At 45.4% G+C, this 71635-nt stretch overlaps 3 protein-coding genes across 3 annotated transcripts; 2 read left to right on the top strand and 1 right to left on the bottom strand.

Annotated features, from left to right (window-relative positions):
• Positions 1 to 12799: 12799 nt before the first annotated feature.
• On the bottom strand, positions 12800 to 17321 carry LOC121289341 (ankyrin repeat and SOCS box protein 12-like). Its single transcript, XM_041208697.1, has 2 exons — positions 16502 to 17321; positions 12800 to 12933 (listed from the first exon to the last, which is right to left on the bottom strand). Exons 1-2 carry the CDS (start codon positions 17301 to 17303, stop codon positions 12800 to 12802), a joined length of 936 nt encoding a protein of 311 aa, XP_041064631.1. The 5' UTR covers positions 17304 to 17321.
• An 8000-nt stretch (positions 17322 to 25321) lies between these two features.
• On the top strand, positions 25322 to 37276 carry mrps14 (mitochondrial ribosomal protein S14). Its single transcript, XM_041207612.1, has 3 exons — positions 25322 to 25461; positions 27579 to 27746; positions 35769 to 37276. The coding sequence occupies exons 1-3, from the start codon at positions 25405 to 25407 to the stop codon at positions 35949 to 35951; spliced, it is 408 nt and encodes a 135-aa protein (XP_041063546.1). The 5' UTR covers positions 25322 to 25404; the 3' UTR covers positions 35952 to 37276.
• A 15766-nt stretch (positions 37277 to 53042) lies between these two features.
• Positions 53043 to 57047, top strand: LOC121289342 (uncharacterized N-acetyltransferase C9.02c-like). The gene is made up of 2 exons (XM_041208698.1): positions 53043 to 53202; positions 56472 to 57047. Exons 1-2 carry the CDS (start codon positions 53052 to 53054, stop codon positions 56819 to 56821), a joined length of 501 nt encoding a protein of 166 aa, XP_041064632.1. The 5' UTR covers positions 53043 to 53051; the 3' UTR covers positions 56822 to 57047.
• The last annotated feature ends 14588 nt before the right edge of the window (positions 57048 to 71635 follow it).

Genomic DNA, 71635 nt, shown 5'->3' with positions numbered 1-71635 from the left:
AGTGCTTTTCACACATTTTCTTTGAACCGTTTTGTTCACTGGTTCTAACACATTCAGACTTTGGAGTAAATAGTTGACAGTCCAATTAAGCAACAAGTATTAAGTTCTGGAGAAGAGTGGTATTGGACCTGAAACGTTATTTCTGTTTCTTTCTCCACAGATGCTGTCAAACTGGCTGAGATTTTCCAGCACCCTCTGTTTTTACTTCAGATCTCCACATCTGCAGTATTTTGCTTTTATTTTCGTGTTTAATTCACTGTCACTTCTCTTCAAGGGATGCCTACCTTGAAGAAGCTCTACTCTTTTCTTGGACTGGATTTTGTTTGCCACTTTAATAACATCATCACCACTCCTTTTGTCTTGTGTTCCATGACATCTTTGTAACTTAATCTCCCCCCACCCTCTAATTTATCCGTGGCCTTCTCTTTAGCTCCACCTGACCCACCCCACCCCCACTACCTTTTCAACAGCATAAAACCTGTCACATTTCTGCCTCTCTTCAGTTCAAAGAAGAGTCACATTGGAGTCGAAACGTTAACTCTGTTTCCCTCTCCATAGACAATGCTCAGTTTTTCTCTGACCCTTTTCGTTTTTATTACAGATAATGAGTATATTCACTTTCCAATTGGCCATGGGAAGTTAGGGCACCATGAGGGTGGGTTGAAGGTCATGTGATGACACCTCCAGGAATATGCCTATCCATAGGTGGCAACCCAAGGAGGCCAGATTGTCACTCCTCCTGCTATCTTCTGTGCCTGCTTGTTTAACCACCAAGTGTTGGTTGGACTATTAATACCGCTAATAAATTGAGCAAGTCTATTGTGCAGAGTGAGGCTATGAAGACGGATAGCAGGAATCCAACCCAACTCTCCACTTCCTGTTGCTGGGGAGCTGCTTCCTGTTTCCTGAAAGCTGCTGCTTGGCTGGTTTCGTACAGTTTTGAGTGTACCAATAAAATAAACAGATGAACCAATAATCAAATTAACTAATTAACGCCTCCTTAAAGGATCACTGTAGCAAAACAAAACAAAACTTCAAAGGAAATTTAAAATAAAATTAATGTTCCCGGGGCTGATAGTGCACTCCAGCTCCTGGGGTGCTGACTGATTGTGGAAAGCCTTAAGCAGGCCTGGGACCGCCCCCCCCACCCCCCCACACCCCCCAGGCACAAAAGTAGCTGCGGAAGAGGGACGGACAGTCAAACCAAATGACCCCCCCTTGCCTGCTGCCTGAACCTGTTAATAGCCACTTTGGCCTGGGCCAGGCTGGTTTCATTGGCTCAGTGTCAGTGAGTGTGGGAACGTTGTGACATTGACACCTAATCGAAAGCTCTGATGTGGCATGATTCAGGCTGTGGGAACCCAGCAAAGCATCAGGAAATGGGATCCAGCTCAACTGCAGCCCTGAGGCCAGCTGGGACATGTAAGAGGTCGCAGGGTGGGGAAACACTGCTGTTGGCCTCACAAGATAGGAAGGAGGACAGTCAGTCCCGGTTACTGCTTCTGATTGCTATACAATCACGCTGGTTAGACAGTGTGAATATAAGGGGGGATTCGAACTTTGCAGTGATGCCTACCAGAGTCAAATAGACAGCCACTGTTCATAGAATTACATCATTCTTACAGCACAGGAATAGGCCATTCAACCCTACTGGTCCATGTCAGTGTTTATGTTTTATATAAGCCTGCTCCTATGTTACTTCACCTCACCCCATCAACGTACCCTGCATTTGTGCTATTTGCCTCACCTTCTCCATGTGAGAGGGAGTTTCATCTTCTAATCATTCTTTTAAAAAAAGTATAGGAGAGATGGTGGTATAGTAGTAATGTCACTGGACTAGTAATACAGAAGTCCAGACGAACACTCTGGGGACTTGGGTTCAAATCCCATCTATGGTAGCTGATGGAATTTAAATTTAATTAATTAATAAATCTAGAATTGAAAGTCAGCCTCAGTAATGATAACTATGAAGCTATCATTGATTTTCATAAAAACCCATCTGGTGCATCAACCTTCCTTTAGGGAAGGAAATTGGTTGTATTTTCCCAGTTTGGCCTACATCCTACTCCAGGTCCACAGCAATGTGGTTGACTCTGTCCTCTGAAATGGCCTAGCAAGCCACTCAGTTGTACCAAATTGTTACAAAAAGGAATAACAATGGATGTACAGGACCGTGAGTGTACCTGCACAATATGGACAGCGGCAGTTCAAGAATTGGGGATGGACAACAATGCTGGCCTTGCCAGTGATCCCCACACGTCATGTATAAGAATAAAAAAACATTCTCCTGAATTCCTTATTGGACTGATTAATGACTACCTTATCTTTATGACCCCTGGTTTTATATTCCCCACACGCCCTTCAGAATTTACAGGAACTCTGTCGGGTCATTCCTCAATCTTCTCTTCTCTTCACAGTCATTTGGGAAGAAAACCCAATATTGAATAAAAGTTTTCAAATGTTAGTTTTGAGAGAGTGAATAGTCAATGATTTATTATTTTCTCTTGATGGGAAAACAGTGACAAAGAATCATCAAGTTAAATTTATCACTGAGAGTGAGGAGGAGAGGTTAGCAGAGATGCAGAGGTTTGTCGAAGTGTGGAATAGTTTGCCAGAGAGACTGGTTGAGGCAGTGCTTTTTAAGTAAAATTGGCAACAGAGGAAGGAAAGAGCACAGTAGTCAGATGGGTTTTACAAACTGCTGGGACAGACACAATGGGCCAAATGGCTCCTTCTATACTGAACATTTTCTGTTTAACATTAGCCAGTAAAGGGGAAGTTACTAGCTAAAGAAACATTAAAATTCCACTTCTGCTCTCACTTCTGCTTACTTGGTATGGCCTAGTGATATTTCCACTCCAGACTGCTATAAAAGCTGCACTGCACGGACTCTGTGACAGTCACACCCAGGGGAGCAGCAAATGAGTCATTCCAGGAAGTCCAGAGGGAAAAAAATCTAACTGGTGCACAAAATAGCTAGGGATTTTTTTTTAACTCAGTCAGTGCTCTGATTTCCTCTTTAATTTCTGATTATACAAGATCTGTTTTAACACACAAAATGTGACACAAAGAAACCCTAATGCCGTATGGGCTCCTCTGAACCCCACAAATTCTCCTGACTTTAACCTCCTGCCCCTCACCTCAGAGTCCCAACCTACTGCTCTGTAATGAATTCTTGGCTTTGGATCCAAACTAACCAATTGGTTGGCAAGTCAACATGATTGGCCAGGCATTATCATAGAGAAAGCAACAGGGAACTATAGGCTCACCAATCTCCCAGGTAATTTAAAGAAGGCGAAAGGCTTGAACTATCTGTTTTGTTTGAAGAGAATGGGTCCCTGTGTATGAATGTATGTCACTTCTAGCAAGAATAACTGAGCCACATTATGAGCTTGACTGATTATTTTAAATAGGTTGTTAGTGTAACAATTAGCATGCTCAAGATTGTTCAACAAGTGCTGCCCAAATGTGGGATCACATTTAACAGTAGGTGTTTTGGTTTGGGTTTTGTAAGCCTAGGCTGGTTGAGTATGATCTGTACTCTGCCTATTACGAATGACCAAAGTAACATGCTGTTTGATTGGATCAGCCAATCACTGGCACGTACACTGACAACCATTTTAAAATAATCAGTCAAGCTCATAAAGTGGCTCATTTACACGTGCTAGAAGCGACATACATTCATAAGCGGGCACCGTTCTCTGCAAACAAAAGGAATATATTCAAGCCTCGCACCTTTTTTGAATTAGCCGTTTCCTGATGCTTTCTCCATGGCAATGCCTCCACCAATCAGAGTTGACTTGCCAACCAATCAGCACCCTTTTCTCCTGCTGTATAAATATTGCGGTCATTTGAAATTTGGTATTCTTGTGTTTGTCGTGAGTGTAAGATGAAAAGCTTGAGCAATGTGTCTCTCTTTTCAGCAATATTCAAATTCTGTATTATCAAGCGATCTAGCCTGAAGGTCATGATGTATTCACTATGTTTGCAATTTATTTGACTGCTCAGAGAGAAAACACAGGAAAATTCAATGGAGAAGCAGCATAGCCTGCATGGTCATTATCACATTGCTGTTTGTGGGAGCTTGCTGTGCACAAATTGGCTGCTGAATTTCCTACATTACAAGCGTGACTACACTTCAAAAAGTACTTCATTGGCTGAAAAGTGCTTTGGGATGTCCTGAGATTGTGAAAGGTGTGATAAGGCTTTCTTTTTCTTTTCATCCAAATCAGTAGTGAAAACCCTCTATTAATGTCTTTGGGCTACAAGAAGCAGCCTTGCAGTTATTTAGCGCTGTTTATGACCCCAGGATGTCCCAAAGTGTTCAACAGCCAATGATGTATTTTTGAAGTGTAGCCATTGTTGTAATATGGGAAAGGCAACAAACAATATCAGCCCACAGCAAGCTTCCACAGACAGCAATCTGATTGTGTTTCTAGTGATACAAGAACACAAAAGTTAGGAATGGGAGTGGGCCATTCAGCCCTTTGAGCCTGCTTCGCCATTCCTGTCTCCACTTTCCTGTCTGCTCCCTACAACCTTCGATTCACCCGCCGATCAAAAATCTGTCTAACTCAGGCTTGAATATACTTAGTGACCCGGCCTCCACTGCTCTCTGGGGAACAGAATTCCACAGTCGAACGACCCTCTGAGGGAAATAATTCCTTCTCGTCTCCGTCTTAAAAGGGAGACCCCCTAATTTTTAAACTGTTCCCCACCAGGGGAAACGTCCTCTCAGCATCCATGCTGTCAAGTTCCCTCAGGATCTCATATGGTCCAGTAAGATCACCTCTCATTCTTCCAAATTCCAATGGGTATAGGCCCAACCTACACAAAACCATGATGACGCTGTCTGATTGTATAATGATTTTCTAAATGTCCTGCTCTTATCTCCTTAATAATGAATTCTAGCATTTTCCCTTTGTCTGATGTTAGGCTAGCTGGCCTATAGTTTCCTGCTTCCAGTCTCCTTCCTTTCTTGAATAGGGGTGTTATATTTGCTATATTCCAATCATCTGGGACCTTTCCAGAATCCAGGGAATTGTGAAAGATCACAACCAGTGCGTCTCCTATCTCTGCAGCCACTTCTTTGAAAACCCTAGGATGCAGGCCATCAGGTCCAGGGGACTTGTCAGCTTTTAGTTCTAATAGTTTTCTCAGTACCTTTCCCTACATGATTGTAATTGTTTTAAGTCCCCACACCCATCCCCCTCAACCCCACACATCTCTTTTACCCCTTGGTTTTCAAGTATTCTTGGAATTTTTTTGTGTCTTCTGTACTGAAGACAGATACAAAATACTTGTTCAACGTTCCCTCCATTTCCTTGTTTACCATTATTAATTCCCCAGCCACACCCTTTAAGAGAACAACGTCCACTTTTGTAACTCTTTTCCTGGTAGAAATTCTTACTATGTATAGATTTCTAGCTAGCTTTCTCTCATACTCTATTTTCATTCTTTCACAGGATATGGGTGTTGCTGGCTAGGCCAGCATTTGTTGCCCAACCCTAATTGCTCTTGAGAAGGTGGTGGTGACCTGCCTTCTTGAACCGCTGCAGTCCATCTGGTGTAGGTATATTCACAGTGCTGTTAGGGAGGGAGTTCCAGGATTTTGACCCAGCAATAATGAAGGAACGGTGATATATTTCCAAGTCAGGATGGTGTGTGGCTTGAAGGAAAACTTGCAAGTGGTGGTGTCCCCATCTATCTGCTGTCCTTGTCCTTCTAGGTGTAGAGGTCACAGGTTTGGAAGGTGCTGTCACACTGCTGTCACTGCATGTTGGCGATGGAGGGAGTGAATATTTAAGGTGGTGGATGGGGTGCCAGTCAAGCGTGCTGCTCTGTCCTGGATGGTGTCAAGCTCCTTGAGTGTTGTTAGAACTGCACTCATCCAGACAAGTAGAGAGTATTCCATCACACACTGGATTTGCACCTTGTAGATGGCAAATAGGCTTTGAAGAGTCAGGAGGTGAGTTACTGTCTGCAGGATTCCCCATCTCTGAACTGCTGTTATAGCTGCAGTATTTATATGTGTGGTCCAATCCAGTTTCTGGTCAATGGTAACACCCAGGATGTTGATAGTGAGGGATTCAGTGATGATAATGCCATTGAATGTCAAGGGGTGATGGTTAGATTTTTTCTTGTTGGAGATGGTCATTGCCTGTCACTTCTCTGGCGCGAATGTTACAGCCCAAGCCTGAATGTTGTCCAGGTCTTGTTGCATATGGATAGAGACTGGTTCAGCAACTGAGGAGTTGCGAATGATACTGAACATTGTGCAATCATCAGTGAGCATTCCCACTTCTGACCTTATGATGGAAGGAAGGTCATTGATGAAGCAACTGAAGATGGTTGGACCTGGGACACCACCCTGAGGAACTCCTGCACCAATGTCCTGGGACTGAGATGATTGACATCCAACAACTGCAACAGCCTTCCTTTTTGCTAAGTATGAATGCACAGTGGAGTTTTCCCCCTGATTCCCATTGACTTTATTTCTCCCTCCTTATTTTTCTTTTTAGTAATTCTTTGCTGGTTTCCAAAATCTGCTCAAACTTCTGACCTTCCACAAGCCTTCGCAGAATTGTTCACTTTTTCTTTCAATTTTATGCTATCCTTAACTTCCTTACTTAACCATAGATGGTACATCCTTCTCATACGAGTCTTTCTTTCTCCGTGGAATATATCTTTAATGAGAGTTATGAAACATTACCTTAACTTTCTGCCACTACTTCTTTACTGTCCTGCCTTTTAACCTATTTTCCCAATTCATTTTATCCAACTCTGTAATTGTCTTTATTTAATTTTAAGACACTAGTCTTACAGCCACACTTCTTATCCTCAAACTAGATTGAAATTCTATTATGTATGATCATTCCCACCTAGAGGCTCCTTTAAGACGATGTCATTAATTAATCCAGTCTCATTGCACATTACTGGGTCTAAAATAGCCTTCCTCCAGTTGGCACCAGAATGTAATGCTCTAAGAAACTGGCCTGAATACACGCTATGGACTCATCTTCCAGGCTACCTTTGCCAATTTTTAAAAATTCCTTCATGGAATGTGGGCCTTACTGGCCAGGCCAGCATTTAATGACCATCCCTAATTGCCCTTGAGAAGGTGATGGTGAGCCAACTTCTTAAACCATCACAGTCTATGTGGCGTAGGTACATCCACAGTGCTGTTAAGGATGGAGTTCCAGGATTTTGATACAGTGACAGTGAAGGAACGGTGATATATTTCCAAGTCAGGATGGTGAGTGGCTTGGAGGGGAACTTGCAGGCGGAGGTGTTCCCTTACATCTGCTGTCCTTGCTCTTCTAGATGATAGAGGTCACTGGTTTGGGAGGTGCTGTCGAAGGAACCTTGGTGAGTTACTGCAGTTCATCTTGTAGATGATATACACTGCTGCCACTGTGTGTCGGTGGTGGAGGGAGTGAACAGTTAAGGTGGTGGATGGAGTGCCAATCAAGCAGGCTGCTTTGTCCTGGATGGTGTCAAGCTTCTTGAGTGTTGTGGGAGCTGCACTCATCCAGGCAAATGGAGAGTATTCCATCACACTCCTGACTTGTGCCTTGTAGATGGTGGACAGGCTTTGGGGAGTCAAGAGTTAAGTTACATGCCTTAGAATTCTCTGTCTCTGACTTGCTGTTGTGGCCACAGTATTTATCTGGCTGGTCCAGTTCAGTTTCTGGTCAATAGTAACTCCCAGGATGTCGATAGTGGGGTATTCAAGGTGGTAATGCCATTGAATGTCATGGGTGATGGTTAGATTCTCACTTGCTGAAGATGGTCATTGGCTGCCACTAGTGTGGTACTGATGTTAGTTGTGCACTTCCTGACCTAGATACACCTTCAGATAGATCTTATTGGTTCATTGCCAGAAACTCCAGGTAATGTTCTGCTACTAGATAAATTTACAAAATGGATAGAGGTTTTTCCTTGCTTTGGTTGTAGCTAAAATATGATTGAGTGACGTGATTCACAGGCGGGGCCCATACAGGTAAACAGCGATCAAGCATCACAATATACAGGAGAAGTTTTTACAGAACTCCTGAAATTGATGGGAATTAAACAAAAATTGCACTTAACCCATTTATCCTCAATCGTCTGTATAATGTAACCATCCATATTCTACTGGCTATATAATGTAACAAAGTGAAGTCCACTGACTACATAATGTAACCATGCGTTTGCTACTGTTGTGAACCAGTCACTACAAGGTAACAAGTTGCCTGCTTCTGTGCTGTGCAATTCCTTGTGGACATAGGAGACCATCTGCTGTAGAACCTCCCTCAATGCCATGGTTATATATGTGCACGGAACGTTACCAGCTGGATTCTACTCCTGCAGTTGGTGGATATTGTACATTACCGAACTGAAAGCTTTTCACTAGCAAGTTTCACGAGCAGAGTAGTTTAAGCTGACAGAGAGTCGTGCAACAAAGGTGACATCTAGTGCCTGCCGAAGGCAATGCGATCCCTGTTGGTTTTTCCATTCAGATTACATTGGGTGGAATCTAATCAGGCGTTAGGGCAGCTAAGGTCTCACTCAGAGCCATTTATAGAACCCCTCGTCATCTCTCAATCCTCCCCATCACTGGGATAAAGAGGTCACAGCTGGGGCCATGAGCAATCCTGTAGGGGGGGATATCCCGTCTCCAAAATGATGACCCTGACAGCTGTGGGCAATCTTTAATTTTAAATTCTCAGGGAGCTTTAGAGGGACACCTTCATTTTGAGCACCCTCGCAATCTCCTACCTGCCTCAGCAGTGCCACTCTCCCTGTTGGGCTGCCAGTCAGACATCGCTGCAGGTCCTCCAATCGGACCTCCTGCCTTGAGAAACCGACCTGTCCTTAAGTGGGCAATGAACATGGAGGCAGCCTGTTCACCACAAAATCATTAACTGGGCGCCTCACAGAACGTTCTAACTGCTGGCGCACTGGAAAATTGTGAGTTGGGAGATTTCCGTGAAATTCAGGGGAGTGGGAATTTTTTTTAAATTCATTCATGGGATGTGGGCTTCGCTGGCTGGGCTAGCATTTATTGCCCATCCCTAGTTGCCCTTGAGAAGGTGGTGGTGAGCTGCCTTCTTGAACCGCTGCAGTCCATGTGGTGTAGGTACATCCACAGTGCTGTTAGAGAGGGAGTTCCAGGATTCTGACACAGTGACAGTGAAGGAACGGCGATATATTTCCAAGTCAGGATGGTGTGTGGCTTGGAGGGAAACTTCCAGGTGGTGGTGTTCCCATGTATCTGTTGCCCTTGTCCTTCTAGATGGTAGTGGCCGTGGGTTTGGAAGGTGCTATCTCAGGAGCCTTGGTGAATTCCTGCAGTGCATCTTGTAGATGCTGTGTGAGTGGTGGTGGGAGTGAACGTTTGTGGATGTGATTCCAATTAAGCGGGCTGTTTTGTCCTGACAGTGTTAAGCATTCTGAGCGTCATGGGAGCTGCACTCATCCAGCCAGTTGGGGAGTATTCCATCACACTCCTGACTTATGCCTTGTAGATGGTGGACAGGCTTTTTGGGGACAGGAGACTGGTTACTCATCACATGAATCCTGGCCTCTGACTTGCTCTTATAGCCACAATATTTATATGATTGGCCCAGTTCAGTTTCTGGGCAATGGTAACCCCCAGGATGTTGATAGTGGGAGACTCAGTGATGATAATGCCATTGAACATCAAGAGGCAATGGTTGGATTCTCTCTTGTTGGAGATGGTCATTGCCTGGCACTTGTGTGGTGCGAATGTTACTTGCCACTTATCAGCCCAAGCCTGGATATTGTCCAGGCTTTGCTGCATTTGGACATGGACTGTTTTAGTAGCTGAGGAGTCACAAATGGTGTTGAACATTGTGCAATCATCAGCAAACATCCCCACTTCTGACCTTATGATGGAATGTCATTGATGAAGCAGCTGAAGATGGTTGGGCCGAGGACACTACCCTGAGGAACTCCTGCAGTGATGTCCTGGAGCTGAGCTGATTGACCTCCAACAACCAGAACCATTTTCATTTGTGCTAGGTATGACTCCAACCAGTGGAGAGTTACAGATTATGTTCAAGTATAATTCTGCTGCTGCTGATGGCCCACAGTGCCTCATGGATGCCCAGTCTTGAGTTGCTAAATCTGTTCGAAATCTATCCCATTTAGCATGGTGGTAGTGCCACCCCAACAACACGATGGAGGGTACCCTCAATGTGAAGGTGGGACTTCGTCTCCACAATGACTGTGTGGTGGTCACTCCTACCGATACGTTATGGACAGATGCTTCTGTGGCTGGCAGGTTGGTGAGGATGAGGTCAAGTTGGTTCCCTCACCACCTGCCACAGATCCAGTCTTGCAGCTGTGTCATTTAGGATTTGGCCAGCTTGGTCAGTGGTGGTGCTCTCGAACCACTCTTGGTGATGGACATTGAAGCCCCCCACCCAGAGAACATTCTGCACCCTTTCCACCCTCAGTGCTTCCTCCAAGTGGTGTTCAACATGAAGAGGCACTGATTCATCAGCTGAGGGAGGACGGTACGTGGTAATCAGCAAGAGGTTTCCTTGCCCTTGTTTGACCTGATGCCTTGAGACTTCATGGGGTCCAGAATCAATGCTGAGGACACCCAGGGCAACTCCCTCCTGACTGTATGCCACTGTGCCGCCACCTCTGCTGGGCCTGTCCTGCAGGTGCGACAGGGCATACCCAGGGATGGTGATGGTGGAGTCTGGGACAGTATCTGTAAGGTATGATTCTGTGAGAATGACTATGTCAGGTTGTTGCTTGACTAGTCTGTGAGATGGCTCTCCCAATTTTGGCACTAGCCCCCAGATGTTAGTAAGGAGGACTTAGCAGGGTCGACAGGGCTGAGATTGCCGTTGTCGTTTCTGGTGCCTAGGTCGATGGCGGGTGGTTCGTCTGGTTTCATTCCTTTTTTGTGACTTTGTAGTGGTTTGTTACAACTGAGTGGCAGCTGGGCCACTTCAGAGGACATTTAGGAACCAACTACATTGTTGAGGGTCTGGAGTCACATGTTGGCCAGACCAGATCCCCACAGTGATGGATTCGGGATACAGTAGGCTGTAGATGAGTTGGAGTTGGAATACTGGCAAAGGAAGCATTGGGGAACTGGACTTGGTGACGATAAGACCTTGGATGAAGCTTTCTGCAGTGCTGAGGATGAAGGACAGCAAAATATTTCAAGAGAGGTGATCCATGGAATGGCTCTGGGGTCTGCTCAAGTAAGTCAAAAGCCAAACCTGGTTTAGGGGGTGAGTGAGCTGTCAAGGTATAGAATGAAATCAATACAAAACTGAACAGTTTCTGGTGTAAACCAAAATTAATAACTCTCATGCAAAATCATTTAACTGGGACAATTAAACAAAATTAATGACAATTAACCGTTATCTCTGCAACATTGCATGCCTCTGCCCAGCCATGGATCATCTGCTGCTGAAACTCTCCTCAATACATTTCTTACCGCTGAACTTGATTATTTTAATGCTCCTCAGACTGGCCTGCTACCTTGCATATTCCATAAACTGAAGCTAATACGGCCCAAATCTGAACTCCCACCAAGTCCTGTTCAGCCATTACCCCAGATCTTGCTGACCTCCAGTATCTCCCAGTCCAGAAGCAGCTCACAAGAACACAAGATATAGGAACAGGAATAGGCCATTGGCCCCCTCGAGCCAGCTCCGCCATTTGATAAGATCATGGTTGATCTGATTGTGGCCTCAACTCCACTTTCCTGCCTGCGCACCGCCACCCCCCCCCCCCCCCACCCCCATAACCCTTGATGATCAAAAATCTAACTCAGCTTTGACTATACTCAGTGACCCAGCTTCCACTTCTTTCTGGGGAATTTAAAAATTCTGATCCTTGTTTTCAAAATGTTTTTATGGCCTTAGCCCTCCATATTTCTGTAACATCCTCCCACCTTACAATTTGCCAAGAACTCCTCCAATTCTGGCCTCCTGCGCACCCCAATTTTCATTTCTCCTCTATTGGTCACTGTGCCTTCAGGTGACTAGGTCCAAAATTCTGGAATTCTCTCCCTAAACTTCTCTGCCTCTCCATCTCTCTCTCCTCCTTTAAGGTGCTCCTTAAAACCTGCTCTTGTGACCTTTCCTACTAAGTCCTTTTATGAGCCTGTGTTGACTTTTGTTTGAAAGCATCTTTTGTGAATATATGAGGTTGTTTGACTATGTTAGAGGTACTACTTAAATGTCAAACATTGCAGAGTGCTCCCCACTTACTTGAAAACTATAACTTAATATCTGACATTTTAAAAATCCTGGTAAGGTCCACAAACTTGCTGCTTTCCTGAATTGGAAATTGTGGCATCAAAATTTCTCATTCAATTTTTTCCATGTCAACAGTCACAGTGTAGTTGCAGGCTCTGGCTATTAGGGTGGCACAGTGGAGAGAGTTTCTTGGTTCTCTCTCCCACATTGACACCTTGTGTGTAAAAAATAAAATTTACTCACCAACTGACTGTGAGCAATGCCACGGGCAATTTAGCTTCCTTTCAAAACTTTTTGAATTTATGTCGCGAATACATCATTCTTTGTACATCTTCCTTTACTATAATTTATGGAATAACTTACTACATGGAGTGGATTCAGGAATTCTACTTGTAATCTCATGCTTGGGCCAATTACAACGATGCTGCAAGAGTACAAAAGGGTTGCGGTGGGGAAGGAATCTTGCTGCTAGTACATGTGACTCTCCCCTCTCTCTGCTGCAAGGGAGGGAGGGAGGGAGTGAGTGCATACTACTTTTACAGATTCACACAGCCATGGTGTTTCACTCAAGTCTGGTGCTTCAAGTACTTCCTCAGGATTAGCGGAATGTCCAGTTGGTCAATGGAATGCAGGCCGCTTAATAGCTTGAGGGACTTGCGGATGGCCATTCTGGTGAGTGACATCAAAGATCTCGGCTGAGCTGAAAAATCAAACATAGATTAGTTGGTAAGTAAGTAGGCTACACACTGATATGACTATTCGGCCATTATCTCTGACAGGGGCAAGAGTGCACTTCCATCTGGAAGCAGATGGGTTTCTCCCTGCCTTGCAGACCAGGAATTGAGCAGAATTTCCCATCTTCCGTTAAGCCTTTAACAGTTTTTCTTTCCCGCTCCCCTGATGGTGCTGACTCTTACTGAGGTATGGATTGACCGACACCAGCAGGACTCAGATGCTTTGCTCAACTGGATATTCTACACAATATAGTTGTACTCAACCACAATCTGTAATCCCATGGCCCAGCATATCCCCCATTCTACCGTTAACACCGAGCCAGGAGATCAACCCTGGTTCAATGAAGAGTGTGGGAGGGCATGCCAGGAGCAGCACCAGGCATACCTAAAAATGAGATGTCAACCTGGTGAAGTTACATCACAGGACTACTTGCATGCCAAACAGAATAAGCAGCAAGTGATAGAGCTAAGCGATTTCACACCTAACAGATCAGATCTAAACTTTGCAGTCCTGCCACATCTAGTTGTGAATGGTGGTGGACAGTTAAACAACTCACTGGAGGAGCAGGCTCCACAAATCCCCATCCTCAATGGTCAAAAAGCCCAGCACAACAGTGCAAAAGATAAGGCTAAAGCATTCATAACAATCTTCAGCTGCAAGTGCCGATTGGATGATCCGTCTCGGCCTCCTCCAGAGGTCCCCAGTATCACAGATGCCAGGTTTCATCCATTTCGATTCAATCCATGTGATATCAAGAAATAGCTGACAGCACTGGATACGACAAAGGCTATCGGCTCTGACAATATTCCAGCAATAGCACTGAAGACTTGTGCTTCAGAACTTGTCGCGCCCCCAGCCAAACTGTTCTGGTGCATCTACAACACTGGCATCTACCTGGCTATGTGGAAAATTGCCCAGGTATGTGTTGTGCACAAAAAGCAGAACAAATCCAACCTGGCCAATTACCGCCCCATCAGTCTATTATCCATCGACAGTAAAGTGACAGCAATACTGCTATCAAGTGGCACTTACTTAGCAATAACCTGCTTACTGATGCCCATTTTGTGTTCTGCCAGGGCCACTCAGCTCCTGAACTTGGTTCAAGCATGGACAAAAGAGCTGAACTCCTGAGGTGAGGTGAGAGTGACTGCCCTTCACATCAAGGCTACAATTAACCAAGTGTGGCATCAAGGAGCCACACTTGCAAAACTGGAGTCGATGGGAATCAGAAGGAAAACTCTCTGCTGGTTGGAGGCATTCCTAGCATGAAGGAAGATGGTTGTGGTTATTGGCGGTCATTCGTCTCAGTTCCAGGACATCACTGCAGGAGTTCCTCAGCGCAGTGTCCTAGGCCCAACCATCTTCAGCTGCTTCATCAATGACCTTCCTTCTGTCATAAGGTCAGAAGTGGGGATGCTCACATAGGATTGCACAATGTTCAGCACCATTCACGACTCCTCAGATACTAAAGCAGTCTATCTCCAAATGCAGCAAGACCTGGACAATATCCAGGCTTGGGCTGACAAGTGACAAGCAACATTCGCGCCACGCAAGTACCAGGCAATGACCATCTCCAACAAGAGAGAATCTAACCCTCGCCCCTTGACATTCAATGGCATTACCATCACTGAATCCCCACTATCAACATCCTGGGGGTTACCAATGACCAGAAACTGAACTGGACTAGCCATATAAATACTGTGGCTACAACAGTAGGTCTATTTGGCACAAGTCAGGAGTGTGATGGAATACACTCCACTTGCCTGGATGGGTGCAGCAGCAACAACAACAAAGAAGCTTGACACCATCCAGGACAAAGCAGCCCACTTGATTGGGACCCCTTTCACAAACATTCACTCCCTCCACCACCGACGCACAGTAGCAGCAGTGTGTACCATCTATAAGATGCACTGCAGAAACTCACCAAGACTCCTTAGACAGCACCTTCCAAACCCACAACGACTACCATCTAGAAGGACAAGGGCAGCAGGTAGATGGGAACATCACCACCTGGAAGTTCTCCCCCAAGTCACTCACCATCCTGACTTGGAAATATATCAACGTTCCTTCACTGTCGCTGGGTCAAAATCCTGGAAGTCTCTCCCTAACAGCACTGTGGGTGCATCTAGACAACTTGGACTGCAGCAGTTCAAGAAAGCAGCTCAGCATTACCTTCTCCAGGACAATTAAGGGGTGGGCAATAAACGCTGACCTAGCCAGCGAAGCCCACATCCCTTAAATTAATAAAAAAAAAGTGGGTCTCAGAAACTGATCTACTCACCCAAGCTAAGAAGATAACATCAGAAATAGGGTGGGGTGGGATTGCAGGGAGGGGGGTGAAATTCCATGGGGGAGGGGCAAAATCCCATGAGGGGGCAGTTCCGTCGAGGGAAGATCCCGTCGGGTGGGAAATCCCGTCTTGGGAGGGATCCTGTCAGGGGGAATCCTGTCCGGTGGGGGGGGGGGGGGGGGGGGGGGGGGGGGGGAATCCCATGGGGCGGGGGTGGAATCCCGTGGCAGCGGGGAACCCCGTGGAGGGGGGGAACACCATGGAAGGAGGGGATTCCTGTTGGGGGGGGGAAGAATCCTGTGGGGGAGGGAAATCTCATGAGGGGTGGAATCATGCTAATATGTTAACCTCTAACTCATGGGCACTCATCTTGTGTGTTAACTTTTTATGGCACCTTATCAAATGACTTTTGCACATCCAAGCATACTACATCTACAGGTTATCCTTTATCTACCCTATTAGTTACATCTCCCAAAAGAAAAGTGAATACATTTGTCATACATGATTTCTCTTCGTAAAACCATATTGACATTGTCCACAGAAAGGAATTTCCCAGTGGCTGGTCACTGATGAGTGGACAGGAGCGGGATCACTGGCTGATTTTTCCTTTGCTTCCTTAAGCTAGGTTAGTGCAATTAACTGTTACACTGCAATTGCTGCCCAGCTGAGGAACATAGGAAAGGGAGGAGGTCACTCAATCCCTTGGTCTAGTTGCACTATTTAATTAGCAGATTTGCAGCCTAACTTCATCCATCCACTTTGTTTTCATAATTCCTTAATACCCTAAAATTTATCAATCTGTTCTAAAAATGTTCAATTGATTGTGCGCCCCCCCCCCCCCCACCACCTCCCCAACATGTCCCAAGCCTCAGCTTTTCAGAGAAGAGAGTTCCAAACTTCCATTATCTCCCACCCCTTGATTGGACTCTTCTGCAACTAGATTACTAGATTCCCCCTGCTTGCAATCAGACCCCCTTGGCCATCGCTTACCTATTACCCAGAGGTCTCCCACCCAACTCCCCCACTAGATATAACTGCTCTCTTCTCACCTAGCCTGTGCCTTTGTAATGCAGGCTATCCCACCTAAAAAGCAGCTAACCTGTCAATCAGGCTAGCTGCGGATAAGAAGCCAACACAATAAAATTTAGAAACTGCAAGCCATTTGGGAAACCCATAATTCTCAAAAGAGACCCCCCTGCTCCCACCCCACCTCCGAGATAACATTCAGCCCTGTGTCTCTTACCTGTGGCTCGGGCTAGAAGTTCTGCTGCTTTGTTCTGCTGTGTATTTTTTACAGGTGTGTGGCCTGGCAGGTGAAGGTTTGCTCCGAAGTCTATGAGTAGCTGGATGTATTGAGGCCCACAACCATACCTGAGGCACATCTCCAGGACTGTTTTTGGTTGTTTGATCCTTGCTAAGAGTCTCTGCTCTGTACAGTTGAAGTCGGGGTCCGCCCCGTACAGGAGGAGCAGCCGAAAGCAGTCATAGTGCCTGTACACTGAAGCAAGATAGAGTGGGCCGCTACAAGCACAGGCATTAGAGGCCCATTCTGGCACCTTGGATCGCACGTTGACTTCAGCCCCATACTCCAGCAGCGCTTGCAAAATGTCCACATCCCCTTCTCTGGCAGCGGTTAGGACAGGCGAGCAGTTGTTGTAGATGCTTCCATTTGGGTTCGCCCCTGCCCTGAGGAGAGCCCGGGTGCAGTGCAAGTGCCTGCCACTCACAGCTGTGAACAAAGGGGTCTGGGCTTTCACGTCCAAACTATCTACCTCGGCGCCATGCCTCAAGAGAACCTCCAGGCAGCTCAGATGGCCCTTGGAGGCTGCCAAACGCAGGGGAGTACCCGGGACCCCCCAGCCACTCCGGTTATTGATAAACTGAGAGTACCTCTCCTGGGACAAGAGCTCAGCCAAAAGTTCAGCGTCATTTCTGGAGACGGCTTGGTTGATCTGATTAACCTCGGCGTTTTCATCTTGATTTCTGGGCTGAAGCATCGAGAAGATCTTACCGATGTCCACCAGGCTCATCTTCATTGGGCTCATTATCTGGTCCACTTTCAGCATGTTGCTGGATTCTCTATCAGGCCAGTATCACACAGAGGCATTCATGATGTTACTAGTTACTCCTGCAGGCTATGTTGACATTGTCCGTGATGCAACATAGTGATTATTATGAGGTCAGGTGGACAGAGTGTTGCATTGTCCCACTTCATTGGTCAGGTCATGCATAGTAAGAAGAAAGTTGTTGAAATGTACACTTGCAACCAAAGTAGAATTGTACCCAAGGCCCATAACAACTGGGTTGGTACTAAATGCTTGTCTGAATTTAGTTCTCAAGTATGCTTCTCCTTATGCATTCACCCATTACTGAGGGTAAATACCACAGGCAACAAAGCATTTGCTCATGGTTACAATGGGCAGTATTTTAAAAGAAAAAGGGAAAAGGTGTGGAAGGGTTAATGTACCAACAGCAATCTGTTGGCTATCAGCTAGAGATATGGCAGCACAGGTGGCAACAAAATACTTGCAAAAGTTATCAACAAACTTTAGAAAGCATCTTTTTACTGAGTCACCAGTGGTTCCCCTTGTCTGCCAACAATCCTTTGCTGCTAACCAGCTTTCCAGCTCCTGGTTACAGATTGGGTCCATAATGAATCATAGCTCCAGTGCTATGAAGGTGTTGGATTTCTGGGTGCATTCCACATTCATGATGTCACTGGGGAAAAGAAGTGATAATGCCATAGGTGGAACATCCTTTGTCTCTGTGTGATGAGCTCTGTACCTCACAAAAAATTCTTGTACTTGTGAGATATCCTTTTACACCAAAATAAAACTAAAGAGACTACTGGAAAGTGGGCTGATTGGATTTCCTAGCTATGACATTGTTTCCGAGAAACGAGACCCTGGCTGAGGTTGCTATGGGGATGAAAGGCAGGTTAAAAAATAAAGACAAATAGAAACTAAGTGGGGGTATCAGGTTACAACTTCTGGTCAGAAGCAGAACACAGAATTCTTGTGGGGAGAAAGAAACAAATCTGTCTCAGGAAGAGGTCAGGTTTCCTGTTTGGCAGAAATGGGGACAGGAGGCAATGCATGAGCTGGCTAATACAGTCTGAAACCTCGAAAGCTGTGTACATAATTTGGAGATGCCAAAGAACTGGGTGTTTTTACCAGAAGTGGCCAAGTGTGAATGTTATTGGCTGGTTGGTTGAGAAAGAGCTTTGGAAAACAACATAGGCAGGTTTGTCGGGACTTGAGGGAGAGGAGGTTCATTGAAATACATCTTGCTGATGATAATTGTACCCACGAGACTTGACAGTGAAAGCTGTTGTCGGATAGGGTTCCTGCAGTCATATAATGCCATCCATACTGAAGGGGAATGTTCATACTTCTGTATGACATATCTTTATTCTAAGTGAAATTCATTGTTTCTAGTGAAATACCCTTTACCTGTTAATGCATGCTTAATTTTGTGTTGATTTTGGATTTGACTGTTACAGTAAAAATTTTAAAACGTGAAATATTGTCCATCAATTCCTTTTGTCGGGGTCGTTTGGGGGTTGTTCTTTTCAGGTTATTGGTCGCAATGGGGATTGATGCTCATGGAGGCGTGGGATCTTAGCACTGGCAAATGGCACTGAGCAACACTGATGGCAACGGAGCAGAGGGTGGCACCAGGGACACGGTGCAGGAAAGTCACTCTGTTTTATAGGAGCTACATTCATTTGCGTGCAGTCACTGTCTTTTCTATAGGAGGATCTTTTCCCCTTTTGGGGAAATCTAGAACTAGGGTACATAGTTAAGGGCTCTCCCATTTAAGACAGAAATAAAGAGAAATTTCTTCTTTCAGAGGTCATTGATTATATCCAAGGCTAGTTAGACAGATGTTTGTTTGACAAGGGAGTCAAGGATTATGAGGGCAGGCAGGAAAGTAGAGTTAAGCCCGCAATCAAATCAGCCATACACATATTGAATGACAGAGCATGGTTGATGGGCCAAGTGGCCTACTTCTGCTCCTATTTCTTACATTCTTATGTAGGCGATACGTTTAATTTGGTGCAGTCACTCAATGCTATATTCAATACTGTGCCATTATTATTCCTCAGTATTATCCGCATTTTGTTCAGTATTAATCCTTGCCCATTTCATACTTTATTGCCTCCCAGTTACAGTGTGATGGATTTATCGACACCTTTCTCACCCTCTCTCCACTTTTCATGTCTCGAGCACCTAGACCTGCTCCTCGTTGCGCGTGTAATACTGAGACTGTGCCCCCCCAGCCCACTGGTGGTTCTATAGCTCCAAAAATAGTTTAGCTTCGTCCAGTATTTATGTTTTCCAATTAACTTCTTAGTACTGGGTGAAAAAAAAATGAGACAGTAGAGGGTTTGGATTCGGGAATGCAAGCATCATTTCAAAATTTGCAGGATGCACTAAACTGAGGGGTGGTGGGGGGTGGGAGGTCGGGGGGGAATATAATTAATACTCAGATGGACTGAATCAAAATACAAGCTGACGTTAATAAATTTGCAGAATGGATGTGTAATTGGCAAATTTATATCAGGATAGGTGTGTGGTTTGATGCAATTTTGTAGGAGGAATTACGCATAGGAAAATAAGACTCTAAGGCTGCAAAGTTCAGCACCAGGGTCCCGGAAACTGAAAGTGGCGGCCAAACTGCTCCTAAGCTGCCCTGGCGTGGCCCGTGAGTAGTACCATGCTTCTAAGGGTGCTAGCAAACGCATGCACTAGAAGCATGCAGGGGGTGCAGATTGCGACATGAATTAGCATTTAACGCAGGTCCTGTTAACGCCCTCTCTTAAACACTCCCAGATGAACATGCATTCAGTTGCTCGAGGGGCACATTCCCACCACCCCCCCCAACACCCCCCCCCCCCACCCCCCAACACATCTGATTAAAGGCATCAGCATGCGACTTTCAGGTGAAGTGCTTTTTGCTTTCTTCTGCAGCTGCGGAAGTATTGTTCACTGTGTTAGTGGAGCAGCTCTCACGTGTAGTCGGAATCAGAAGGGAGTGCTGCTGGGCATTCCCGAAGATTGAATGGGTTTTGAAGCCCTCTAAGTGGAATTGCTTTCACTCATGGGGGTAGTCAGATGCAGTCTCTGTAGGGGCATGGACATGGGGGACAGACGGCAGAGAGGGGAAACTAAGTGGGAGGAGGAACAACAAGGAAGAAGAAGAGGAGAAGGAGACCAATGAGGAGGAGGAAATGAATGGAGAAGGCATCTTGGACATCATTACACCGGATGGGTGCTTCATCAGGCTTTGATTCCCCTGAAAATATCCCCATATCACCACGGCTGCATAATTTCCCTGTCTCTCCATCCCTCTACTACTGACCGTCAGTGTTCTCTTGCCCAAAACCCTGAAATAAAATATACCATAACAAAAAACATTTATGAACAACTTTATCCAACAACTTTATTCAATAATACATACACATCTAACTATTCACCTTTGTGTATTACCTTAGTTCCTGTCTTGCAGGTGCCTGTGCCTGTCCTGGTGCTGCTTGGCGCTGACAACACTGACTGCAGCATGGCTGATGGATGGTTGTTGACTTTCACTGAGAGAGGCTGCTGATGGCCTTGCAGGGTGACATCTCGCAGCTTTGAATCTTGAGGGCCCAACTTTGGATAGCACCACATCAGCAGCAGTCAGGGCTGGGTGACTGAGGGGCCTCAGCAAGGGCATCAGTGGGCCAGTAATGTAGGAGCATGAATGCTGATTTTCCGAGAGAGGTCAGCAGAGCTATACCACAAAGCCACTGGCACTCCCCCACAGGGTGCACCACCACAATCCTAGTGATCTGTTGGAGCACAGGTGGTTGGATAACTGAGAGCCTTCATGCTCCTTTGAGCACTGGTGCCTGCAGCCATGACGGCAGCAGTCTGAACCTACATGGCACCAAGCTGCATGTTAACAAGTTTGAACCTCGTGACCTCAGTCTGAGCTTCCACTGCAGTACACAAACATTGGGTGGCTTCTACCTGTGCTGCGATGGAAACTGAGACATTGGCCGCTGGCTGCTGCATCACGGCAGGGTCTGCAAGCGCTGCCATGGAGCTGGTTGCCGTTTGCATGCTGAAAAAGGTGGTCTCCAATCTCTGCCTGAAGCCCTGAGTCCTCCATGCTCTTTGACAGTGACAGCAGGCTTTCCAGCAGGCCAACCAATGCACCAGGCATCTCTGTTCGCATGCCCATCAGCCTTTTCCTGTGGGCCGCCCCATCAAAACCTTCATCTGAGTCCTCTGCAGCAGAACTCGGGTTCAACATTGCGAGTTGGCACCTGCGCCATCCTTTCCCACTGGCCTGCCTGCAGCTCACCCATGCCTTGACTCACCATGTGCATATCCTTTCTCTATACTGCTTTGTAAAGGCCACGCAGTGCCAGTGTCTGAGCTGGTGCCTGGAATTGTCAGATGGTGCTCCTTCCTGAGATATCTACTCTTGATTGGATTGAGGCTGTACTGGCTGGTCAGACAACAGTTCTTGGGTATCTGAAAGCAGATAAGTGCAGAAGGGGAGGGCTGAGTGCTTTAAAAGGTGTTGGGTGGAAAGCATGGTCCTTGGTTACACCATCTGCACTTCATGCTAGATTGCAGGATAAGGGTCAGATGGGATTTGAGAAGGTGCCTGAGGCAGGAATAAACCATCACCCTGGATATTCATGGCAACGCTGGTTGCAATGGCCTCAGTCATCGCTGGCCCAATAATTTGCAGCACCATCACCTCCAAGGGGCCCAGGGGATGCAGATGTACCTAAGTCCTGTCGGTTCTCTGCTTCTCCCTCCTATTATGTGCAACGTATCTTGAAAGAGAGAGGGAAGAGTGTCAGTGAGGGTGTTGGGTAATGAGCCTGTCATAGCTGGAAGTACGTGAAGCTGTGAAATGTGGGGCTTCCAGGATTGGAGCATCTAAATGTTTCGCATAAGCCGGGATTGCTTATAGGGGGTGGGGGGGCATGATGCATTGAACAGCGAAGTTGGTGATGCAATGGTTAGGATAACACTTTTGAAAGGCGAGGGAGAGAGGGTTGAGGGAGGGAGGGAAGGGGTGAGGGAGGGAGGGGTGAGGGAGTGAGGGAAGGGGAGAGGTAGGGGAGGGGTGAGGGAGGGAGGGGCGCGGTAGGGAGGGGGCAGGGGTGAGGGAGGGAGGTGGAGGGGTGAGGGAGGGAGGTAAAGGGGTGAGGGAGGGAGGAAGGGGATAGGGAGGGAGGAGTGAGGGAGAAGGGGAAGGGAGGGGCGGGGAGGGCAGGGAGAAGGGGGAGGGAGGGGCGGGCAGGGAGAAGGGGGAGAGGAGGGGGGAGAGGGGGAGGGAGAAGGGGGAGAGGGGCGGGGGAGGGAGAAGTTGAAGGGAGAAGGGGGAAGGGGGAGAAGGGAAGGGGAGGAGAAGGGGGGGAGGGGAGGAAGGGGGGAAGGGAAGGGGGGAAGGGGGAGAAGGAGGGAGGGAGGGAGGGGAGGGAGAAGAAGGAGGGAGGGGAGGGAGGGAGAAGGAGGGAGGGAGAAGGAGGAGGGAGGAGGAGGGAGGGAGAAGGAGGAGGGAGGGGAGGGAGGGAGAAGGAGGAGGGAGAAGGAGGAGGGAGGGAGGGATAAGGAGGAGGGAGGGGAGGGAGGGAGAAGGAGGGAGGGAGAAGGAGGGAGGGAGAAGGAGGAAGGGAGAAGGAGGAAGGGAGAAGGAGGAGGTAGAAGGAGGGGAGGGAGAAGGAGGAGGGAGAAGGAGGAGGGAGAAGGAGGAGGGAGAAGGAGGAGGGAGAAGGAGGAGGGAGAAGGAGGAGGGAGAAGGAGGGGAGGAAGGGAGGAGGAGGGGAGGAAGGGAGGAGGAGGGGAGGGAGGAGGAGGAGGGAGGGGAGGGAGGAGGAGGAGGGAGGGGAGGGAGGAGGAGGAGGGAGGGGAGGGAGGAGGAGGAGGGAGGGGAGGGAAGGAGGGAGGGGAGGAGGGAGAAGGAGGAGGGAGGGGGAGGGAGGGAGAAGGAGGAGGGAGGGGAGGGAGGGAGAAGGAGGAGCGAGGAGGAGGAGGGAGGAGGAGGAGGAGGAGGGAGGGGAGGGAGGAGGAGGACAGGGTGGGAGGAGGAGGAGGAGAGGGTGGGAGGAGGGAGGGGAGGGAGGGAGAAGGAGGAGGGAGGGTGAAGGAGGAGGGAGGGGAGGAAGGGAGAAGGAGGAGGGAGGGAGAAGGGGGAGGGAGAGAGAGGGAGGGGAGGGAGAGAGAGGGAGGGGAGGGAGAGAGAGGGAGGGGAGGGAGAGAGAGGGAGGGGAGGAGGAGGGAGGGAGGGAGAAGAGGGAGGGAGAAGAGGGAAGGAGGGAGAAGGGGAGGGAGGGAGGGAGGGGGAAGGAGGGAGAAGGGGAGGGAGGGAGGGAGGGAGGGAGAAGGGGAGGGAGGGAGGGAGAAGGAGGAGAGAGGGAGGAGGGAGGGGAGGGAGGGAGAAGGGGAGGGAGGGGAGAAGGAGGAGGGAGGGAGGGGAGAAGGAGGAGGGAGGGACGGAGAAGGAGGAGGGAGGGGAGGGAGGAGGGAGGGGAGGGAGAAGGGAGAGAGGGGTGGGGGGAGGAGAAGTTGGAGGGAGAAGGGGGGGAAGGGGGAGAAGGGAAGGGGGAGGGGGAAGGGGGGAGGAGGGGGAAGGGGGGAGGAGGGGGAAGGGGGGAGGAGGGGGAAGGGGGAGGAGGGGGAAGGGGGAGGAGGGGGAAGGGGGAGGAGGGGGAAGGGGGAGGAGGGGGAAGGGGGGAGGAGGGGGAAGGGGGGAGGAGGGTGAAGGGGGGAGGAGGGGGAAGGGTGGGGAAGGAGGGGGAGGGGGAAGGGTGGGGAAGGAGGGGGAGGGGGAAGGGGGGAGGGAGGGGGAGAAGGGGGGAGGGAGGGGGAGAAGGAGGGAGGGAGGGGGAGAAGGAGGGAGGGAGGGGGAGAAGGAGGGAGGGAGGGGGAGAAGGAGGGAGGGAGGGGGAGAAGGAGGGAGGGAGGGGGAGAAGGAGGGAGGGAGGGGGAGAAGGAGGGAGGGAGGGGGAGAAGGAGGGAGGGAGGGGGAGAAGGAGGGAGGGAGGGGGAGAAGGAGGGAGGGAGGGGGAGAAGGAGGAGGGAGGGAGGGAGGAGGGAGGGAGAAGGGAGGGAGGGAGAAGGGAGAGAGGGGTGGGGGGAGGGAGAAGTTGGAGGGAGAAGGGGGGGAAGGGGGAGAAGGGAAGGGAGAGGGGGAAGGGGGGAAGAGGGGGAAGAGGGGGAAGGGGGGAGGAGGGGGAAGGGGGAAGGAGGGGAAGGGGAAGGGGGGAGGAGGGGGAAGGGGGGAGGAGGGGGAAGGGGGGAGGAGGGGGAAGGGGGAGGAGGGGGAAGGGGGAGGAGGGGGAAGGGGGGAGGAGGGGGAAGGGGGGAGGAGGGGGAAGGGGGGAGGAGGGGGAAGGGTGGGGAAGGGTGGGGAAGGAGGGGGAGGGGGAAGGGGAAGGGGGGAGGGAGGGGGGGAAGGGGGGAGGGAGGGGGGGAAGGGGGGAGGGAGGGAAGGGAGAAGGAGGGAGGGAGGGAAGGGAGAAGGAGGGGAGGGAGGGAGAAGGAGGGGAGGGAGGGAAGAGAGAAGGAGGGGAGGGGAGGGAGAAGGAGGGGAGGGAGAAGGGGGGGAAGGGGGAGAAGGGCAGGGGGGAAGAGGGGGAAGGGGGGAAGAGGGGGAAGGGGGGAGGAGGGGGAAGGGGGGAGGAGGGGGAAGGGGGGAGGAGGGGGAAGGGGGAGGAGGGAGGGGGAAGGGGGAGAGGAGGGGGAAGAAGGGGGGAGGAGGGAGAAGGGGGGGGGAGGGAGGGAGAAGGGGGGAGGGAGGGAGGGGGGAGGAAGGAGGAGGAGGGAGGTGGAGGGAGAAGGGAGAGGGAGGGAGAAGAATGAGGGAGGGAGGGAGAGAGAGAGGAGGAGGGAGGGAGAAGGAGGGGGCTGGAGTGGGGGAGCAGGGAGCGACTGTGTCGGGAGGGGTGTGGTGAGGGGGAAGCCGGTGTTGTCCTGGTAACGGCTCTGACCTGTCCTGCAGTATTTTCCCGCCTCTTACTGCGGGACGAATCCTGATTGGTCAGTTTAGGGTTGTCGGGACACGTGACCTTGGCGCGCGCGGTCCCGCCCGTCCTGGGCAGACGGGAACGCGCGGCGCGGTACCAGCGGGAGCGCGGACATGGCGGCGGCGATTTGTAGCCGAGCTTTTGGCTTGTTGCACGGAGCCGGACGGCAGGTGAATGAGCGGAGAGCGGGGCCCGGATCCGGCCGGTAATAGGGAGGGAGCGATAGCGGGGGAGACCGGGTCACAGGCCTCAGTGTCGGCCGGGGCCGGACTCTCCTCAGTCACAGAGCACTACGTTCAAACAGTGCAGCGCCGAGGGCCGGCCGCTGTGTCCGAGGGTCAGCCCCGAGATTCACATGCAGGCCAGACCCACAAGACAGCAGATTTCCCCCCCTACAGGGCATTGGTGAACCAGATGGGTTTTTAGCTTCATGGCCACCATTCCTGAGGCTGGCTCTATATTCCAGACCTGGTAATTAATTTAAATTCGTATCAACTACCATGGTGGGAGTTGATCCCATGTTCCAGGCATTAGCCCAGGCCTCTGGGTGAATTGTCCAGCGACATTAACACTGTCTCCCTCAATTTTCTGCTCATTACCACTTTGCTGTTTGTGCTGCTGAAGTTGGCTGCTGCATTTCCCACAAGATCACAGTACTGGCACTTTAAAAAAAATTCATTAGCTCTAAAGGGAGATTGTGAAAGGTACTATCAAAATCTTTCTCTTCTTCTGGACTCTTGGCACATAAAATTCTTATCCTCATCTTCTACTCCCTCCTTGTCTTTGACCCTCCCTATCTCTGAGAGTTTCTGGAGATCAGTGTCACTGTGAGCACTGCCCTCTCCAGCAGAGGCCTATTTATCATCCTCTGCTTTCTCTCCTTTACCACTGCACACTCCTTAAGCCCTCCACCTTACCACCTCCCTCCTGCCACATGTCTTCTCAAGTTTTGAGACTCTCCTTCACTCGTGCTTTTTAATTCCTCCTTTCTTTTTAATTTTCCTCCTCCTTTGCTCAGGGCTCAGTCAGTTTCCATCTCCTGTGAAACTCTAAGCTGCCATCCAGCGAGTGCTGTATGAATGGAAGTTAAAAATGTGTATGATTGCATTTTCATCAAGTGTGTGATCTAAATTAGCAACAATTCTTTCATGTCACAATTCTGTTGCCTTCTGTCAAAAGTGGAACTAAAATTTGCCAGATGCTGGTGCCTGTTCTATGATTCCTCTAGCTTCCCAGTGAATTTATTTTGAATGGATGCCTTTTCCATGGGTGAAGTTTATCCCTTTAATTGCTGTTTCCTGTCATATACCAACTTTGCACACAAATTCACTCTTTTAGAATCATACAGTGCAGAAGAAGGCCATTCAGACCATCTTGCCTATGCTGTCCTTTTAAAAGAACTATCCAATTAGTTCCTCTCCCTCAACCCTTTCCCCACAGTTCCTCAAATTTTTCCTGGATATATCTGATTTGAAGATTGCTTCCATGTGAAAATGAGAAAATATTCTGCAGATCAGATTAATGTATCCTCCCAATTGTGTGGAATTGATCTGAAAAGTCTTAATCAAACTTCAAATGAATGTGGTTCCACAGCACAAAACTTTACCTAATTTGCTACAAATCAATCTTACTTATGCAATGGAATGAGAGAAACTTTTTATTAAAAAGACACTGGTGCAGTAGCAAATGCTCTTGTATGTCTGTGGTAGGGTAGAGGGGGTTTTACTTGCACTTATTCTTCAACAGCTCTTTCTAACCTCAAGACCTCTACCACCTAGGAGGAGAAGGCAGAAGACGCAACTTACCACCTGCAAGTTCCCCTCCAAGCCACTCAACATTCTGACTTGGAAATTTATTGCTGTTCTTTCACTGTCGCTGGGTCAGAATCCTGGAGCTTCCACCCTAACAGCACTGTGGGTGCACCTACACCACATGGACTGCAGTGGTTCAAGAAGGCAGCTCACCACTACCTTCTCAAGGGCAATTAGGGATGGATAACAAATGCTGGCATTGCCAGCAAAGCCCACATCCTGTGAATGTATAAAACAAACCATGCTATGCTGGCGTAGAGGAGCTTGAATTGGGAAGTGTACTAGGCCCAGCGCTAGCTTTCCTCAAGTGCTGAAGAACACTGAGGGAGCCTGTGTATTTGAGGAGGTGGAGTGAGTATATACAGAAGTAGTTTGCAAGGTGTTTACTCAATGATGCTTCCTATCATTCTAGCATGTGTGATGCTAGTGGGATATAACTTTTCTTTTAATAAACACTCGTATTTTTCCTTTTGCAGCTGTTGTCATGGATTCCAGGAGGGAATGTGGGACCTGTTCGAAATTACTACGTGGACTGGCGAATGCTGCGGGATGTGAAAAGGAGGAAAATGGCCTTTGAGTACGCGGACGAGAGGCGGCGACTTAACGCAATACGGAAAAATACCATCTTGCCGAAGGAGCTGCAGGTATGTGCAGCTGAAGCAGGTGGTGGGTGCTGAATATTGAGAGTTTTGTTCTGCTCTTAGGACTAAGGCTCTTTTGCTAGGTACTGGGAGTTTACTGTGTGCTCGAGGCCAGAAACTGTTGGAGTGGTAAATGCTACAATGCCGTTAGCACTTCGGATAAAGGTGAGACCAAAAGGTGACATTGTATCATCTTAACCCACACAATGCCACATTGGAGTGGCGTTAAGTGGTTATTACTTAAACAGTGGGTTAATCTTGTGATGTATGATGCAAGGTTGTCTTTTAATGCCCATTCCTAATTGTTTTGAGAAGTTAATGGTGGATGTTCTCCTTTAATTGCTGCATTCCTTATGCCAATGCTACTTCAACAGCAGTGTTAGATAGGGAGTTCCAGGATTCTGACCCATTGACGATGGATGGGAAGTGATATATGTTCTGAATAGTATGAGGTGTGACTTGCAGGGTAATGTTTTCAAGACGTTGCTGCTTTCTGTATTTATCAGGGTTGGGAGGTGCTGTTGATCGAAGCCTCAGGATTCATGTGGACGTAACGCATTTGCTTGAACCATGAAAGCACCAAGCAGTCCATCATAGGTGTACTTTTTCTAAATTTGGATTGTTTCTTGAGCTGTGCACCATCAGGAGCTAATACTGCTGGTTTCAGGGTTATTTGTGTGGATACCAGCAGTTTGGGATAATGCACTAAGTGCACCGGCAATTGTTAAAGTGTACTGACTTAAGTGGGATTTCTTTCTCTGACTGCATTTTTCGATCATCTGAATTCCGACACGTGCAGAAACGCTTCGTTGCACTCGAACCTCTGAACCAGATCACCAAGATACTCTCAGAGAGTACTGGGGGGACGTGACCTGCTTACATTGCCTGTTGGAGCATTAGAAACTACCCGTCCATCTGAAACCTAGCCATGACAGGCAGCCATTGCTTGGCGTAAGTTCACAGACTCGTAACCGTGCCCCATGTAGCACCTTGCACCAGCTCTCATTATCAGATGGACAGATAGTGGGCATTGCAAGCAGGAGGCTCTGGCTGAGAGCAACTCACTTGGCACAAACCCAGGGACTGAAGCTAGTTTGGTGGCTCATACCTCTCATTATTTACCCACTATAATAACTGCTCCTCCTGCATTCACAGTTGGCATTCAGGATAGTACCTAAATGGTGCCAGAAGAGGTCAGTATATACCAAAAAAGTTGCATGATAATTAAGTTTTTTAACTCTTGCACCAAATCTAAAGCAAAATTTGAATGTAGATAGAATGTAGAACTATACTCAGGTGGGCTTCAATTCTAGTGAACACACATGCTGAAGAAAGGAAAAGATATCAGGCAGAGGTTCCAGTTTATGTGCCAAAGTGGTTGGAATTCAAGGAGTTTCAGGCTAGGTTACAGGAGCTGACGATAGTGCCTTGGGCCAGGCTGCAGGACAGGCGATAGTGCTTTGGACTAGGCTGCAGGAGCTGACAATAGTGCTTTGGGCCAGGCTGCAGGACAGGTGATAGTGCTTTGGGCTAGGCTGCAGGAGCTGGCGATAGTGCTTTGGGCTAGGCTGCAGGAGCTGACGATAGTGCTTTGGGCTAGGCTGCAGGAGCTGACGATAGTGCTTTGGACTAGGCTGCAGGAGCTGACGATAGTGCTTTGGGCCAGGCAGCAAGAGCAGGCGATAGTGCTTTGGGCCAGGCTGCAGGAGCAGGCAATAGTGCTTTGGGCCAGGCTGCATGAGCAGGCGATAGTGCTTTGGGCCAGGCTGCAGGAGCAGGCGATAGTGCTTTGGGCTAGGCTGCAGGAGCTGACGATAGTGCTTTGGGCTGGGCTGCAGGAGCAGGAGATAGTGCTTTGGGCCAGGCTGCAGGAGCTGACGATAGTGCTTTGGGCCAGGCTGCAGGAGCTGACGATAGTGCTTTGGGCCAGGCTGCAGGAGCTGACGATAGTGCTTTGGGCCAGGATGCAGGAGCTGGCGATAGTGCTTTGGGCCAGGCTGCAGGAGCAGACGATAGTGCTTTGGGCCGGGCTGCAGGAGCTGACGATAGTGCTTTGGGCCGGGCTGCAGGAGCTGACGATAGTGCTTTGGGCTGGGCTGCAGGAGCAGGAGATAGTGCTTTGGGCTAGGCTGCAGGAGCTGACGATAGTGCTTTGGGCTGGGCTGCAGGAGCAGGAGATAGTGCTTTGGGCCAGGCTGCAGGAGCTGACGATAGTGCTTTGGGCCAGGCTGCAGGAGCTGACGATAGTGCTTTGGGCCAGGCTGCAGGAGCTGACGATAGTGCTTTGGGCCAGGATGCAGGAGCTGGCGATAGTGCTTTGGGCCAGGCTGCAGGAGCAGACGATAGTGCTTTGGGCCGGGCTGCAGGAGCTGACGATAGTGCTTTGGGCCGGGCTGCAGGAGCTGACGATAGTGCTTTGGGCTGGGCTGCAGGAGCAGGAGATAGTGCTTTGGGCTAGGCTGCAGGAGCTGACGATAGTGCTTTGGGCTGGGCTGCAGGAGCAGGAGATAGTGCTTTGGGCCAGGCTGCAGGAGCTGACGATAGTGCTTTGGGCCAGGCTGTAGGAGCAGACGATAGTGCTTTGGGCCGGGCTGCAGGAGCTGACGATAGTGCTTTGGGCTGGGCTGCAGGAGCAGGAGATAGTGCTTTGGGCCGGGCTGCAGGAGGAGATAGTGCTTTGGGCCAAGCTGCAGGAGCAGGAGATAGTGCTTTGGGCCAAGCTGCAGGAGCAGGAGATAGTGCTTTGGGCCAAGCTGCAGGAGCAGGAGATAGTGCTTTGGGCCAAGCTGCAGGAGCAGGAGATAGTGCTTTGGGCCAAGCTGCAGGAGCAGGAGATAGTGCTTTGGGCCAAGCTGCAGGAGCAGGAGATAGTGCTTTGGGCCAGGCTGCAGGAGCTGGCGATAGTGCTTTGGGCCAGGCTGCAGGAGCTGGCGATAGTGCTTTGGGCCAGGCTGCAGGAGCTGGCGATAGTGCTTTGGGCCAGGCTGCAGGAGCAGGTGATAGTGCTTTGGGCCAAGCTGCAGGAGCAGGTGATAGTGCTTTGGGCCAGGCTGCAGGAGCTGACAATAGTGCTTTGGGCCAGGCTGCAGGAGCAGGCAATAGTGCTTTGGGCTAGGCTGCAGGAGCTGACGATAGTGCTTTGGGCTAGGCTGCAGGAGCTGACGATAGTGCTTTGGGCCAGGCTGCAGGAGCAGGCGATAGTGCTTTGGGCCAGGCTGCAGGAGCTGACGATAGTGCTTTGAGCCAGGCTGCAGGAGCAGGCGATAGTGCTTTGGGCTAGGCTGCAGGAGCTGACGATAGTGCTTTGAGCCAGGCTGCAGGAGCAGGCGATAGTGCTTTGGACTAGTCTGCAGGAGCTGACGATAGTGCTTTGGGCTAGGCTGCAGGATCAGGTGATAGTGATTTGGGCCAGGCTGCAGGAGCAGGCGATAGTGCTTTGGGCCAGGCTGCAGGAGCAGGCGATAGTGCTTTGGGCCAGGCTGCAGGAGCAGGCGATAGTGCTTTGGGCTAGGCTGCAGGAGCAGGTGATAGTGCTTTGGGCTAGGCTGCAGGAGCAGGCGATAGTGCTTTGGGCCAGGCTGCAGGAGCAGGAGATAGTGCTTTGGGCCAGGCTGCAGGAGCTGGTGATTGTGCTTTGGGCTAGGCTGCAGGAGCTGGAACACAGGTGGACTGATGCGAAGGGCCATTTGCAGCAGAGCTTTCCCCGGTCCAGGCAAAGAGCTGAATTGTAAATTTGAGGCCTTGGATAGAAACGGTGAAACATCATTGTAAAATATTCCTGAAGAGATAGTTGAACTAATGAAAACTCTTTCCTCTGATGGGGGGAGCCTGGAACAAGGTGACATAACTTTGAAATTAGAGCCAGGCCATTCAAGGATAAAGTCAGGGGGCACCTCCTTGTGGATTCAAACCCCTCTACAGACTTAAGGAGATGGAATTTCTGATGTTGTGGGGGGAGGTGCTTCTCGCAGTCAGCCACTGTAACCTCTGTAGAAACTATAAAAAATTGTTAGTTTAATCATGGTTACCTGTGGATCTGTCATGGATATGACAGCAGGTGTGTGGCAGAAGCCCTTTATGGAAATCTGTTTCCGTGCCATAGAGAGGGTCTAATGCAGTTCACTGAGTGACCTGGCTAACATTCCCCTTCCAAACAGCACAACTATAAACATGTTAACTGGTCATTTATCTAATTTGTTGATTGTGGGACCTTGAGGTTTCAAATTGGCTGCCTTGACTGCACTTAAAAAGTAATCCACCCCTTGTGAAAGTATTTCTGGATGCTCTGGGATGATATAAAACCTGGAAATATTGTGAACTGTGAGGAGGATAGTGACAGATTTCATTAGGGCATAGACAGGCTGATGGAATGGGTGGACATGTGGCTGAGGAAATTTAATACAGAGAAATGTAAAGTGATTCATTTTGGTCAGAAGAACAAGGAGAAGCAATATAAAATCAAGGGTACAACTCTAAAGGGGGTGCAGGAACAGAGGGACCTGGGGGTATATGTGCACAAATCATTGAAGGTGACGAGGCAGGTTGAGAAAGCGGTTAAAGGCATTATAAGTTGAGGCATAAAAAAGCAAGCAAATTATGATAAAGTTGTAGAAAACACTGGCTCTGCCTCATCTGGAGTATTGCCTCCAATTCTGGGTGTCATAATTTAGGAAGGATGTGAAGGCACTGGATAGAAAAGATTCAGAAGAATGGCTCCAGGGATGTGGGTCTTCAGTTACATGGATAGATTGGAGAAGCTGGGACTGTTCTCCTTAGAGAAGAGTAGGCTGAGAGGAGATTTGATAGAGGTGTTCAAAATCATGACGGCTTGGACAGAGTAGTTAGGGAAAAACTGTTTACGATGGCTAAGGGGTCAAGAAGTAGAGGACACAAATTTAATGTGAATGGTGAAAGAGCCAGCAGCGACATGAGAATGCAGTGAGTGATCAGGACCTGGAATGCACTGCCTGATAGAGAGTTGAAGGCAGATTGAATTATGGCTTTATTATGACACAGCCGATGGCAAAGACTGAGTTGTTCAAATCCCAAAGGGAAACTTGAAACAACTATCATGACCTATTTTTGCAGTTTGTATGTTTCAAGATGCAGGCTTTGAATTCAGTAGTAATAATACCACCAAGTCTCAAGAGCGTTTTTATAAAACAAAATTAAACATTTATTAATACAAGAAAGATTGTAAACACATTCACGCATCTGCAAAATTACTACTATAATAACTACAAAAATCCCCTAATTGGTCTGACTCTGTTAGATGCCTGGTAAGGTAACAGTAAATCTCATAGATTTAAACAGACACCTGGCAAAGCACAACCTGGACAGCCAAAAACACTTTCAAAATATGTTTCTTTCAGCTCTAGGTCCTTGTAGACAGCAGCTTTTCATACTTGTTGGATCTTAAAAGGCCTCTGCCTCACCCACAACCTCCTTTCTCCTTTATACATATCATCTTTTTCATTGTATCACTAGGCTTTAATTTTACCTTTTCTAACAATAACATCCTTTCATTCCACCAATTTTATTAGTAAGCTGGAAAAAAACGCATTGTTTGGCGTCTTCTAGCTAGGTGCAATATTTCACCCATTCTTCTTGACACCTGTGTTTCTAACCTTCCCCATGTTTATCTAATTACTATTTCAAACCTACTTCTTTCTATACATCGAAGCCTCTAGACCAGCTGGCTTTGATCCAGTTGAGGTGTTTCTCATGTGTCGGTGCAGACTCGATGGGCCGAAGGGCCTCTTCTGCACTGTATGATTCTGTGATTCTGAGAGACATATACACAAACTCTATTTTAAAAAATAATTTCCAATAACTTTATAGACAATATCTCTTCATGACATCCCCCTCCTTATCAACAAATGAACCGCCATAATTTTAAAAGACGGCTTCATTTTTAATAACCCATCTTGCATTATCTCCTATACTTATTACACAATTACACTCCCAGATGCATCCTTTAACATAATATATATACAAATCCTTGGCATCAGCAGAAATCATTCCAGTTCAGAGTCCAGGTTTTAAGATGTCCAACTTTCCCTTTAAGCTTCAAACTCTTGATAACGCATCTGCGAACAGATTCTCTCTACCAGCAACATGTATAATCCGTAGACTAAATGGTTGCAATAATAAATGCTCCATCTGAAGAAATTTTAAAGGATTTTGGTCTGTATAAACATTTGTTTCTGACGAATTGTTTGCCACATTGATTTCAAAATGCTGCAGTGCTAACACCAAACTCAATGTCTCCTTTTCGATTGTTTAATATCTCCTCTGTTGTGTATTAAACCTCCATGAAAAATACCCGATTGGTTTTTCAATTCCAGTGCTGTCATCTTGTAACAGTACGGCCCCAAAACCTATATTACTTGCGTCAACGGCCAACTTGAATTGCTTGGCATAATTGGGTACTGCCAGAACTGGTGTTGTAGTTAATACAGTTTTCAAACTATCGAATGACTTCTGACACTCCAGTATCCATTGAAACTTCTTGTTTTTGAATAGTTCAGTCAGTGGAGCAACCACTTGGCTAAAATTTGGTACAAATTTCCAGTAAAACCCACTCATGCCCAGAAATCTCAAATCTTCTCATTTTGTTGTAGGCACTGGGAAATCCACGATAACCTTGACTTTCGCATCTCTTGGAGCCACCTTACCATGTCCAATGGTATGGCCTAGATATGTAACTTGTGCTTTTGCAAATTCACTTTTAGCCAAGTTCATCACCAAATTAGCTTCTTGTAGTCGAGTAAATAATTCTTCCAGATGTTGTAAATGCTCCTCCCACATCTGACTGAAAACAGTTAGAAAATCAACATAAACAGGACAATTGCTTAGACCTGCAATTACTTTGTCAGTCTTTGAAATGTCGCAGGTGCATTCTTCAAAGCAAATGGCATGACTTTAAACTGAAATAGTTCATTTGGCGTCACAAAAACTGATAGCTCCTTTGCCCTCTCTGATAACTGTATTTGCTAATATCTTTTTAGCAAGTCAATTTTGATTGTCCCACTTTCTCAATACAATCCTCCAACTGTGGTATAGGATATGAATCCGTTTTTGTCACTGCATTCACTTTTTGATAGTCCACACACAGTCTTTGTGTTCCATCCAGTTTCGGTACTAGTACAATAAGTGAATTCCAGATACTGCAACTAGATTCAATGATATCATTTTGAAGCAGGAAGTCAATTTCTTTCTGTATTTGTGATAATTTTGCTGGATTTAACCTATAAGGATGTTGCCTTATACCTGAAAAGGTTTGCAGAGTTACAGGGCAGGGGCTGCGGGATCAGCTGAGTTGTTCTTGCAGAGACCCAGCAAAGAGACAATGGGCCAAATGGCCTTCTGTACTGTAACTGTTCTATGATGAGCTGGTTGACCTTGATCAGTCTCTCTGTGCATGTTTGTCTGTGTCTCACTTTAGATGGCACAATGAAAAATGCCAAAACATAAAATGACCTTGGCTGTTGAAACAATCCATATGCTTTCAAATAAAATAGAAAGTTACTACTTCATAGCTGTAAAACTGCTTTCTACACCTGTTAGCCTCTTCAACAGCAACTTGCTTGGCAGCCTTATTGTATTAAACAATCCCAAGGCATTTTCACAGGAATGTTATCGTATAAAAAAACTGACACACAAGGAGACACTAGGATAGGTGACCAAAAGCTTGGTCGAAGAGGTAGGTTTTAAGGAGTGTCGACAGAGGAGGAAGAGGAGAGATTAAGGGAGGGAATTCCAGAACATATGGCTGCCAATGGGACAAAGGAAATTAGAGATGTAGATGAGGCCAGAATTGGAGGAATGCAGAGATCTCAGGGAGAGGAGTGGGTGATTGTAGGGATGGAGGAAGATGTAGAGATAGGGAGTGAAGAGGTCATGGGGAGGATTTGAACACAAGCATTGCAAACTGAATATAGGCCTGTGAACTGGTCTTATTTCAAATTGCAGTAAGTGACTAGTGCTGTATCTTTTACTCACCGCAATATTGTATTCCTACAGGAAGTTGCCGACCAGGAGATCGCTAACCTGCCGAGAGACAGTTGCCCGGTTCGGATCCGCAATCGCTGTGTTCTCACCTCTCGGCCGCGGGGTGTCAAACGCAGGTGGCGTCTCAGCCGGATTGTGTTCCGCCACCTTGCCGACCACAACCAGATGTCTGGGATCCAGCGTGCCATGTGGTAGCACCACTCCTGTTTGTGGGAGGGTGGGTTTTGGCTCAAACAACTCCCACTATGGGACTAGTATGAAGAGCATTTGTAACAATTACTGGATCACATAACTTCCTTTCCCGAGATGGGTGGGGCAGGGGCTGGGTGGTGTTGGTAATGCATTACTCCTACATTACTGCAGTAACTACACTTCAGAAGTGTTTTATTGACTGTAGAATGCTTTGAGATATTCTAAAGTTGTGAAAGAGACTATATAAATGCAAGATTTGCTGGAATGAGGGAGATGCTTACCCCTCTGTTATTCGGCCTAACCTCCCTTCTCCTGAGAAATTGACCAGGGTGCAGTTCCATGGGCATGGGCAGTACCACCTTACCTAAGTGGTTGATCTCTGTTTGAGCCTGGGCAGTGAGTACTGGCAAAGGGAGCTAGCACCAGGCACGGTGTGATGGACCGACTAGCCTCCTGTGTGAAACAACAGCATTGGGAAGCAATTTCACTGAGGGACTTCACAGTTGTGCCTGTACCCGAGCCAGTTGTCCTGATGCTTCACTCCAGTTGTGCCCATGCTGCAAACGAACACTTGTAACCGAATTAAAAACAGGAAATTCTGGGAATATCCTGCTGCTGACTATTTCCAGCATTTTCTCATTTTATTTCAGATTTCCACAACTGAATGTTTGGTGAAAGTTTCTTTTATTTTTAATTTCCTCATTTTCGAAGAAGACCTGCTCTTTAAAGAGGCACCAGAAGTCTATTCTTGCTAGAATAAGATGTGTTTTAAGTTTATCAATATTTATGATGGACGGCAGTAATGAGTTTATAAGGAGCTGTATTATTCAAATGACCTAAGGGTAATTTGCAGTCTGCTGTATAGCATCCAACATTAAAATCTACAAAACTGAGTTAAAGGGACATTATTTGCATGGCAACCTATTTGTTGGGGTTGGGGAGTGATGAGCAGTAAGTCTGTTTTTGTTAACCACGACATCATGTGCATTTGATTCAATATATTTGAGTGTAGTCCACATCATGTTTGGTAAATAATATTTTGTTTGTACAAGAGCACTTCCAGCCTTAATCAAAATCAATGTGATGTCACTTCAGCTGTGTCCCTTGAATATCCTGGGGTGGTGTGTGGGGTGCACTATACTCAGCCATGTCTCTCGGCTGCACAGTAAAACTTATGGCAGGGATAGTTGCCACATTTAAATTGCAAATATTTGCTCTTTGCATTTGTACAAAGGTTAGTTTTCTGTAATGCTCTGAAGAACACATGGTAATGATGTGACTTTTAAACTACTTGTCTCACTTGAACTCAATAAAGCTCATTCCAAGGATTCTGCTGATCAGCTAGCTTTCTTTGCTTAATGATTACCATCTTTGCTCAGTCACACTAGACAAATAAAAATCTATTCTTTTGCCCATTTCCCTCTTGCAGCTTTTATGGAGGACAGGAGACAAGTTGTTGCTCTATATCTCTTGATTGTTGGTTGTACCTATTGGTTTTGATCAAAGGGCAGTAAGACAGTGTTACTTTTTCCTTGATGGCTGTCTTGAGACTCTTTCAGACTTTGTAAGCCATTTGCGGTGCAGAATTTTGCCTCCTTTACATTGATGGTTCGAGATGAGCAAAAGTATTTTGTTAATTTTATTATTTTACTTAGACCTGTTCCTTTTAGTATCTTAAACTTTGACCAAATCACCCCTTAACCTTTTAAGTTTCAGGGAATACAACTTGAGTTTGTGGAACCTGTCCAGTATAGGGCAACGAAATGTGCAATTTTCCAAGCTAAAGGAATGGTTCCTGAATCAAGAAACCTTTGGAAGATTATAGTTAGAGCATCTGCAACATTCTCCCCCATTTCCTTCAAAACCCTGGGATGGAAACCATCTGGTCTTGGGGATTTGTTGCTCTTTGGTGCCATTATTTTCTTCATCACTGTTATTTTGTTTATGTTAATTTTATTGAGTCTCCATCCCTGATTCAATACTGGTTTCCTTGGGATGTCTGGCGTGCTGACTTTTTCCTCGACTATAAATATGATAATGTGTCTGTGTCTGCCATTTCCCTATTGTCATTGACAAGTTTGTTGACGATACAAAGATAGGTGGGAAAGCAAGTAAATGAGGAAGATACAAAGAGCCTGCAAAGGGATGTAGATAGTGAGTAGGCAAACATTTGACAGATGGGGTATAATATGGGAAAATATGAGGTTATCCACTTTGGCAGGAAGAATAGAAAAGCAGAATATTTAAATGGAGCAAGATTACAGAATGCCAAGGGATCTGGTTGTCCTTGTTCATGAATCACAAAAAGTTAGTATGTAGATACAGCAAGTAATTAGAAAGGCAAATTGAATGTTGGCTTTTATTGGAAAGGGCTTGGAGTATAAAAGTAGCTCCTCTTATCTGTTTTGTCACCCTTTGTTTTTTGTATCTTTCACACTTGTCAGAATCAGTGCTACTTTTTGCAGTTTTTTATGCTTTTTCTTCTGGCTTTATGATGTTCCTTACCTCTTTAGTTGTCAGTGGCTCTCTTTTCTGGAAAGTAGAGCTCTTGCTCCTTCAGAAATAAACTAGTTCTGTGACATAACGTTCTTTTTGAACACCTACCATTGATCTTCTACTTTACTCATTAACAGATTTGCCCAATTCACTGTGGGCAGTCTCTGTCTCATCCTATTGAAGTCAGCCTTCCTTAACTCTTGAATCTCAGTAGCTGATTTTTTTTTGCCTTTGAGCACCACCTTGAACTTGACCTTATGATCACTGTTGAATAAATGTTTGTGCACTGCTAAGCTCTTAACCAAATCTAATTCATTACTAAATCTAGTATAGCCTGCCCTCTTTTTGTCTCTGGAACATATTGCTGCAGATAACTACCCCTGTTGCAGTCAAGAAATTCATTATCTTTTTGATGTGTTAGTCTGTTTCTCTTAATCTATATGAAAATTCAAATCCTCCATTAAAGCTGTTCTGCCTTTGCTACATGCTTGGCTCTTTATACCATTTACCATTTCACAGCTGCTACCAGGGGGTCTATACACAATTCCCACTGTAATTTTAAATCCTTTTGTGTTTCTTAATTCTGCCCATCCAGTCTTCCATGCAATTCCACATCTTGTGTATCATGATATAGATTCTCCAACCCACCTAGAACCCGGTGACCTCGTGGGATAGACAAAAAAGTTAAATATTCATGCCAGTTTGGGAGAAAAAATCTGGAAAATTCTTCTCTGTACACCCACAACTAGTCTTACTCTGGCCCTCACAGTGCTTTGCAGTACTGAGCCTTTTATACCAGGTGGTCTCTGCCCCAGTACCAGACTGGCTGTCACTGGATTTCAGTGAATCAGTCCACTGCACTAGCTAGCTGCCTGTTTGAAAGGATCCACTATTCTCTAGGGAAAGAACAATCTGCTGACATCTAACCTAGATCTAACCTTACACAACTTAAAATTGCGATCCCTGGTTCTTAATTTATTTAATTGGAGCAATCTGTCCACAAAACATAATATATTCTGTTCGTTATCGACAAACCTTGAACAAATAGATCACCCACTAAGTCTACTGTTTTCTAAAATATGGAGTTGCAGCTCTTTTAGCCTATCTTGATAACTATGTTTCAATCTGGGAATTCATCTAAAAGCAAAAAACTGCGGATGCTGGAAATCTGAAATAAAAACAGATTTCAGAATTCCAACATCCGCAGTATTTTGCTTTTATCTTAGTGTTTAATTCACTGCCACTTCTCTTCCAGGAATGCCTACCTTGAAGAAGGACTGCTCTTCTCTCTGACAGGATTTCTGCTTGTCTCTTTCTGCTTGTCGCTTTCATTGCTTTCCATTTCCTTTCTGGTGTTTGACAAGGTGTTTACTAAAACTCTCTTTTACAGCCATATTTCCTTCCTCAGTGACTGTCTCCTCCTCCGACTTACCCCAGGTGGATTCCAACTGAAGATCCATCCCTCATGTTTCAAATCCACCCAGGATTATAGGTATCTCCGGGACATACAACGCTCCTCGGACTGCTGTTCTTGTCGCATCCTGAGATCCACACTCAGTGCCATGTGCCGCCATATGAACATACTCGACCTCTCTCTCCAGCAGCCTGCCTATCTCAGAGTTAGCCTTGTCCCCAGTTTCATTTTATTCTTCATCTTATCCAATACCTTAACAATAAACTTTTTCTCATCTGTTCAGGTGTTAAGGAACACGAGCTCCAACAACTTATTGATATCAATGCCCAACCAGGACCCTCCACCCCTTCCTGTCCCTCTGACCCCATCCCTTCTAATCCCAGCCCCGGCCGTGTATTCACCATACCCTGTGACCTTGCCCTCTCTGATGCTGAATATTCTGTTTCATACCCTTACACCCTTACCTCAATGAATTTCAGGCTTGGCACGATGCTGAACTCTTCTTCCGCTGCCTACGTCGCTGTGCTTGTTTCTTTGGGCCGGCGTCCACCCCCCCCCCCCCCCCCCGGTTCAACGGATCCTTTTGCCCACCTCCAGTATTCTCCGTCCACCTGGACCCCTCCCTCTGGCCTTTTGCCTGCTCTTGACCTTTTCATCAAGAACTGTTGGCATGACATCGGCCATCTCAATTTCTCTGCTCCTCTCATCCACTCTAACCTGTCTCCTTATGAACTTGCTGCACTCTCCTCTCAGATCCAACCCTGACTTTATAAAACCTGCTGACAAGGGTGGCGCTGTTGTTGTCTGGCGTACTGACCTCTACCTTGCAGATGCTGAGCGTCAACTCGCAGACACTTCCTCCTACCTACCCACTGGACCATTACCCCACCACTGAATTGTTTCCAGGACTGACACTGACCTCATCTCCTCTGGAGATCTTCCCTCCACAGTTTCCAACCTTGTAATCTGCCAACCTCGGATAGCCCGCTTCTACCTCCTCCCCAAAATCCACAAACAGGATTGTCTTGGTAGACCCATCGTGTCAGCCTGTTCCTGCCTCACGGAACTCATTTCTTCCTATCTTGACTCTGTTCTTTCTTCCCTTGCCCAGTCTCTTCCCACCTACATTCACGATTCCTCTGATGCCCTACATCATATCAACAATTTCCAGTTTCCTGGCCCTTACCGCCTCCTCTTCACTATGGACATCCAATCCCTCTACACTTACATCCCCCATCAGGATGGTCTGAGGGCTCTCCACTTCTTCCTTGAACAGAGGCCTGAACAATCCCCATCCACCACCACTCCTCCATCTGGTTGAACCTGTTCTCTCACTGAACAATTTCTCCTTTAACTTGGCTCACTTCCTCCAAATAAAAGTTGTAACTATGGGTACCTGCATGGGCTCCAGATATATCTGTCTTTTTGTGGAGTATGCGGAACATTCCTTATCCCAGTCCTACTCAGGACCATCACCATCACCATCCTCTCTCTCTCTCTCTCTCTCTCTCTCTCCCCACACCCCCCCCCCCCCCCCCCCCCCCCCCCCCCCCCCCCCCCCCACCACCACCACCACCACCACTACCCATGACACTTTTATTGGTACAGCGATGATTGTATCATGCTGCTTCATGCTCTTGTCTGGACCTGGAAAAATTTATCGATTTCGCTTCCAATTTCCACTCCCTCTCATCTTCACATGGTCTATCTCGGACACTTCCCTTCCTTGACCTCACTGTCTCTATTTCTGGTGATGGACTGTCTACCAATATTCATTATAAGCCCACTCACTCCCACAGCTACCTCGACTATAGCTCTTCACATCCTGCTTCCTGTAAGGACTAAATCACACTCTTCCAGTTCCTCTGCCTCTGTTGCATCTACTTCAATGCTGCTGCCTTTTGACATGTCTTCTTTTTTCCTTAATCGAGGTTTTCCACTTCTGCCAACTCCAGCAAAATGCCACCACGAAACACATCTTCCCCTCACCCCCTCCCCCATCAGCATTCCATAGGGACCGTTCCCTCTGTGACACCCTGGTCCACTCCTCCATCACCCCCAACTCATCTTCCCACGGCACCTTCCCATATAATCGCGTAAGGTGCAACACCTGCCCCTTTACCTCCTCCCTCCTCACCATCCAAGGGCTCAAACACTCCTTTCAGGTGAAGCAGTGCATCACTTGTCCCTCCTATACCTTGGCCTACTGTATTTTTTGTTCCAATGGGGTCTCCTCCACATTGGAGAGACTAAATGCAGACTGGGTGACCCCTTTGCAGAAAACCTTCGGTCTGTCCGCAAGCATGACCCAGACCTCCCTGTCGCTTGCCATTTCAACACTCCACCCTGCTCTCATGCCCACATGTCCATCCTTGGCCTGCTGCAATGTTCCAGTGAAGCCCAACTGGAAGAACAGCATCTCATCTTCCGATTAGGCACTTTACAGCCTTCCAGACTTAACTTTGAGTTCAACAACTTCAGACCATGAACTCTCTCCTCTATCCTCACCCCTTTTTAAATCAATTATTTATTTATTCATTTTTTTAATATATATACTTTAATCCTTTTTCCCCAACCCCCTCCTCACCCCATGATGCCATCCATCACTTATGTTGTGCTTTCACAGAGTGCTGACTTCTGCTATTAACACATTCTGCTATCTTACCTTTATGCCACTATCAGCACCTTCTTTAGTCTTTAACACTACCATTAACACTCCTTATTTCCTGTGCCCATGACATCTTTATCAATCTCTCCTGAGCTCCCACCTATCCCTGACCTTCATTTCGTTCCACCTGCTCCACCCACTCTTCAACAGTATAAAAACCATCACATTTCTACTTCTGTTTAGCTCTGAAGAAGTCATACAGACTCGAAATATTAACTTCTGTTTCTCTCCACAGTTTTTCCAGCAATATTTGGGAATTAATCTAGCTGCCTCCTCTACACCCTTTTCCAAGTTTCACTATCACCCACCATGTGAGATGAAAACTGATACTGTATTCTCACTGAGGCATGGTACTTTGTTCTTTACCCAGTTGTCCTGTAAATGCCACCCCACCACACTTTTTGCACTAGATATTGCTTAATGGCATTGCAGGTGAACCTTTAGAAATCTATGCACTAGATCACTCAGACCTCTCTCAACTTTTATTGCTTCTCCCTTAAAGATGTATCTATATTGAATATTAACCCTGCCCACACACTCAACAATGTATTTTTCTAAATTAAACATAATGTGCCAATCCCTAAAACAACTAGATTCATAAAACAGTCCTGACTTTAGCACAAATATTGGTATAATCTGCAATCTTTCAGATTGAATCTCCAACACCTACATCTAGGTCATTAACAAAGCAGCAGTCCCTGTAGGGCACCATAGTGACCAGTCTCCAAACAAATCTAAATCCACCTGTAAATACTTCCCAGCCAGTTCTCAATCCAGCTCAAAATATTATCATGAATATTTTAATCTTTTAGAGGTGCTTCTCAGATGATATCTTGTGAAAACCATTTTGGACGCTCTGTGTGACAATGCCCACTGGAAGATTTTAATGTAACAATTTCTATTGCTCTTTTAGTTCTGGTCTGCTTGTAAATCAGTTTCAAATTAACTCACTTTACTTTTGTTCGTACGAGATTTAACCAATTAATGCCAGACGAGACTATTTGGATAGCAAGTTCCAGAAAGTTTATCAAAGAAAAGGTATACCTATCAAACTTTTGGATAATGACTTTTACAACTTCACCCCATTGCACAATCCATCTGAAATGTTGGTCACTTTCATTCTCTCTCTGGTCTTTGATGTTTGATCTTGAATTCGCTTGTGGAGATTGACATGCAATGAGTCTTCAAATCTTGGCTAGCAATGAGACTTTTACAGGTTTTAAGGTTATTTGATTTGCTAATATAACAAGATTAATTGATTCACTAATTATAACTTAATCAAGGTGTAATACTTTATAATCATTTGTTTCTTATCTGGCTTTTGATCCATAATCAATGTTATGTAGTTAATTTAAAAAATGCAGAATGTGAAATGGCTGCAGAAAGCCATATGTTAGTGTTAAAATGGCTTCCTTGACCTTGTTACTTATAACAGTCAATACAGTATGAAAGCAATTGATTTTTAAGACTAAATTTTACTACCCAGGGCTACCTACAATTCTCCAGTTTGAGAGTGAAAAATATTGGCAATATATTGATCCCTTACTATTTTTTATTATCAATTAGAAAAGCTGTTCACCATCTCAAGTTGGAGGTATGCCTCTGTAGCCTTGCAGTGAGCACTCTCAAGTAGCTGATAATGAAAATAATGACAATTGACTTCCTCATTCACCATCTTGGTGATCTCTTCAGAAAATAGAATTAAATTTGGAAGACCTTTGAAACCATGTTGAGTGTCCCTAAGATGTCCCTCTCTATCCAAATAATTGGATAGTGCATTCCAAATGGTTCCCTGAAGCGTCTTTCCTATTACTGATGTCAACCTATTGGATCTTATAGCCTGTCTTATCTCCTTTTTCAAAGATAGTAACAACATTCGCTCCCTTGCACTCTAAGTGAACAGTCGCAGAGTGCAGTGAGCTATTAAAAATATGGGCAACGGACTATCACAACGTGTCCAATCTCATCAAGGAGTATTGGGTGGATATCATCCAGCCTGGTTGCTCTTATCTATTTTCAGGTTCCTAATTCTATCAAAAACAATAGGTTCACCTATGTTAATATTAAGTTTTATTATTAAAAACTTCACTAAATTCTATCACTTGAGCTTTGTCTTTAAGAGGCACACCCAATGGGGCTAATTTTAATCTAACTTCCCAGGCAGGAAATCCAGAGGATTGGGTTTAATTCTGGTTTTATATCCCGCTCAATATTATTCTCCACTGACTTCAATGGGGAGCAAAGTCAGTCGGGAGGGGGACGCGAATGGAGCGCTACTGTGTAGAGGGAGGTGTATAACCATCCTCACTTTCAATCCCATTTGTTCCTTGATGGACAGGTTAGGTTAAAATTGCTACCAGTATCTTCAGCTGGAATCTATCCCATTGCAAGGCATTGCCTTGTCATTGTTTGTCTTCACTGAGGAAGATACAAGAAATCTCCCAGAATTAGAGATCCAAGGGTCTAAGAAGAATGAGGAATTGAAGAAATTAGTATTAGTAAGAAGGTTGTATTGGAGGAATTAATGGGACTGAAGGTTGATAAGTTCCTGGGACCTGATATTCTACATCCCAGAGTGTAGAAGGAGGTAGCTATGGAGATAGTGGATGCATTGGTGATTATCTTTCAAAATTCTATAGATTCTGGAATGTTTCCTGCAGATTGGAAGGTAGCAAATGTTACCCCGCTATTTAAGAAAGGAGGGAGAGATAAAATGGGGAATTACAGACCTGTTAGCCTTACATAAGTGGTAGGGGAAATGCTAGAATCTTTTCTAAAGGATGTGATAATTGGACACTTGGATACTAATGATCTGATTGGGCATAGTCAACATGGATTTATGAATGGGAAATCATGTTTGATGAACCTGTTGGAGTTTTTTTTAAGGATGTTACTCACAGAATTGATAAAGGGGTGTCGATGGCCGTAGTATACTTGGATTTTCAGAAGGCACATGGGCTAGGAGGCAATATGTTGTCATGGATTGGTTAATAGGCTGAAAACAGAGAGTAAGAATAAATGGGTCATTCTTGCGTTGGCAGGCTGTGACTAGTGGGGTACCACAAGGATCAGTACTTGGGCCCCAGCTGTTCACAATATACATCAATTATTTGGATGTGGGGACCAAATGTAATATTTCCAAGTTTGCAGATGACACAAAGCTAGGTGGGCATGTGTGTTGTGAGGAAGATGTAAAGTGGCTACAGGAGGATTTGCACAGACTTAGTGAGTGGGCAAGAACATGGCAGATGGAATAGAATGTAAACAAATGCGAGCTTATCCACTTTGGTAGGAGGAACGGATGTGCAGAGTACTTCTTAAATGGTAAGAGATTAGAAAGTGTAGATGTACAAAGGGACCTGGGTGTCCTTGTCAGTAAGTCACTGAAGGTTAACATACAGGTGCAGCAAGCAATTAGGACGGCTAATGAAATGTTAGCTTTTATCACAAGAGGATTTGAGTGCAGGAGTAGTGAAATCTTGCTTCAATTGTATAGAACCTTGGTTAGACCGCACCTGGAGTACTGTGTGCAGCTTTGGTCCCCATGCCTTAGGAAGGATATTATTGCCAGAGAGGGAGTGCAACGAAGGTTCACCAGACTTGTTCCCGGGATGGCGGATCTGTCTTATGAAGAGAGATTGGGGAAACTGGGCCTGTATTCTCTAGAGTTTCGAAGAACGAGGGGTGATCTCATTGAAACCCACAAAATACTTAAAGGAATAGACAGGGTAGATGCAGGCAAGATCTTTCCCCTGGTTGGGGAGTCTAGAACCAGGGACACAGTTTCAAAATAAGGGGGAAGCCACTTAGGACCGAGATGAGATTTTTTTTTTAACTCAAAGGGTTTTGAATCTTTGGAATTCTCTACCCCAGAGGGCTATGGAAGCTCAGTCATTGGGTATGTTTAAAGTAGAGATTGACAAATTTCTAAATGCTAGTGACATAAAGGGATATGGGAATAGTGTGCAGAAAAAGGCACTGAAGTGGATGATCAGCCACAATCGTATTGAATGTTAGAGCAGGCTCGATGGGCTGAATGACCTACTCCTGTTCCTATGCACATGATGGGAGGTTTCCTCCCATCTATAACGTTGCCTGCAGAAGTAGCAGGTTATGTTTTTGAGCAGATAGCCTATAATTTAAGAGAAGTCTATGATTTCTCTCCCTCTTCACCCTTACAGTGCCATTATGCCTTGATATCTTGTCCACGTGACTATTCTTTGTGTGTTTGGATATAGAGCTCTTCAGCCATGAAGGGGACCTGTACTGAGTCGTTCTCTAATGTCAACCCTTTCCAGATGGGGTTACTCAATAGAGCTCAGGAAACCTGGCTGAATCTTCTCCCTGCCACACTGCCTAATTGTAGACATGTTCCAATTACTGCAGCAGTTAAGACCAGCACACGCCAAGAATCTAACCAGGGGCTTTCTGATGTGTCTTTCTCAATAGCACACCACGTGGCGTCAGTACCCATTAGGCTAGTGTAAGAGCTTGAATGATAAAGTCCTTTAGATACAATACCCCTCCCATGTAGTGCATGGACAATTAGGTGTGAGGATGGATCCAACATTACTTCTACATTGACTTCACCCTGGCATGTCCTTTCAGCTTGTCAATTCCTTGTCTTAGGAAGCTACCTTCATCCAAACTGACATTTTCAGCCAAGTCCCAAAGTTCACTTCATTGATCTAAAGGAAGCTTTCTGCTTCACTAATCAACTCTCCCGCTTGGACAAATCTGCACTTAATGCTTGCCTACAAAAAGCATCCTTCACCTTTCTCTCTCTGAATGGTTTACGGATCAATTTCCTTCTCTATCAAAATCATGAACACAAATCAGTGCTTTTCGAAGATTTCTGAAAGTTCACTTGGCTCACCTTGCATGCTCAGTACTCCGTGCTGGGCGAAGGACAGGCTTGTATTCAATCACTGCCATCATTTTGCTGGAAATGATATTTTAACTCATGAAAACGGTGGAAGGTGGAACACGGATTAGCTTTTACTGCCTAGAGAAAGTAGCTAAGAGGGATGTCCTTCTGCAAATTCAATGCCTTTATCTATAAACTGGGTTGGCGGGGGCCTTTGTTAAGTCACACAGCTCACAGATGCTTGGGATGGGGTGGGATCGAATGGCTTGTGCCACCTTAGCAGAATGCAGTGAGGGGTGTTGGCTGCTATAATTGGCCTTGGTCCCTGAGAGAGAGGCAGAAGACTTTATCTTGGTTTTGCATTCCTTATCATTAAAAATAACATTTCTTTTCCTGTGCTGTGGTCGATGGCTCATTCTTGGGCACTCCCATTAGCATTCAGAATTCCCTGGGATAACTGTTCACATCATTGACCCCCTTTATTTATCAACCAACCCAATTCACCCTCTCCTAGGGTTGCCAATCCTCCAGGATTGGCCTGGAGTCTCCAGGAATTGAAGATCAATCTCCAGGACACTGCTGTGTACAACCCTGGGGAAATATCACTGGGACCTTAAAAAAGATTGTTTTTTTTTTTATTTTCTGTGACCGTTTATCTTTACCATATATAAAAATATTGAAAATGGAAAAAAAAAGGCTGTCTGGCTGACAGTTAAGCATCATCCAATTGCATAATGAGTCTTTTTGCTTTCCAATTGGCATAGGAAGGCAGTATGTCATGAGGATGGATGTGTTGACCGACTCATGGCTGGAGTGTGGAGCATGTCATGTGATGAGACCTCCAGGAATACATTTAATCATAGTTGGCAATCCTATTCTCTGCAGTGACGATTCAACCCCCTGCTTTTAGATTTCACACACTCAGGACTCACTGCATTCGATCCCACCCCATCCCAATGGCTCACTCGCTGGACCTGGATCCCAACATGACTTCCAGCTGGGCAAACAAAGTTTTTTTTTCGATTCTTTAGACATACAGCAGCCCTGAAATTCCACTGTGGCTGTCAGGAGATGGGTGGCACTCCCCTGGGGAAACGGCAGAGACTCAGTGCGACCCCAGTACAGGGGGGTTCTGTTGGGGTTATGGCAGTAGATAGAATCACGGCTTTATACAGCACACCCCCAGATGGAGGCCATTTGTGGCCCATTGTACCTGTGCCAGCTCTGTTGAAAGGAGCTATCCAATTAATCTCATTCTTCCCCACCCTACGCTCTCTCCCCCAGCACTTAAAATATTTCCTTCTTCAGTATTTATCCAAATCCCCTTTGAAAGCCATTATCAGAAATGCTTCCACCCAGCATTTCAGGCAGTGCACCCCATTATAACCCACTGTATAAAAAATTCTACTCATCTCTCCTTTGGCCCTTTGGCTAATTATCTCAAATCTGTATCCTCTGGTCACAGACCCAACCTGCTACTGGAGAGAACCAGATAATCGGGGAACGCCAGTTAGATTTCAGGGCCAGACTCTTGCTAGTAAAACCTATGGCTCCCACCTTACACATTTGAAAGCTTTCCTTAGTTCTTCTGTATCCATCGAGGTATAAAGATTAATCTGCAGACCTCACGCTCCAGGTGGGGATACTCACCCAAGTGAGTGCATATCAGAAAGTCCATTGGGTGCTCTGTATGGTTTTTCAGAGAATCCTTTTTATATACTCAGAAAACGGTATTGGCCCAAGTTTACAAAATGCACCTTTGATGGACAACAGTATCCACCCAGAACACAATAATTCTGCTACAATCTTAAAATGGGAGCGAACTTGGCGAAAGCAGAGTTCAGGGGAAAAATCTTCATACAGGGGCGTTGTGGGAGTGTGGGACACATGGCATCTCTTGCTCTGGAAGTCCATAGGTGCAGAAATAATTCAGGCGTTAAAAAGGAAGAGAGATAGATCAAGGCAGCAAAGAAGGTGTCACTGTGCCTCCACTGCCAGTAAGGGGATTAAGGACTATTCCAAAAGATCATCACCCTAGCTCATTCCTCCACAACTGTAGGGCCTGAAAGGGCATTTTGTGCTGATGTCAATATCTACATTTGGGTAGATACTGTATTTGACCTTTCCTGCACAGGATGATTCAAAGGAGTCGTGACGTAAAAGTGCCTGATTCTACCAAGAATTAAAATGTTAAAGAGATGCCACAGTTAATAAAATGGCAGACCAGGCTTAACAAGTTGAACGATCAACCATAGCTTTTTTTCATGGGATGTGCGTGTCACTGGCAAGGCTAGCACTTATTGCCCATCTCTAGTTGCCTGTGAGAAGGTGGTGGTGAGCTTCTTTTTTGAATCTCTGCAGTCCATGTGGTGTAGCTACACACCGCTGTTAGGGAGGGAGTTCCAGGATTTTGACCCAGCGACAGTGAAGGAACAGCGATATATTTCCAAGTCAGGATATTGTGTGGCTTGGAGTGAACTTACAGGTAGTGGTATTTCCAATGCACACCTGCTGCCCTTTTCCTTTTTGGTGGTAGAGGTCACAGGTTTAGATGGTGCTGCCGAAGGAGCCTTGGTGAGTTATTGCAGTGTATCTTGTAGATGGTACACACTGCTGCCACTGTGTACTGGTGGTGGAGGGAACGAATGTTTAAGATGGTGGATGTGGGTGCCAATCAAGTGGGCTGCTTTGTCCTGGATGGTATGGAGCTTCTTGAGTGTTGTTGGAGCTGCAACCATCCAGGCAAGTGGGGAGTATTCCATCACACTCTTGACTTGTACCTTGTAGATGGTGGACAGGCTTTGGGGAGTCAGGAGGTGAGTTACTCACCACAGGATTCCTAGCGTCTGACCTGCTCTTGTAGCCACTGTATTTATATAGCTTGTCCAGTTCAGTTTCTGGTCAATAGTAAACACCAGGGTGTCGATAGTGGGGGATTCAGCGATGGTAATGCCGTTGAATGTCAAGGGTGATTGTTAGATTCTCTCTTGTTGGAGATGGTCATTGCCTGACACTTGTGTGGCGTGAATGTTACTTGCCACTTATCAGCTCTAAACATTGTCCAGGTCTTGCTGCATTTGGACATGGACTGCTTCAGTATCTGAGGAGTAACAAATGGTGCTGAACATTGTGCAATCATCAGTGAACATCCCCACTCCTGACCTTATGATGGAAGGAAGGTTATTGATGAAGCAGTTGAAGATGGCTGGGCCGAGGACACTACCCTGAGGAATTCCTGCAGTGATATCCTGGAGCTGAGATGACTGACCTCCAACAATCACAACCATCTACCTGTGTGCTAGATATGACTATAACCCATTGACTTCAAATTTATTTGGGCTTTTGATGCCACACTCAGCCAAATGCTGCCCTGATGTCAACTCTCACCTCACCTCTTGAATTCAGCTCTTTAGTCCATGTTTGAACCCGAGCTGTATTGAGGTCAGGAGCTGAGTGGCCCTGGCGGAATCCCGGGTATCAGAGACCAGGGGAAGAATTTTCCCCTTGGCAAGCGTGGGCGGGGCCTGCTCACTGATGAATAAAATTATGCGCGGTGACATCGGGCAGGCGTCCCAACTTCACCGTGCGTCATTTAGAATTTCAGTTCGGCAGGTGTGCAGCCAACTCGGCTGTGTGCCCGCTGAACTGTCAAAGGCCTATTAAGGCCATTTGAAACCTAATTAATTCAATTTAATGAGCTGCCGGTCCAGTCTTAAGGTTGGCGGGCAGGTGAAGAGCCCAGGCAGCCTTCGCATTTTTCATGAAACCTCATCCATGGGTGGGATGAGGTTTCATGAAGTGTTTGAAAATCTAATAAAAATGTATACATTTATTCTTTGACATGTCCCAGCTCATGTGACAATGTCACGTGAGGGGACATGTTTTAAAAGTGTTAAAAACCTTTATTTAAAACTTTAGCACTGAAACAAATCTCCATGAGGCACCTCCGTGCCTCGGGGAGATCTCTGTGCTCTTTCATGCGCATGCACGAAGAGCGCAGGGAATCTCTCAGGGAATCCCATCCCACTGCCTGCCCCCCCCCGCACAGGGAACACTCAGCGCTTCTGGGCGAGCATCACGTCACACTGGGTGGGCCTTAATCGGCCTGCCCTCGTAAAATGGTGGCGTGTCCCCGATCGGGGGCGCCGATCAGGTTCGCGCCCTCCCCCGCCTGCCTCCGCATGACACCACCAGCGGGGGGAAATTTCTGGCCCAGGTTATTGCTGTGTAAGTGCTGCTTGATAGCACTGTTGATGACCCCTTCCACCACTTTACTGATGATCGAGAGTAGAGTGATGGGCATTAATTGTCCAGGTTCGATTTGTCCTTTTTGTGGACAGGACATACCTGGGCAATTTTCCACATAGTCAGGTAGATGCCAGTGTTGTAGCTGTACTGGAACAGCTTGGCTAGGGGTGTGGCAAGTTCTGGAGCACCAATCTTCAGTACTATTGCTGGAATATTGTCAGTGCCCATAGCCTTTGCAATATCCAGTGCCTTCAGCTGTTTCTTGATATCACATGGAGTGGATCGAATTGGATGAAGAGCGGCATCTGTGATGGTGGGGACCTCCGGAGGAGGCCGAGGTGGATCATCCACTTGGCACTTCTGGCTGAAGATGGTTGCAAGTGCTTCAGCCTTATCTTTTGCACTGATGTGCTGGCTACCCTAGCTTCACCAGGTTGACACCTCATTTTTAGGTATGCCTGGTGCTGCTCCTGGCATGCCCTCCCACACTCTTCATTGAACCAGGGTTGATCTCCTGGCTTGATGGTAATGGTGGAGTGGGGGATATGCCAGACCATGAGGTTACAGATTGTGGTTGTATACTATTTTGCTGCTGCTGCGGATGGCCCACATCTGTTCAAAATCTATCCCATTTACCATGGTGGTAGTGCCACACAACATGACATAGAGTATCCTCAGTGTGGAGATGGGTCTTTATCTCCACAAAAACTGTGTGGTGGTCACCTCTGCAGATGCCTTGGGACAGATAGAATGGCGAGAATAAAGTCAAGTAGATTGTTGTCTCGTTAGTTTCCCTCAGCACTTCCTGGAAGCCTAGCCTTGCAGCCATGTCCTTCACTCAGTAGTGGTGAAACTGAGCCACTCTCGATGTGAATTGCAGTTTCCCGCCCAGAGTACATTCTGTGTGCTCGCTGCCCTGTTTCGTCCAAGTGGGTGCACTGATTCATTAGCTGAGGGTGGTGCACTCTTTGTGCCTTCTATCCCTCAGCACCTCTTTACCCAAGCCAATTCCATTCGATAACTCCCCTCACACTCCCTGACAGGTCATGAACCGACCATAACCATACAATTGGAAAAGTGACTGCTAAGGGGAAGCTGCAGCGTGCAAGGGAGAGCTGACTGCCCTGCTTCCAGCCTTCTGGCTCCACCCTGCCCAGCCCGCTGGCCCCGCCCCAATCAGACAGACACGCCCACAGACCACTAGCCGAGCCCTCCAAGCTGATGGCCCCGCCCCAATCGGATGGACACGCCCACAGGCAACTAGCCCCGCCCCAATCAGACGGACGCGCCCACGCAACTAGCCACGCCCCCCAACTGGGTGGTCCCGCCCACTCCTCGACTTTGAAGGTCACATTGAGAAGCTGTGGCTCGCGGGGGCGGGGCGGGGCGGGGTGGGGACTCGGCAGCAACATGCAACGAGGAACAGGAGAGATCCGGACCCTGCGCGAGGGAGATGTGCCTGCAGCCTGGTCTCTGGAGACAGCTGGGTACCCCCCGGAGGAAGCAGCCAGCCTGGGAAAGCTGCAGGGTAGGCAGAGGGAAGCTGGCGAGCTGTTCCTGGGTAAGACGCACTGCCACTGGCTGGACTGCAGGCAAAGGGCACTCATTGTTTCCAACCCACCAGCAGCAAAATCTGCTTCTCACCTCCAAACCTGATGTTCTTAATCTTGCGCTTCAATTTTTTTTATAATTAAAAACTCGTGCTCTGATCAAACATTAAGGTGCTGGTCATGTGTAAAGGAGAGCAAACCATCTTTGACATCATACTGAAGACTGAGAGCGGACTGAGGGTAGCCCAAGGATTCAGGCCTTTTGTCAGTCTTGACTTTGGCTGGGAGGTGGGCATAGGGGCCCTCCCTCTGCCCAGTGCTGCTACTCCTGGGACCAGCTACCCCAAAGGACAAACCAGGGGTGGGGTCTTTCTGAATGGAAACCTATCCTGAAGAAGGGCGCGTGGGCAGCACCTGGAGGCAGCTGGCTTTCAGGAAGGAATTCCTGAAGCGAAGGGAGATAAAAAAAAGTCAGGGCCACGAGGAAAAAAAGGCTGTGGGGAGCAAGACTGATTGAGCTGCTCCTGCAGAGAGTCGGCACATGATGGGCCGAATGGCCTCCTTCCGCGCTGTGGGAATTCTATGATTGTGTGGTGTCTGGGAGTCTCCCAGGCAAGGGAAGGTGGCAAGGTGTCCGTGGCTGAGCAGGCTGGGGTCAGTCGGAGTGACACAAGGGAGACGGGTTGCAGATGTCACAGTTGGGCCTCACTGTCCTTGGGCGAGAGAGAGAGAGAGAGAGGGGGGGATCAGGTCAGCTACTGATGATGATACAGTGACCCCCTGTAGTAATGTGTCAGACACAGCAACCACCTGTAGTGCACGTCTGGAATTTAATGGGCGCTACCGCAACGGGCAGAACGTTCCTCTCGTCGGGTGGGCACAGCAGGTGGGCCCAGGAGCGGCTGTGCAACAGTCCGCCACCCGTGATCGGGTCCCGACCGCGATTTCATGCCAATTAACGCTGCAACGCTCAGCGCTGCTGGGATGGCGGTGGGGAGGAGGGTGAGCGCAGAAGTCAGCGCGTGCTGGCGGCGGGGTGCTCGCTGAAAGCTCCCTGAAGGCACAGAGCTGGTTCAGGGAATGGAAAAATTTTCCACATCGAAAACAAAGTTTTTTTAAAAAAAAACCAGGAAATATGTCCATGACTCTTCCACATGAGCAGGGACGCGTCAGAAATTAGATTTAAAAATTTATAGTTTATTTTTAATTGACATCGGAAACCTCATCCCACCCGCGGATGAGGTTTCCTCAAAAATCCAAAAGCCGCTTGGCCTTTTTGCCCACCCGCCAACTGTAAGCTTGGGCGGGCAGTGAAAAATTCAAGTAATTTATTAAGGGCCTTAATAGGCCTTTTAATTGCTGGCGGGCGCGCTGCCGACTCACCCGCGCGCCCACTGACCAAAATATCAGGTGAGTGCGCGATGATGTCGGGACACTCTCCCAACGTCATCGTGCACCATTTTTCTCCTGTTCGGGGTGGGCATGCACCCGCCCGATGAAGGAATAATTCTGCCCAGTAGCCTAATGGCCCTAGTCTTTAGCTGTTGGGCTTTTTGAATACTCTAGAGAAATTTAAACTTCTGCCCCATTACACCCCCCCCCCCCACACCTGTCAGTGGCGGGTACAGTAATGTAATGATGTTACAGGACTAGTAATCCAGAGATTTGGACTAATAATCCATGGAACAAGTACAAATCCCACCTTGGCTATTTCAGAAATGCAAGCAGTAAAAGTCTGGAAATAAAAGGTTGCTTGCAGCCAAGCTGTCGGATTGTCTTAAAAACCCAACAGGTTCACTAATGCCTTTTAGGGAAGGAGATGCTTATTCTCACCCACTCTGACCTTTACGTGACTCCAGTTCCACCCAAACAACTTGACTCTTCACTGCCCTCTGAAGTGGCCTTCACCACCACCTCGGGATGACTAAAGATGGGCAATAAATGCCAGCATCCTGAGAATGTAATAAGAATGTTTCCCTTCCTTTCCTGACTGTAGCTAGGATGCCATTCCACAGGCCCACAGCACTCTCTCTCTCTCTCTCCCACACGTGTGTGAGAGCTGAGCGAGTGGGCTGATTATGAGTGGGGCACTGCATGTGAGTGCATTGCCATCTTCAGCCAATGTCCAAACGCTCACACCTTTCACACTGAGGCCAATTGTCAAAGCCCTGGTCAAACCATACCTGGAGACTGTGTCAGTTCTGCGCACCGAGCCTTAGGATGAATCTACTGGGTGGAATCTCACCGCCTCTCCCGCCAGCTGGATTTTCCAGTGCCGCCAAACTCGATGGACTTTTGAACGGCTCGCTGCATTTTATGGCCCCGCCCCCACCACGACAGAGCCATAAAATTCCGCCCACTGACCACTGAGGGGACGCAGTGCAGATTGGCCAGAGTAGAGAGTTACATTATGAGGACAGGTGGTATAGACTGGGCTTTTATTTCCTTCAGTATAGGAGATTAAGGGGCAATCTCCTTGAAGTGTTAAAGATCATTAAAGGATTTTACAGGACAGGTAGAGAGAAGCTATTTTCTCTGGGGTTGGGGGAGTTTAGAACAGGGAGGCAGAACCTTAAAATTAAGAGCTTGGTCGTTCGGGGATGTCAGGGAGAACTTCTTCACACAAAGGGGAGTGGAAATCTGGAACTCTCCCTCTCTAAAAGCTGTAGATGTTGGTGGCCTTGTGGAGATTTCAAGACTTGAGATTGATAGATTTTTTTTTAAGGGATATAGAACCAAGGCCGGCAAATGGAGTTAAGGTGCAGATCAGTCATGATTTATTCGAATGGCGGAACAGGGTCAGGGGGCTGAATGGCTGCCTCCTATCCATAATATTGTAATATTCCACACCATTCCCCAAGTAAAATGAGCTAAATGGGGATCGATAGGGAAGGGAGCCTTGCTCCAACCAGGGCTGAATAGTTCAATGACTTGTGGGGAGTTCGGAATTAGGGGTTACGAGAATTTTCAGCGATAAATCCAAGAAAGAATTCAGGGGAACGTGGGGCTCACCACCTCAAGGAGTAGTTGAGTTGAATAGTCAGGTTGCATTTAAGGGGAAGCTCAGTCAATACATAAAGGGAGAAAGGAGCAGAAAGTTATCTTGATGGGGTGAGATACAGTAGGGCCGGAAGAGGCTTGTGTGGAGCAGTTGGGCTGAATGGCCTGTTTCTGTGCTGTAGATTCTATGTATTCTGTGTAAAGCTCTGCATTGTGTAACTGACTCAATTGAGGGGAGCTTAGGAAAATAAAACTGACGACCATTCTGATCTTGTCCAAGGGTATTTCATCAATGACAAGCTGATAGGATTTGTTTGTGGGTCCCGCTCACTTGCTGACCATCTTACGGAGAGGTCCATGGAAGTCCATGAATCCGCAGGAACGACCATCTGTGTTCACTCTGTTTGCGTGGATGGGGCTTGGCGACGCCAAGGGATCGCCCTGGGCCTGCTGCGGCACTACGTGGCATCTGTGGTGTGGACCCGTCCCGCTCCAAGGAGGATCTGCCTCATCAGCCACCGGCACCTCTTGCCCCTGTACACCAAGGCTGGTTTCACGGTGATTGGTCCCTCCTCTGTGAGCCATGGGCTCGAGGCCTGGTATGAGTGCGCCATCGACCTTAGCACATGACGTCATCTGTGACCGAGGAACCCCAGAATAATGTCGGACTAGTGATTGAGAGCTGCCAATCACCCTGAGTCCCAAGCAAGATCACAACATGGTAGCTACTCTCATTTTAAACTTTCCAAAGAATTGGTTTACTTATTCCTTCACCAACCTGCTGCAATCTATATCATTGCAGGTTCCCCTCCAAGCCACTCACCATTCTGACTTGGAAATATATCGCTGTTCCTTCACCTTCGCTGGGTCAAAACCCTGGAACTCCCTCCCTAACGGCACTGTGGGTGTATCTACACCACAGGGACTGCAGCAGTTCAAGAAGGCAGCTCACCACCGCCTTCTCAAGGGCAACTAGGGATGGGCAATAAATGCTGTCTTGTCAGTGAGGCCTGCATCCCATGAATTAATAATTAAAAAGAAAAATTACCCCATGGGTAGATGCCACGAGGCACACCAGGTGGCTGCATGGGCAGCCCATAATCCTGTAATGGTATGGTGCCATTCAACCACAAAGTGCAGTGAGGCTGTGTTGTGATCTGTGTTAGGCTTACAGCTGTTTGGAGGCTGGGGGTGGGGAAGGAAGTTTGTTGCGTGGATTTTAGTGCCCCTTCTCCCCAGAGCCAGTAAGGGGAGAAAAAATCAGCCCTCTGACTTCTATGGGAAAAGTGCAAGCTTCTGGATATCATGGGAAGATGTATCAAATGCGATGCAAACTACACTCGAATAGTCTAGCAACACTCCACTTCCAGGCTGACCCACGAAGTATGTCCATTCAGCACCTGTGAAGTTGCAGCTTTTATTGTAGTTCCCTTCAAGAGATGGTGGGGGTTCCTTTTTTAAATAGACTTGTTAAATAATGAAGGACACAGAACAAAACTTACACTTAATGTTGGAATAGAATTCAGTGTTTACCAAACTGTTCTCTTTTGCCAGCTGTGTGAAATATTAAAGGTTTTCCACACTTGCTTTCATTCAGGATGCAGAGTTTGTCTCTGGGTCTGTTGTCTGGTATTAACCATTCGAAACATTATCAATGCATGCCTATCCGCAGTATCCAAGTAAGGAGAGACAAAGTGCTCCCTTGCCACTCCTTGTCTCTAAAGCCTCTTCTGCCCCTTAAGCCTCTGAAATCTCTGTGCTGTGGCATATAGCACATCATGATTTTAATTGCTGCATAATTATGAACCGTGCCTTCAGCTTCCTGGGTACCAAGATCTGAAATGCTCTCCCAAAAATCTCTCCATCTCTCTCCTTTTCCCTTAAAATCTACTTCTGACTAAACCTCTGCCATCTATCTTAATGTCTCCTTGTGTGACTTGTGTTTGAAAGCACGCCTGTGAAGTGTCTAGCTATGTTAAAGGTGCTTTACAAATACAAAGTTGTTGAATAACCTTAAACTGTATAATTAAACTGTAACTCTTACCCTCCTGAATGCACGGAAATATTCCATAAGCATTGATTAATTCTTACACTGAATAAACAGCAACTCTGTATAGTTGCACAGTAAGTAATCCTTACCGTGCTGAATAAATAACTGTACAGTTAATGAGTTGTACTTACCCAGCTGAATAAATAACTGTACAATTAATGAATCACCCTTACCCTGCTGAATAAATAATTGTACAGTTAGTGAGTCACCCTTACCCTGCTGAATAAATAACTGTACGGTTAATGAGTCACCCTTACCGTGCTGAATAAATAACTGTACAGTTAATGAGTTACCCTTACCCTGCTGAATAAATAACTGTACAGTTAGTGAGTCACTGTTACACTGCTGAATAAATAACTGTACAGTTAGTGAGTCGCCCTTACCCAGCTCAATAAATAACTGTACAGTTAATGAGTCGCCCTTACCCTGCTGAATAAATAACTGTACAGTTAGTGAGTCACCCTTACACTGTTGAATAGATAACTCTACAATTAGTGAGTCACCCTTACCCTGCTGAATAAATAACTACAGTTAATGAGTCACCCTTACCCTGCTGAATAAATAACTGTACAGTTAGAAAGTTGCTCTTACCCTGCTGAATAAATAACTGTACAGTTAGTGAGTCACCCTTACCCTGCTGAATAAATAACGGTACAGTTAGTGAGTCACCCTTACCCTGCTGAATAACTGTACAGTTAGTGAGTCACCCTTACCCTGCTGAATAAATAACTGTACAGTTAGTGAGTCACCCTTACACTGAATAAATAACTGTACAGTTAGAAAGTTGCTCTTACCCTGCTGAATAAATAACTGTACAGTTAGAAAGTTGCTCTTACCCTGCTGAATAAATAACTGTACAGTTAGTAAGTCACCCCTACCCTGCTGAATAACTGTACAGTTAGTGAGTCACCCTTACCCTGCTGAATAAATAACTACAGTTAGTGAGTCACCCTTACCCTGCTGAATAAATAACTGTACAGTTAATGAGTTGTCCTTACCCAGCTGAATAAATAACTGTACAATTAATGAATCACCCTTACCCTGCTGAATAAATAATTGTACAGTTAGTGAGTCACCCTTACCCTGCTGAATAAATAACTGTACGGTTAATGAGTCACCCTTACCCTGCTGAATAAATAACAGTACAGTTAGTGAGTCACTGTTACACTGCTGAATAAATAACTACAGTTAGTGAGTCAACCTTACACTGCTGAATAAATAACTGTACAGTTAGAAAGTTGCTCTTACACTGCTGAATAAATAACTGTACAGTTAGTAAGTCACCCTTACCCTGCTGAATAAATAATGGTACAGTTAGTGAGTCACCCTTACCCTGCTGAATAACTGTACAGTTAGTGAGTCACCCTTACCCTGCTGAATAAATAACTACAGTTAGTGAGTCACCCTTACCCTGCTGAATAAATAACTGTACAGTTAGTGAGTCACCCTTACACTGAATAAATAACTGTACAGTTAGAAAGTTGCTCTTACCCTGCTGAATAAATAACTGTACAGTTAGAAAGTTGCTCTTACCCTGCTGAATAAATAACTGTACAGTTAGTGAGTCACCCTTACCCTTCTGAATAACTGTACAGTTAGTGAGTCACCCTTACCCTGCTGAATAAATAAATACAGTTAGTGAGTCACCCTTAACCTGCAGAATAAATAACTGTACAGTTAATGAGTTGTCCTTACCCAGCTGAATAAATAACTGTACAATTAATGAATCACCCTTACCCTGCTGAATAAATAATTGTACAGTTAGTGAGTCACCCTTACCCTGCTGAATAAATAACTGTACGGTTAATGAGTCACACTTACCCTGCTGAATAAATAACTGTACAGTTAGTGAATCACTGTTACACTGCTGAATAAATACCTACAGTTAGTGAGTCAACCTTACACTGCTGAATAAATAACTGTACAGTTAGAAAGTTGCTCTTACTCTGCTGAATAAATAACGGTACAGTTAGTGAGTCACCCTTACCCTGCTGAATAACTGTACAGTTAGTGAGTCACCATTACCCTGCTGAATAAATAACTACAGTTAGTGAGTCACACTTACCCTGCTGAATAAATAACTGTACAGTTAGTGAGTCACCCTTACACTGAATAAATAACTGTACAGTTAGAAAGTTGCTCTTACCCTGCTGAATAAATAACTGTACAGTTAGAAAGTTGCTCTTACCCTGCTGAATAAATAACTGTACAGTAAGTGAGTCACCCTTACCCTGCTGAATAAATAACAGTACAGTTAGTGAGTCACCCTTACACTGAATAAATAACTGTACAGTTAGAAAGTTGCTGTTACCCTGCTGAATAAATAACTGTACAGTTAGTGAGTCACCCTTACCCTGCTGAATAAATAACTGTACGGTTAATGAGTCACCCTTACCCTGCTGAATAAATAACAGTACAGTTAGTGAGTCACTGTTACACTGCTGAATAAATAACTACAGTTAGTGAGTCAACCTTACACTGCTGAATAAATAACTGTACAGTTAGAAAGTTGCTCTTACACTGCTGAATAAATAACTGTACAGTTAGTAAGTCACCCTTACCCTGCTGAATAAATAATGGTACAGTTAGTGAGTCACCCTTACCCTGCTGAATAACTGTACAGTTAGTGAGTCACCCTTACCCTGCTGAATAAATAACTACAGTTAGTGAGTCACCCTTACCCTGCTGAATAAATAACTGTACAGTTAGTGAGTCACCCTTACACTGAATAAATAACTGTACAGTTAGAAAGTTGCTCTTACCCTGCTGAATAAATAACTGTACAGTTAGAAAGTTGCTCTTACCCTGCTGAATAAATAACTGTACAGTTAGTGAGTCACCCTTACCCTTCTGAATAACTGTACAGTTAGTGAGTCACCCTTACCCTGCTGAATAAATAAATACAGTTAGTGAGTCACCCTTAACCTGCAGAATAAATAACTGTACAGTTAATGAGTTGTCCTTACCCAGCTGAATAAATAACTGTACAATTAATGAATCACCCTTACCCTGCTGAATAAATAATTGTACAGTTAGTGAGTCACCCTTACCCTGCTGAATAAATAACTGTACGGTTAATGAGTCACACTTACCCTGCTGAATAAATAACTGTACAGTTAGTGAATCACTGTTACACTGCTGAATAAATACCTACAGTTAGTGAGTCAACCTTACACTGCTGAATAAATAACTGTACAGTTAGAAAGTTGCTCTTACTCTGCTGAATAAATAACGGTACAGTTAGTGAGTCACCCTTACCCTGCTGAATAACTGTACAGTTAGTGAGTCACCATTACCCTGCTGAATAAATAACTACAGTTAGTGAGTCACACTTACCCTGCTGAATAAATAACTGTACAGTTAGTGAGTCACCCTTACACTGAATAAATAACTGTACAGTTAGAAAGTTGCTCTTACCCTGCTGAATAAATAACTGTACAGTTAGAAAGTTGCTCTTACCCTGCTGAATAAATAACTGTACAGTAAGTGAGTCACCCTTACCCTGCTGAATAAATAACAGTACAGTTAGTGAGTCACCCTTACACTGAATAAATAACTGTACAGTTAGAAAGTTGCTGTTACCCTGCTGAATAAATAACTGTACAGTTAGTGAGTCACCCTTACACTGAATAAATAACTGTACAGTTAGAAAGTTGCTCTTACCCTGCTGAATAAATAACTGTACAGTTAGTGAGTCACCCTTACACTGAATAAATAACTGTACAGTTAGAAAGTTGCTCTTACCCTGCTGAATAAATAACTGTACAGTTAGTGAGTCACCCTTACACTGAATAAATAACTGTACAGTTAGAAAGTTGCTCTTACCCTGCTGAATAAATAACTGTACAGTTAGAAAGTTGCTCTTACCCTGCTGAATAAATAACTGTACAGTTAGTGAGTCACCCTTACCCTGCTGAATAACTGTACAGTTAGTGAGTCACCCTTACCCTGCTGAATAAATAACTATAGTTAGTGAGTCACCCTTACCCTGCTGAATAAATAACTGTACAGTTAGTGAGTCAGCCTTCACCTGCTGAATAAATATCTGTACAGTTAGTGAGTCACCCTTACCTTGCTAAATAAATAACTGTACAGTTAGTGAGTCAACCTTACCCTGCTGAATAAATAATTGTACAGTTAGTGAGTCACCCTTACCCTGCTGAATAAATAACTGTACAGTTAATGAGTCACCCTTACCGTGCTGAAAAAATAACTGTACAGTTAATGAGTTGCCCTTACCCTGCTGAATAAATAACTGTACAGTTAGTGAGTCACTGTTACACTGCTGAATAAATAACTGTACAGTTAGTGAGTCGCCCTTACCCAGCTCAATAAATTACTGTACAGTTAGTGAGTCGCCCTTAACCTGCTGAATAAATAACTGTATAGTTAGTGAGTCACCCTTACCCTGCTGAATAAATAACTGTACAGTTAGAAAGTTGCTCCTACACTGCTGAATAAATAACTGTACAGTTAGTGAGTCACCCTTACCCTGCTGAATAAATAACTACAGTTAGTGAGTCACCCTTACCCTGCTGAATAAATAACTGTACAGTTAGTGAGTCACCCTTACCCTGCTGAATAAATAACGGTACAGTTAGTGAGTCACCCTTACCCTGCTGAATAAATAACGGTACAGTTAGTGAGTCACCCTTACCCTGCTGAATAAATAACTGTACAGTTAGTGAGTCACCCATACCCTGCTGAATAAATAACTGTACAGTTAATGAGTCAGCCTTACCCTGCTGAATAAATAACTGTAGAGTTAGTGAGTCATCCCTACCTTGATGAATAAATAACTGTACAGTTAAGGAGTCACCCTTACCCTGCTGAATAAATAATTGTACAGTTAGTGAGTCACACTTACCCTGCTGAATAAATAACGGTACAGTTAGAAAGTTGCTTTTACCCTGCTGAATAAATAACGGTACAGTTAGTGAGTCACCCTTACCCTGCTGAATAAATGTACCGTTAGTGAGTCGCCCTTACCCTGAATAAATAACTGTACAGTTAGTGAGTCACCCTTACCCTACTGAATAAATAACTGCACAGTTAATGAGTCACCCTTACCCTGCTGAATAATTAACTGTACAGGTAGTGAGTCACCCATACCCTGCTGAATATATAACTGTACAGTTAATGAGTCACCTTTACCCTGCTGAATAATTAACACTACAGTTAGTGAGTCAGCCTTACCCTGCTGAATAAATAACTGTACAGTTAGTGAGTCACCCTTACCTTGCTAAATAAATAACTGTACAGTTAGTGAGTCATCCTTACCCTGCTGAATAAATAACTGTACAGTTAGTGAGCCACACTTACCCAGCTGAATAAATAACTGTACAGTTAGTGAGTCATCCTTACCCTGCTGAATAAATAACTGTACAGTTAGTGATTCGTCCTTACCCTGCTGAATAAATAACTGTACAGATAGGGAGTTGCCCATACACTGCTGAATAAATAACTATACAATTAGTGAGTCACCCTTAACCTACTGAATAAGTAACTGTACAATTAGTGAGTCACCCTTAACCTACTGAATGAATAACTGTACAGTTAGTGAGTCACCCTTAACCTGCTGAATAAATAACTGTACAGTTAGTGAGTCACCCTTACCCTGCTGAATAAATAACTGTGCGGTTAGTGAGTCAGCCTTATCCTGCTGAATAAATAACTGTACAATTAGTGAGTCACCCTTACCCTGCTGAATAAATAACTGTACAGTTAGTGAGTCACACTTACGCTGCTGAATATATAACTGTACAGTTAGTGAGTCACCCTTACCCTTCTGAATAAATAACTGTACAGTTAGTGAGTTGCTCTTACCCTGCTGAATAAATAACTGTGCAGTTAGTGAGTCGTCCTTACCCTGCTAAACAAATAACTGTACAGTTAGTGAGTCTCCCTTACCCTGCTGAATAAATAACTGTACAGTTAGTGAGTCACCCTTACCCTGTTGAATAAATAACTACAGTTAATCAGTCACCCTTACCCTGCTGAATAAATAACTGCACAATTTGTGACTTGCCCTGACACAGCTGTATAAACAACTACAGTTAGTGAGTCAACCTTACCCTGCTGAATAAATAACTGTACAGTTAGTGAGGTACCCTTACCCTGCTGAATCAATAAATGTACAATTAGTGAGTCACCCTTACCCTGCTGAATAAATAATTGTACAGTTAGTGAGTCACCCTTACCCTGCTGAATAAATAACTGTACAGTTAGTGAGTTGCTCTTACCCAGCTGAATAAATAACTGTGCAGTTAGTGAGTTGTCCTTACCCTGCTATAAAAATAACTGTACAGTTAGTGAGTCTCCCTTACCCTGCTGAATAAATAACTGTACAGTTAGTGAGTCACCCTTACCATGCTGAATAAATAACTACAGTTAATGAGTCACCCTTACCCAGCTGAACAAGTAACTGTACCATTAGTGAATCACCCTTAACCTTATGAATAAATAACTGTACAGTTAGTGAATTGTCCTTACCCTGCTGAAGAAATAACTGTACAGTTAATGAGTCACCCTTACCCTGCTGAAGAAATAACTGCACAGTTAATGAGTCACCCTTACCCTGCTGAATAAATAACTGTACAGTTAATGAGTTGCCCTTACCCTGCTGAATAAATAACTGTACAGTTACGGAGTTGCCCATACACTGCTGAATAAATAACTATACAATTAGTGAGTCACCCTTAACCTACTGAATAGGTAACGGTACAATTAGTGAGTCACCCTTAACCTACTGAATGAATAACTGTACAGTTAGTGAGTCACCCTTAACCTGCTCAATAAATAACTGTACAATTAGTGAGTCACCCTTACCCTGCTGAATAAATAACTGTGCGGTTAGTGAGTCAGCCTTATCCTGCTGAATAAATAACTGTACAATTACTGAGTCACCCTTACCCTGCTGAATAAATAAGTGTACAGTTAGTGAGTCACACTTACCCTGCTGAATATATAACTGTACAGTTAGTGAGTCACCCTTACCCTTCTGAATAAATAACTGTACAGTTAGTGAGTTGCTCTTACCCTGCTGAATAAGTAACTGTGCAGTTAGTGAGTCGTCCTAACCCTGCTAAACAAATAACTGTACAGTTAGTGAGTCTCCCTTACCCTGCTGAATAAATAACTGTACAGTTAGTGAGTCACCCTTACCCTGCTGAATAAATAACTACAGTTAATCAGTCACCCTTACCCTGCTGAATAAATAACTGCACAATTTGTGACTTGCCCTGACACAGCTGTATAAACAACTACAGTTAGTGAGTCAAACTTACCCTGCTGAATAAATAACTGCACAGTTAGTGAGGTACCCTTACCCTGCTGAATCAATAAATGTACAATTAGTGAGTCACCCTTACCCTGCTGAATAAATAATTGTACAGTTAGTGAGTCTCCCTTACACTGCTGAATAAATAACTGTACAGTTAGTGAGTTGCTCTTACCCTGCTGAATAAATAACTGTGCAGTTAGTGAGTTGTCCTTACCCTGCTAAACAAATAACTGTACTGTTGTGAGTCTTCCTTACCCTGCTGAATAAATAACTGTACAGTTAGTGAGTCACCCTTACCATGCTGAATAAATAACTACAGTTAATGAGTCACCCTTACCCAGCTGAATAAGTAACTGTATATTTAGTGAGTCACCCATACCCTGCTGAATAAATAACTGTACCGTTAGTGAATCACCCTTAACCTTATGAATAAATAACTGTACAGTTAGTGAGTTGTCCTTACCCTGCTGAATAAATAACCGTACAGTTAATGAGTCACCCTTACGCTGCTGAATAAATAACTGTACAGTTAATGAGTCACCCTTACTCTGCTGAAGAAATAACTGCACAGTTAATGAGTCACCCTTACCCTGCTGAATAAATAACTGTACAGTTAGTGAGTTGCCCTTACCCTGCTGAATAAATAATTGTACAGTTAGTGAGTCACCCTTACCCAGCTGAACAAATCACTGTACACTTAATGAGTTGCTCTTACCCTGCTGAATAAATAACTGTACAGTTAGGGTGTTGCCGATACACTGCTGAATAAATAAGTATACAATTAGTGAGTCACCCTTAAGCTACTGAATAAGTAACTGTACAATTAGTGAGTCACCCTTAACCTACTGAATGAATAACTGTACAGTTAGTGAGTCACCCTTACCCTGCCGAATAAGTAACTGTACAGTTAGTGAGTCACCCTTACCCTGCTGAATAATAACTGAACCGTTAGTGAATCACCCTTACCCTTCTGAATAAATAACTGCACAATTAGTGAGTTGTCCTTACCCTGCTGAATAAATAACTGTACAGTTAATGAGTCACCCTTACGCTGCTGAATAAATAACTGTACAGTTAATGGGTCACCCTTACCCGGCTGAAGAAATAACTGTACAGTTATTGAGTTGCCCTTACCCTGCTAAATAAATAACTGTACAATTAGTGAGTTGCCCTTACCCTGATGAATAAATAACTGTACAGTTAGGGTGTTGCCCATACACGGCTGAATAAATAACTATAGAATTAGTGAGTCACCCTAAACCTACTGAATAAGTAACTGTACAGTTAGTGACTCACCCTTAACCTGCTGAATAAATAACTGTACACTTAGTGAGTCGCCTTTACCCTGCTGAATAAATAACTGTACAGTTAATGACTCACCGTTACCCTGTTGAATAAATAACTAAACAGTTAGTGAATCACCCTTACCCTTCAGAATAAATAACTGTAGAGTTAGTGAGTTGTCCTTACCCTGCTGAATAAATAATTGCACAGTTAATGAGTCACCCTTACGCTGCTGAATAAATAACTGTACAGTTAATTAGTCACCCTTACCTTGCTGAATTAATAACTGTACAGTTAGTGAGTTGTCCTTACCCTGCTGAATAAATAACTGTACAGTTAGTGAGTCGTCCTTACCCTGCTGAATAAATAACTGTACATTTAGTGAGTTTCCCTTACCCTGCTGAATAAATAATTGTACAGTTAGTGAGTCACCCTTACGTTGCTAAATAAATAACTGTAAAATTACTGAGTCACCCTTACCCTGCTGAATAAATAACTCTACAATTAATGAGTGACCATTAACCTGCTGAATGAATAACTGTAGAGGTACTGAGTCATCCCTACCCTGCTGAATAAATAAATGTGTAGTTAATGAGTCGTCCTTACCCTGCTGAATAAATAACTGTACAGTTAGTGAGTTGCCCTTACCCTGCTGAATAAATATCTGTACAGTTAGTGAGTCACCCTTACCCTGCTGAATAAATAACTGTACAGTTAGGGATCACCCTTACCGTGCTGAATAAATAACTGTACAGTTAGTGAGTCAAACTTACCCTGCTGAATAAATAACTGGACAGTTAGCGAGTCGTCCTTACCCTGCTGAATAAATACCTGTACAGTTAGTGAGTCGTCCTTACCCTGCTGAATAATTAACTGTACAGTTAGTGAGTCACCCTTACCTACTGAATAATTAACTGTACAATTAGTGAGTCACCCTTAAACTAATGAATGAATAACTGTACAGTTAGTGAGTCACCCTTAAACTGCTGAATAAATAACTGTACACTTAGTGAGTCGCCCTTACCCTGCTGAATAAATAACTGTACAGTTAGTGAGTCACCCTTACCCTGCTGAAGAAATAACTACAGTTAGTGAGTCACCCTTACCCTGTTGAATAAATAACTACAGTTAATCAGTCACCCTTACCCTGCTGAATAAATAACAGCACAATTTGTGACTTGCCCTGACACAGCTGTATAAACAACTACAGTTAGTGAGTCAACCTTACCCTGCTGAATAAATAACTGTACAGTTAGTGAGTTACCCTTACCCTGCTGAATAAATAATTGTACAGTTAGTGAGTCACCCTTATCCTGCTGAATAAATAACTGTACAGTTAGTGAGTTGCTCTTACCCAGCTGAATAAATAACTGTGCAGTTAGTGAGTTGTCCTTACCCTGCTAAACAAATAACTGTACAGTTAGTGAGTCTCCCTTACCCTGCTGAATAAATAACTGTACAGTTAGTGAGTCACCCTTACCATGCTGAATAAATAACTACAGTTAATGAGTCACCCTTACCCAGCTGAACAAGTAACTGTACCATTAGTGAATCACCCTTAACCTTATGAATAAATAACTGTACAGTTAGTGAATTGTCCTTACCCTGCTGAAGAAATAACTGTACAGTTAATGAGTCACCCTTACCCTGCTGAAGAAATAACTGCACAGTTAATGAGTCACCCTTACCCTGCTGAATAAATAACTGTACAGTTAATGAGTTGCCCTTACCCTGCTGAATAAATAACTGTACAGTTACGGAGTTGCCCATACACTGCTGAATAAATAACTATACAATTAGTGAGTCACCCTTAACCTACTGAATAAGTAACGGTACAATTAGTGAGTCACCCTTAACCTACTGAATGAATAACTGTACAGTTAGTGAGTCACCCTTAACCTGCTCAATAAATAACTGTACAGTTAGTGAGTCACCCTTACCCTGCTGAATAAATAACTGTGCGGTTAGTGAGTCAGCCTTATCCTGCTGAATAAATAACTGTACAATTACTGAGTCACCCTTACCCTGCTGAATAAATAACTGTACAGTTAGTGAGTCACACTTACCCTGCTGAATATATAACTGTACAGTTAGTGAGTCACCCTTACCCTTCTGAATAAATAACTGTACAGTTAGTGAGTTGCTCTTACCCTGCTGAATAAGTAACTGTGCAGTTAGTGAGTCGTCCTTACCCTGCTAAACAAATAACTGTACAGTTAGTGAGTCACCCTTACCCTGCTGAATAAATAACTACAGTTAATCAGTCACCCTTACCCTGCTGAATAAATAACTGCACAATTTGTGACTTGCCCTGACACAGCTGTATAAACAACTACAGTTAGTGAGTCAAACTTACCCTGCTGAATAAATAACTGTACAGTTAGTGAGGTACCCTTACCCTGCTGAATCAATAAATGTACAATTAGTGAGTCACCCTTACCCTGCTGAATAAATAATTGTACAGTTAGTGAGTCACCCTTACACTGCTGAATAAATAACTGTACAGTTAGTGAGTTGCTCTTACCCTGCTGAATAAATAACTGTGCAGTTAGTGAGTTGTCCTTACCCTGCTAAACAAATAACTGTACTGTTAGTGAGTCTTCCTTACCCTGCTGAATAAATAACTGTACAGTTAGTGAGTCACCCTTACCATGCTGAATAAATAACTACAGTTAATGAGTCACCCTTACCCAGCTGAATAAGTAACTGTATATTTAGTGAGTCACCCATACCCTGCTGAATAAATAACTGTACCGTTAGTGAATCACCCTTAACCTTATGAATAAATAACGGTACAGTTAGTGAGTTGTCCTTACCCTGCTGAATAAATAACCGTACAGTTAATGAGTCACCCTTACGCTGCTGAATAAATAACTGTACAGTTAATGAGTCACCCTTACTCTGCTGAAGAAATAACTGCACAGTTAATGAGTCACCCTTACCCTGCTGAATAAATAACTGTACAGTTAGTGAGTTGCCCTTACCCTGCTGAATAAATAATTGTACAGTTAGTGAGTCACCCTTACCCAGCTGAACAAATCACTGTACACTTAATGAGTTGCTCTTACCCTGCTGAATAAATAACTGTACAGTTAGGGTGTTGCCGATACACTGCTGAATAAATAAGTATACAATTAGTGAGTCACCCTTAAGCTACTGAATAAGTAACTGTACAATTAGTGAGTCACCCTTAACCTACTGAATGAATAACTGTACAGTTAGTGAGTCACCCTTACCCTGCCGAATAAGTAACTGTACAGTTAGTGAGTCACCCTTACCCTGCTGAATAATAACTGAACCGTTAGTGAATCACCCTTACCCTTCTGAATAAATAACTGCACAATTAGTGAGTTGTCCTTACCCTGCTGAATAAATAACTGTACAGTTAATGAGTCACCCTTACGCTGCTGAATAAATAACAGTACAGTTAATGGGTCACCCTTACCCGGCTGAAGAAATAACTGTACAATTAATTAGTCACCCTTAATCAGCTGAATTAATAACGTAACAGTTAGTGAGTTGTCCTTACCCTGCTGAATGAATAACTGTACAGTTAGTGAGTCGTCCTTACCCTGCTGAATAAATAACTGTACAGTTAGTGAGTTGCCCTTACCCTGCTGAATAAATAACTGTACAGTTAGTGAGTCACCCTTACCCTGCTGAATAAATAACTGTACAGTTAGTGAGTCACTCTTACCCTGCTGAATAAAAAACTGTACAGTTAGTGAGTCAACCTTACCCTGCTGAATCAATAACTGTACAGTTAATGAGTCACCCTTACCATTCTGAATAAGTAACTGTACACTTAATGAGTTGCCCTAACCCTGCTGAATAAATAACTGTACAGTTAATGAGTCACCCGTACGCTGCTGAATAAATAACTGTACAATTAATGAGTCGCCTTTACCCGGCTGAATAAATAACTGTACAGTTATTGAGTTGCCCTTACCCTGCTAAATAAATAACTGTACAATTAGTGAGTTGCCCTTACCCTGATGAATAAATAACTGTACAGTTAGGGTGTTGCCCATACACGGCTGAATAAATAACTATAGAATTAGTGAGTCACCCTAAACCTACTGAATAAGTAACTGTACAGTTAGTGACTCACCCTTAACCTGCTGAATAAATAACTGTACACTTAGTGAGTCGCCTTTACCCTGCTGAATAAATAACTGTACAGTTAATGACTCACCGTTACCCTGTTGAATAAATAACTAAACAGTTAGTGAATCACCCTTACCCTTCAGAATAAATAACTGTACAGTTAGTGAGTTGTCCTTACCCTGCTGAATAAATAATTGCACAGTTAATGAGTCACCCTTACGCTGCTGAATAAATAACTGTACAGTTAATTAGTCACCCTTACCTTGCTGAATTAATAACTGTACAGTTAGTGAGTTGTCCTTACCCTGCTGAATAAATAACTGTACAGTTAGTGAGTCGTCCTTACCCTGCTGAATAAATAACTGTACATTTAGTGAGTTTCCCTTACCCTGCTGAATAAATAACTGCGCAGTTAGTGAGCCAGCCTTACCCTGCTGAATAAATAATTGTACAGTTAGTGAGTCACCCTTACGTTGCTAAATAAATAACTGTAAAATTACTGAGTCACCCTTACCCTGCTGAATAAATAACTCTACAATTAATGAGTGACCATTAACCTGCTGAATGAATAACTGTAGAGGTACTGAGTCATCCCTACCCTGCTGAATAAATAAATGTGTAGTTAATGAGTCGTCCTTACCCTGCTGAATAAATAACTGTACAGTTAGTGAGTTGCCCTTACCCTGCTGAATAAATATCTGTACAGTTAGTGAGTCACCCT

This window comes from Carcharodon carcharias, chromosome 16, assembly GCF_017639515.1.
Source record: "Carcharodon carcharias isolate sCarCar2 chromosome 16, sCarCar2.pri, whole genome shotgun sequence".
Taxonomy (NCBI): Eukaryota; Metazoa; Chordata; class Chondrichthyes; order Lamniformes; family Lamnidae; genus Carcharodon; species Carcharodon carcharias.
This window is presented reverse-complemented; position numbering and strand designations above follow the sequence as displayed.

Bases quoted from the DNA above. Each gene is read 5' to 3' on its own strand.
- LOC121289341 (XM_041208697.1), bottom strand. From the start codon at position 17,303: ATGAGCCCAATGAAGATGAGCCTGGTGGACATCGGTAAGATCTTCTCG. The intron at 12,934-16,501 runs GTAAGAGACACA...TTGATTTTTCAG, and splicing joins ACTTCTAGCCCGAGCCACAG to CTCAGCCGAGATCTTTGATG.
- mrps14 (XM_041207612.1), top strand. From the start codon at position 25,405: ATGGCGGCGGCGATTTGTAGCCGAGCTTTTGGCTTGTTGCACGGAGCC. The intron at 25,462-27,578 runs GTGAATGAGCGG...TTCCTTTTGCAG, and splicing joins TGCACGGAGCCGGACGGCAG to CTGTTGTCATGGATTCCAGG. The intron at 27,747-35,768 runs GTATGTGCAGCT...GTATTCCTACAG, and splicing joins TCTTGCCGAAGGAGCTGCAG to GAAGTTGCCGACCAGGAGAT.
- LOC121289342 (XM_041208698.1), top strand. From the start codon at position 53,052: ATGCAACGAGGAACAGGAGAGATCCGGACCCTGCGCGAGGGAGATGTG. The intron at 53,203-56,471 runs GTAAGACGCACT...ATCTTGTCCAAG, and splicing joins AGCTGGCGAGCTGTTCCTGG to GGTATTTCATCAATGACAAG.